The 71939-nt window shown below is 44.8% G+C and overlaps 2 protein-coding genes and 1 long non-coding RNA gene across 6 annotated transcripts in view; 2 read left to right on the forward strand and 1 right to left on the reverse strand.

Annotated features, from left to right (window-relative positions):
• Positions 1-2771, forward strand: part of LOC119371819 (solute carrier family 12 member 7) — a 481180-nt gene extending 478409 nt beyond the window's left edge. For all 3 annotated transcript variants that reach the window (XM_037642291.2, XM_037642287.2, XM_037642284.2), the window contains one exon: positions 1-2771. This exon is cut by the window's left edge and continues 440 nt beyond it. The gene's annotated coding sequence lies outside the window, so the exon portion shown is untranslated.
• A 487-nt stretch (positions 2772-3258) lies between these two features.
• On the reverse strand, positions 3259-4385 carry LOC125759927 (uncharacterized). Its single transcript, XR_007417662.1, has 2 exons — positions 3704-4385; positions 3259-3638 (listed from the first exon to the last, which is right to left on the reverse strand). It is a non-coding gene; the product is annotated as an uncharacterized LOC125759927 (long non-coding RNA).
• Positions 4386-29200: 24815 nt separating this feature from the next.
• LOC119371858 (alpha-tocopherol transfer protein-like) lies at positions 29201-54596 on the forward strand. Of its 2 annotated transcripts, none has more exons than XM_037642324.2 (6): positions 29201-29342; positions 41286-41433; positions 44318-44557; positions 47403-47596; positions 50371-50481; positions 54182-54596. In XM_037642324.2, the coding sequence occupies exons 2-6, from the start codon at positions 41322-41324 to the stop codon at positions 54407-54409; spliced, it is 885 nt and encodes a 294-aa protein (XP_037498252.1). In that variant the 5' UTR covers positions 29201-29342; positions 41286-41321; the 3' UTR covers positions 54410-54596. The 2 variants fall into 2 exon arrangements, with proteins under 2 accessions (XP_037498252.1, XP_037498256.1); XM_037642328.2 differs by lacking the exon at positions 29201-29342 and adding an exon at positions 40106-40122.
• The last annotated feature ends 17343 nt before the right edge of the window (positions 54597-71939 follow it).

The raw sequence follows: 71939 nt of genomic DNA on the forward strand, positions 1-71939 counted from the left end.
CTTTCTTTCAGCAGAGACATGATGAAACAGAATAAACTGTGCGATGGACTACACAGTTTATAACTAAGGGCTTTTTTTTTTTCACATTGATATATATGTAATTTGTTATTTTTGAGGGGCATTTATAGGCATCAGTATTCGTTTAGAAGGGTTGCTCTTGCTGCTGCTTGACAGGTTAAGTCTAATTACAGCCATTGTTTTCCAAATTAGAAGTACAATGCTAACTGTAGTAAGTCTTTCCCACACTCACAAAATTATATCTAAATTCAACATGTTTCTCCTCTCTCTCTCTCTCTTTTTTTTAGCTTATAAAATCGAAGTCAGCAGGTCTCTTTCTGAATTTATCCGCAAGTGCTGAAAGCGCTCTTCAACTTGCATCTCTTGCCTTGTGATAATATGTGTGCATGTACACGCATATGTGCCCAAAGCCAGTCACTGCAGTTTTTAGCTAAGGACCCCTGATGTGCCACCCAAAAGTTGTGATCAATAATATGAGAGCTAAGAGCTTAGCCATTTAGACAGTGATACTGATGTGACTTTTTTTTTATTATTAATATTATTATTATTGTCTTAGAGGTTGGTGGCATTGGAATATACAGAGCGTACTGTTAGCAAATATGTGGGCCTCCAAAGTTTGAGGCACTGTCTGCCAGCATTTATGGATCTCGTTGTGGGATCTGCAAACTATACTGATGCAGTAATGCCACAAAGCTCGGCATCTTGTGCACTTTCTTAGTGATTAAAGCTGCTTTTTTAGTAAACAGCTGCAGCGTGATCTTTTGAAGGCAGGATTGCTCTCCCTTTCTGTTTTTTTCAAAGTTTTATAACATACGCTCAATGATCTGGTAAAATGGTTGCACTTTTTTTTTCCAGTGCATTGTTGTAGCTTTACTTTGCACATGCTTAACAAACAGTGCATATTAGTTTTAAGTATATCATACTCGCGAATGCCTGTGACCCAATCATGCAAAAATGAATGATAATGTGAAAAAGTGCTAGTCGCATTCCCAAGTGCGTTTGTGATGTTATTTGTTTTTTGCTTGTTCTGTTCCTCATTGCAGCACCATGTGTGTGTTTTCTTGCCTGCAAAGCATAAAGTCATTTAGTCTTGCCATTATTATAGTAATTATTTGCTTGACTGCTGAATTGTCCTTTAGTGTGCAATTTTGAATGACTGCATGCACATAGAGATCATTTGGTGGGGTTGGAGTATTGCGAGCTAGCTGTAACTGGTTTCACCAGTGTTTGCACATGTGAACAACTCTTAAGAGTATCACTGTGAGATCACTGGGTGACTTGGTATGTTTCACAAAACGAAACAGATTTACCCATAGGATATATTGCAAAATGTGAATAACGCAGCAGCATTTGCAACTGATGCTGTAGGCCAGTCTAAATGTACTCTACCTTTCATTTGCTCCTGTACACTTCTCTTGCAGTGTCCTTCTCTTTGTGAGCCTTATTATCAAGGATCTATGGTGGCTTTTAATACCTTTGCATAGATTTTGCATGGTCCTTGCAGAATGTAGTTGTGTAGAAGCTGGGAGATCTTTGTGTATAATATGTACCGCAAACAAACCCATAGTACCTTGTAGCCATATGTACACATGTGACAATCCTCCCAGCAGCGCTTCTTTTATCTGCAAGGCTTAACAAAACGACTGCACTTAGCAACAAAAGGAAATGAAGACAATGTTGTCTTAAAATATTGGTTAGCTTGAAGTGCATTGGAGTGGCTCAGGGCTCTTTTTTTTTTCCTGGCTGTTCTTTACGAAGTTGCAATAAATAATGCCTAGTGACTTCAAGCTACATGAATGAATGCACCTTATTAGGTCTTTAGTTTGTAATGTATTTATCTGTGCTGTAGTAATAGTTAAAGTAGTGTGTTCATTTAAGCATGGAAGAATTATATGAATTCAAACCAGCATGTTGAGGGAGCTTGCTCATGTCTATCTTTATGCAGGAACTTGTTTGTTTTGATGAAGCTGCTTATATACACTTTCAACGCACTAACTGGGTGTCTCAAGCAGTACCTCCTACAGAAATGCATTTATTTAGACTGGCTTGCTAATGTTAGTTTTTTTGTTAATCCATTCTTTTTGCTTTACAATGAGGCTTGCAGCAGTTAGGCATCTGAGCTGTGCATTTCAACATTTAGAATTGTTGCATTGAAAGTAGGCTGCATTATAAGCTTTTTTTCCTTGTCAAGCGCACAGGCTACACTTGAACAATGTAAGCTTGCCAAGGGTAAACTTCTTTGCAAATATGGTCTTTTGGCTTGATAGTGGGGCACATTACAAGATATAAAAATGGCTTGAAAAGGGCCTTATAAAAAAAACTAAAAGGCAGAATGACCATAACTGAATGACGAGCTTTGCCAACTGAACAAATGCAGTGGCACTTGCAGGAGATGCACAGTGATGCCACATTGTTTGAAAAATGTAAATCAAGACAAACACTGAAGGTTCACTTTCCTACTCTTACAGTTGCTATTTGTGACATACTTTCTTCCTGCTTCAACATTAATCAGACTAACACTGTGTGCTGCAGCCTGAATTACGTGCTTCAGCATTCACATGCTGTAGCCAGGTCTGTAGCTGTCCTTGATGCATGTGATGTCTGCCAGTTGGCCTATGTTTCCTAGTCGGGTAACAGTAGCAGTTAGTGAGGGGCTTTTAGGGGAAGCAACACCAAAGATGGCCATGTATGGAAAAGTGGTTAAGATGGCGGTGGGCCTGACAGCCATTTGTAAGTAAAAAGAAAAAGAAAACTAGGATAAGCATGAGGCAGTGGGCCTGTTGGATGTGTTTCCCCCTGCATAGCTCAATATTGACTGTTACAAATATACGAATGTTAGAGAAGCACTGACTGTATTTTTGTATGTACATACTCTTTTTCCCTCACCTTCCAGATGTGAAAACGTAAAAATGACATGCATTTATGTGACAACTTGCATATTTGGTGTGGACACTAGCCTAGGCAACTGGTGTATGAATATTATCTTTAAGAGTACTTAGGTCATGCAGCTAAGTGTTCATTCCTGTGCGGCATTGTCGTTTGGTGTCTCTGGTTTACTTGTGGTTAGCTGTTATGTTTAAATATGGACAAACAGCTTCCACTTGTGTGGAGTGTAGCCATCAGCAAGATATGCAATTTGTTGATCTTGGCCTACACCCAGACATGAGGTGCAAATGCAGTAAGCTAGTGGCTTTATCCTTTCACTTTCTTGCAGCACTTGTCATATGGCATTTCACATTGACTGTCATATTTCCAGGCGTTTGCCTTTAATATCAGTGATGAGTGATTTGAGATGGCTTTAAGCACTCAGCTCACAAGCAGCAAAGTATAAATGCCTACAAGACTGGCATGTCTGAACACAGCTCTCAGTTTGATTGGAAGTCTTACTTTGTGCAGAAAAGCATAGCCCAAGTCATCACTAGTACATCCTCACTTGCCTGGTTTCTGTCTAGCTACCTTGCTCTTGGCCTGTTCGGAAACCGTTCTGGAAGCTTTTATCTGTACGGGTGTCTGTGTAATGCTACTCTGTCCCAGATTGTACAACTGTAGATTGCCATGGTACAACGCAAGCTGTTTTCACTTCTAGCTTCCTTAAACATATAAAGTGCAGTGTGTCTAACCTCATTACACACACACACACACACACACCACACACACACACACACACACACACACACACACACACACACACACACACACACACACACACACACACACACACACTCTGTGTAAGATGGCATATTTATTCCTCTTGATGTGATACTGAAAGGAGCAAAGGCAAGAATTGCCAATGCTGGAAAGTGCAAGGACATTTGCAAGATAAGTCTATCCACTGCTGCCATTTTCCGAGTACTATTCACTCACGGCTAGATTTACTGTTTTAATTTACCAGTACTTTGATCTAATTCTGTATCATCATTTGTGTGTCTGTGAGGCCAAAAGAGCATACACAGTCATCTGTTGTTCATTTTGGTTGAGGCAACCTTGAAATGCAGCTGTCTCAATGTTCATATTAGCCGTTCTTCAGAGTTATATTTATTTGTTGAACACCTGCATTAGAAAAATGTGTGTGTGCATGTCATCTTAGAATACATAGCTGCTGTGAGGCAGTTTTGATGGGCATTCATTTCAGTGGCGTATTATTCTCGTTACCCTGTTCAGCGACGTAGTCTTGAAAAGTGTGATGGGTACATACAGACACATGTGCTTCATTCCTCTTGCATCTAAGCTTCAGCCTGTCCAGTTTAACAGATGTTTGCCATCATCACCATAAAGAAAATTAGCAAAGAAACTGTTAATAAGTGAACAATTTAATGCAGTATCAATTCAGAACAGTGCAAAGCAGTCGTAACATATAGGCATGTTATTGACAATTAATAGCAGTAGCACGATTTATATAATGTGACGAATTTATATAATAAGAATGAATAATGTTATAATCTTAGTTATTGTATAAACACAGTCAATATATGTCATCGTTAGTTGCCTGCCAGGAATTAACAATGTCAGGTAAGTGTGCACACATGCTAAAATAACTTTGTTGAATTAACGTTCATACCCAGGGCATACATTACTGTGTGCCATTTGCCAGGCACAACACTGCTACTTGCTCATCAATTTCTATACTGCAGCTGTTCGAAACTGACATAAAGAGTTATATATATATACATACATATGTATAAGGGATAAAGATCATCATAGATTGTAAAGGCATACATTGTGATATGTATCCTAACACATTACTTTACACATCCACTATCACTTCAGTGTAGATTAATTCTGTTACGAGATTGTCTAAATATTGAGGCTGGACACTAGCAAGGCCCAGATAAACAGCTTCAGCCTGTGCAACTTACTAATCAGGTGATATCGGAGGTGCCGCAGTGGTTCTTTGGGTGCATTTAACAATGTCATTCTTCCAGTAAGGCTCATTTCCTCTTAAAGAAATCGCACCAATGCAAAGGTCTACCTTCACTTCTGCTCCTTGGCTCGGCACGTATGATGCCTTGCTATAGCAGAAAAGGCGTAATATTGGAAGCGAATGGCACTGTTTACAAGGCGTACATACCTGCTTTGTCATAAGTCTGTGAAAAATGAGAATCTTGAGTGATACAAAATATCTGCATGAGGAGGGCCTTTTAAGTACACCTAAGCACCTCTGAGGCAGACAAAACAAGTTTCAGTATACCTGTGCAACAATAAACAGTGGATGCTAACCATGGGTAAAGTTGTACAGGTACTAATTAGATCACTACTTGGACCTCTTTAGTGGTGCAGCCTGAGGATTAAGTTTTTACCAGGGCTTACCTGCCATCGCACATTCAACATTCAGTAGTCGTGTAATGTGCTTTTAACATGCTCTTTGAGACTAGAGTTGCTAAGAAAAAAAAAAGGTTGATGAGATATGGCGCCATCATTTTGCTCATCCTGCGCCTCTTCCAAGAGCACACTAATGAGCCAGCCTATGCAATGTCAATGCAATCACGTATGTGACACTGTCCTCGAGTTCTTTTTGTAGGTGCAAGAGTTCTGTTCTATAAGTCAAGGTGCTGACTTATTCTAAATTTCGGAAGTGTGCAATGATGAAAAATTGGTGGGCTTGGAACTGTTATAATTGGGGCATTGCTGCATGCGCACAATGTACAGTCATTCATGGGAAGATATTTGTGCAAGTGCAGTAAGGTCACAACAGTGCAGGCAATTGGCTTAAGCATTTGGGGCCCGTCATGGCTGCCAGCTTAAATCTTTCCTTCATGCTAAGACAGGACAAGGTCTCTTACAAGAAGCTGCACCCTGAATTGTAATGAATTCATACCTGTAACAAAACCTGTTCCTTGCATGGGCTCTTTGTAATGCCATCCCATGGCAACAACGAAATGGATTGAGCTCGATGGCTTGCTATGTGCTGTTGTGGATGTTTTCGTTTTTTTTTCTTCTTTTTTGGTTAGCCACCCAGAAGTCAACAGTGGTGGTACCATTTATTACAAGATTGCAGAAGCAGAAAGAACTGGCATAGTAATCTGCTGCCCTTGTGTTGGTGTTTAGCTCTATGAGGAAAAAAAAGCTTAACTTGTTGCTCGATGTTTACTGTAGTTTATCATCTCTGTTTAGATCGACTATTTATATAGTACTTTCCTTACATGTACAAGTACTGTAACTACACCTTTCCAGTGCTGATAAGTGTGGATGCTTAGCTAGCAACACACATGGGATGATGAGCTGATCAGAAGCACGCTGTTTCTGTTTGGCTACTACTATGGTACTCAAAGGCATTGTGCGTTCATATGTGACACAAGGAGAAACTACAGCTGAACGAAGACATCTCGCACTATACGCATATGTTTATAAACCATGTAGCAAACAAGAAAAAGAACACTCATATAGACGAGCCTTTTTTTCCCTTATGCCACCAACATACTGTTCATGGCAGCGAGGAAGAGGCACAGGAGAGTGGGTAGATCGAATTTTGTTGGGAAAGGAAGTAATGCGATATGCACAAACGTGTATTGGCTCATTGGTGCTTAGTATTGTCGAAATATGCACCACAACTAGAACCAATGTTTGAGGGGCTTGATTGGAGCACTGCCGAACCAGCACACCTGCATGCTCAGTGGCACACCAAAAAAAAAAAAAAAGAAAGAAAATGAAAAACACGATGTGCTATACACTGAATATGGGGTGTGCTTATGGATTATCTTGCCACTCTGTAGAAGGAATAGACTCGTCTCACCATTCACATCTAGAACTGTTGTTGTTCCCATGGCTAGAAACAGTTTCTGCCCATGAGCACACATTGTATGCAGTGAGCGGTTGCTGAGCTAGAATATGTATTGTGCGGCAGAATAACATAATTGGCACTATGAAGGTAGTTTTAAAACACTTATACACTTCATGAAAGATGCCTAAAATACAATTGGACAGCTGCCCTATTTGAAAAGTAATCATGCAGCCGTACACGCTAGCAGCAACTTGCAGTTTAGTGGAGCAAAAATTTAACACTGTATTGCTATGACACATTGACTGATTCTGTGCATCTTGGCTGACCATAGATATTTTTCTGATGCAATGCTCGGAGGCCAAGCTTCTTAAAAGGAAAGTTTGTTGATATGCACCTAGCACGTATTTGCATACATTACAGGTGGTTCTATAGACTGTTGTGAAGCCACTCAACCAATGCGCCTCCTGCCACGGAGAGTTTTGGAGGTACTTTTATAGCTATAGGGCAACCCCTGCCCATGTACTGCAGTGGTATGTGAATGCCTGTGGGCATTATATCAATGACCTTCTCAGCAGGCAGTACTGAATGCCTGATTAGCCCTTTTTGCTGGTCAAGCGTGCACCACCATTCACAAATGTAACAGTGCATCGTAGTTTGTGCTGAGCAGAGCCATTTGCATTGTACAGGATGGTGAATCGAGTGTGTTTTATTGTCAATTGAAAAGAGAGTTACGAGAGTAGAACGAATGTGTGGCAACAGTTAAGTAGTTCCTTCTTCCTTGGCAATATGATGCCACAGGTGGGGCAACCTTTTTATTTCACCTTTTTTTTTCCATTTTGTTTTCCACACCAGCATCAACAGGATGTTGATGGTGATTGTAATAGTTTAAAATCTTCTGTTCTGAGCCGTACCTTGTATGTGTGCCGTTTTCCATCGATGTCGCGCTCTTCCATTTGTTTTCGTTACGTGAAAAGTTTATCAGAGGAATAATAAAGACATCTTGTTAACCTTTCTTGCTCTGTGGTCTTAGTATTTTGCATGCACCTATCGGTGTACCTACATTGCTTTGTGGCAGCGTTATCTGCATGTCCACTTGAAATAGTAGCTGGGAAGCCAACAGAGCAGAAGCACCCTCTCCAGGCAGCGTCGCCCCTTTCAACAATAAGGGAAGGCTATGCCTCTACAACAGGAACTCTACTGCATGGTTCACAGTCAAATTTCAGTGGACTCAGTGGACTGTATTTTTGGCAAAGCCAGGCTGTGCATTGCTAAACAATGCCAATATGGTCATAGGAAGAAGGCCCTTCAGCCACGATGCATATTCTGAACAAATTTCCTGCTCTGTTTGTCAATGTATAAAACGAGTCTAGTTGGGCTGACATATATTAAAATAAACTAGGAGAAAAAGTTTTAGGAAAGAAAGAGATATATGTGCACTGAATCTCTCTTTCACTCCTTGCTTCTTTTCTTCTGCACTATCTACCTCATTTATTCTTACTTTTATCGCACAGCTAGAGCTAATAGTGTGCAGCTCAGCATCGGGCAACTCTTTCACTGCAATAAAGCTACAACTGGGGCTAGCTGGTATGACATTGTTAGTAAACCTGGACAACCCTTTGACTGCGACTTGGATTTTGATTGTCATGAATGCTCACCTCTCATGGTGTGCAGAGGATGACAGGGAAACATGCAAAAAGAGTGATGTGGCAAGAACGCTTGCTTATTTGGTGTTACATTGTTACTTCTAATACACAAGCACAGCCACACAGCCATCATACTGCAGTGCTAAAAATCAGAATCTGTCAATAAAACCATGAGAATTACAAAAGATTGCTACAGAAGGAGGTATACTGTAGTTACAAACTCTATGATGATAAGATTTATTGAAACAAATATGTCAACGTACGAAATGTGTGATTGTAAAATGCAGTTAAAAAACATGACACCAAGAAATTAACTTAGGTTTAATACATTAATGAAATACAAGACTGTGAAAAAGTTATTGGTAATATCTCCAAAGCTACACATTTTTCAAGAAAAAAAATGCAGGAAATTATGATGACAATGCAATTAAAGGGGTCATGAACCACTTTTCCAAGTAATGATCTAATGGCCTCAATATCGGAGTGTACTGCCTCCCGAATCGATTGCCGCAAAAATTTCTCGAATCCGTCAAGAATCAGCGGAGTTACGGGGGTTTGGCGCACGCTCCCAGCGCTTTCTCTCTTTTCTCGTGCCGACGAGCGCACTGGAAGCTAGACAGGGAGGGATGGCATGGGGGAAAGAAGTTACGCCAGCGCGCGTCATGAAACGCGATCGCTCTCCCGCTGTGATTCGCTTGCGCGAGTGCGGCTACCGTGTACTGAGGAGTGCGGCACCGGCAAGTAGCGGCACCCCGCGGCAAGAAGCGCATCTGATCCGAACGCCGCTCTCGATTTACGTCGGCTATCGGCCAATAAGCATGCTATGTCTCTTGCGACGTACAGCGGACAGACGCCCCGCCCACCGACGAGAGTGAGAACCGGCCTCTGTTTGAAAAAGAGGGTGCCTGGGGAAACGGCAACTTCGCGCTCCGCTTGTGGCCATTACGCGGCGCGCACGACTGTAATATTTGGCAGAGCACTTCATAGCCGTGTCAGCTTTCCGCAGGATGTGTTTTTTCAATCAGCCCAAGGGGTGCTTCATGACCCCTTTAAGGTGCTCATAAAGAAATGAAAAATAAAACCACACTGTACTACAATGATAAAGGTCAACTAATTAGTCTGTGCAAGCTGAAAGAAAGCGTTTCAGTTCTGCATGAATCCTGTTAGCTTCCTGCTATTTTAAGGGAAATAGCAGCATGTTCCAGAGTGACAGTGCTGAAAAATATTGTTTGCTGTAGTTGGTGCAAACGCTGGGTAAAATAAAATTAATGTTCCCTGCAAATCTTCTATCAGTAGCATTAAGAGATGTCTCTATTGGAACATTATCGTTCTATACCTTAGAAATAAAAATGTCAAGGTTATAGTCAACTAGATTGGTCACACTTATAATAACGTGATTCACGTAAATTCCACATAATGAAAATGCCGTTAAAAACGAATCACTCAATTTTGAGGGGCTTATAGGGACATTATATAACTTATGTGTGTTTCTCAAGTACGATTCAATATTAATTTGAGAACAAACGAAAGCTTAGTAAAGCAGCGTGAGAATATAAATTAAGGAAGAAACATGAAGCTTTTATTAGAATGTGTGTTCTATATGCCATTTTCTTTTTTTATATTAGCTATGTAAAGATGAAAGCTGGCGATCGAATTCCACATCCAAGTTATGTGATGGTTGGTGGAAATGGAGTTGATGTGCTCTGGCAATTGCTGATGCAATGTAAAGACAAATTTTGTCTTATAATTAATCTGCACCTTATTTCATTCACACTATGTGAAAATTTTCACAAGGTCTTTGTTCAGCTTATGTGTTCGTGTTGTTGTACACATTTGTTAGAGTTAAATATATTTGTTTCAGCATACAGAATGCATTTTGATTAGGAGAGGCCACTAGGCAAATCAGTATAAGTTAGGAACAAAAGTGAGCCTAATGTAGTGGACCAGTTATTATTGCAATGGCAATTATATGGACACACTCGGCAGATTTTTGCCGTTGCCGTCATGTCCCGGATATGTAGATATGTATATTCGCGATGTCCGTAGACGGTAGCGCCGTACAGCGGATAGAGAGACAAACGCCACAAGGAGGATTAGCAGACGTCGCCGCGCTTTCACGTAGCTTGTGCGGGCCCTGCCAACACCTGCTGTGCAGGCAGAGGGGCTTTTGTTTGCCTTGTTCGCGCTCAGGATTGTCAAGAGTGTCTATATCCAACGTACGGGCGCCATACTCCAGTGCACAAATCGAGCTCTCAGCAAAAATATGTCACTTTCTTCTAGCGAAATATGTCGATGAAAAACGCAATATGGTGACCAGACGCGTGGTAACGTCTAAGCAAGTATGCCACGCGTCGATACGGCTCATTGTATGCCCTTCTATGAAGCGGAGGCGGGGCATACTTTCTAGGAGAAGTAATAAAGCTGGACACAGACAAAAAACACACTCTCACACATGTGCGTTCTATGTTTAAACTTTCTTAGTGCAACTTTCCTGTTCTCTGAGGACCATTCAGTTGTAAGATTTTCGGAAGTCACGTTGGTTGAGTCAAGATTTGTGGTCTTGTTGTTAAGATAAGCTTACATATGTTAGTATGTGCAGTGATGTAAGTGCTGCTCCAAACTGCTCCAAAAGAGGAATGCTGCTCCATGCTGCTCCAAACTGTAATTTTTGTTAGTAGCTGCGTCGGACCTGCTCCGAAATGGCACTGGTAAACTGAAAACAATGAACTTTATGCACATCGATCATCCAGCGAGTCTAAACGAAACAAAAAACAAGCTTTCTACTATCATTCTATACTCACGGACAACTTTTCTTGGCAATGAATAGAAGGCTGCAGAGCCAAACTACGCGTGTGCTACCACTGAAGAACATAGTCCCACAATTGCGTCCGTGTTTTCTGTGTGAGAATAAAAAACAACAACATTGCTCTCTTTTCTATGAGACACTGAAAAGAGGCGCAGCATGCACCAAGGAGTTATAAAATTTATATTTGTTTTACTTTACGCGGTGGAGCATTTCACGTTTTTGCACATGTGAAAACGTCGCAGCTTTTACATGCACCTCACAGTCAAAATAGCGTCTTTGTCTTCAGGTGAGCGCTCGTCGCCCTCCAGCTTTTCCGATGACTCGCCGAAGGAGCTTGTGATGAATTTCACTAACACATGGCTGTCTATGCAGACGAAGCAAATAGTATGCAATGTTATTATTCCACCATTGCCACTCGAAAATTCAAACAGCCACCACAGGAGATATACGGAAGGTTCACAAACTGAACTAAATTCGAAACGCGTGCCAAACCGGACTGCTTCGCAGAGCAGTACTTGTGCAGTAGCTCCGCCTCCATGGTCTTTCCTTCATTACCAAGAAAGGTTGTCCACGAGCATAGATGTCCACGAGTATAGACGTTTTAGATACGAAGCATCTCTTGCTCGGAGATATGTCCCGCGGCATGGTAGTCCGCACTCACACTACGCATGCGCAACTCTCCTCCTTCCCTCTCTCCAACAGCTGCGCGTTATTCTCTCCACTTCTCTCCCAGCAGCTGCTTGCGCTTCTGCGTTCTTGCTTCTGCTCTCGCGGCGCATGCGCTACTCTCCTCCTCTAGTCTCCTCTCCTTCAAGTGGTAGAGCGCTGCGCACGTTCTTGCTTCGATCGGTTGATTCCTCTGAAATGCGGGCTCGACATGCCGAAATTCTCTCCTGCGCAGCGCCGCGATGAGCGCCAGCGCATGCGCGTCCCCTCCCCCTCTCTCTCCTCTCTTACGCTGCCTCCCTCTCGCGCGCCTGTAGACCGCGTTCCCCGTTCGCCCTGCGAGAATTAACGGCCAGGCTAGAGGGAAGACACGACGCGCGTAGTGTTCCTCTTCGCGTTCCACGACGCGAGGTCGGTAGCATGCCCAACGAATACCAACGGAACGCGATCGTGCTCCGGCTTCTCATCGCCTCATGGTCCCCTTTAGCTAGAGTGTACTTTAGCGGGCACTCTATATGTTAGCGGGAGATGGTGTAATTTTTTTTTCGTGGGCGTCGCCATGTTGCCTAGCGGGCGGCACCGTCTCTGGTCTGGCAACCCATTGGCATGTCTGTCACATGTGCGAAGCTGCAGTAGCTGTAGTGGCTGTAGTTGCAGCTGGTTTTTTTTTTTTTTTTTTCGTCTGGCGCGCTGAATTTCGTATCAAGTGATGCGGTCTACGTAGGAAATGAATCTGTGAGATGTCCTGAAAAGGTTGATCCGTTCAGGGTCAATGATGTTAATATACGGCGGCGCGAACGTGCCGCAAGTGGTCGATGTCATATATTTTCGGCATTGTCTGCTGGAAAACCCACTGATCTCCACTAGGAGGAGGTCAGTGGGAAAACCACGCAAATATTTCGACTCGTTCTAGCAGGGCAAGCAAGTGCCGCCACTCTTAGGGGATACAATGAATTTTTTTCTTGGATTGTAATTATTTAGTTTGTTTTTTTCATTCACGGTGTGTATATGCTGTCGCACCGACTACGGTCACTACGGTTCGTACATGCGGTCGTGCGTGACCACGCAGTTGCGTTCTCGATTTCGTGGCGCGGACGGCATGTGTTTGTTGCTCGCAAACAGTTGCCGATCTTGTTTCTCAACTTTTAAGTGACCACGGCTTATTAGAAGTTAGAGCTGTTTACAGGGATGTGCTGGTACATAAAAACGATGCTGATGTTGACATGTCGGCGCGCTGCTGACATGCCGGCGCGCTTCTTTTTTAGGGGCGTAGCTCCTCTTAGTCTAACCTGTCAGGCGTAACCGGCAGTATCTCCCGAACAGTATTGCATGCAAACTGCAGTTGGGTGACGATATACTAGATGGCGCTGTCCCATAGAGCATTAAGCGCTTTACTGTTTGAAGCAAGGTCGGGCTGCCTGAGAACGCGTAGTTATAAAGCTAGATTCAGTAACGAAGAAGAACTATGTACATGCTGCGGGGGAACTAAGGAAACGATGGAACATGTACTGATTGAATGTGGCGATATTCACCCAGGTATACGTGTGGGCGCGAGTCTACATGAAGCCTTGGGTTTTAGGGACAACAATGGAAAGCTGAACACGCCCGCGATAGAAATAAGTAAGAGACGGTTAGAGTATTGGTGGCAGAAAAGTAGAGATAAAGTACAAAAATAAATAATTGGGGGAAAAAAGGTTATTCTGCCTTAAGAGGCAGAGAGATGGACTGTGAATTTATATTTTTTGTTATAATAACATAGATTTAATCAATGTAGATAAGGCATTAGGACAACATGAAACAAGGAAGTTTTTTTTTTCTTTTTTTTTCTTTTTTATCCTTCGAGCCTGGTGGCAGACATGTCACCGCCCCGTTATAAAGGGGACGCTCATAGCATCCATCCATCCTTAAGCGGAAGGTCAGAGAGGCGGAGAGGACTTATTGGATGGCAGCGATGGAAAAGAAGCCGGCTCTGAGTAACTACCGAAAGGGAAAAAACGAAATAAGGAGGGAAAGGTTTTATGATAATTCAAGGGGAAGCGCTTTACTGTTTGAAGCAATTCGGGCTGCCTTAGAACGCGTAGTTATAAAGCGAGATTCAGTAACGAAGAAGAACAATGTACATGCTGCGGGGGAACTAAGGAAACGATGGAACATGTACTGATTGAATGTGGCGATATTCACCCAGGTATACGTGTGGGCACGAGTCTACAGGAAGCCTTGGGTTTTAGGGACAACACTGGAAAGCTGAACATGTCCGCGATAGAAATAAGTAAGAGACGGTTAGAGTATTGGTGGCAGAAAGGTAGAGATAAAGTAAAAAAATTAGTAATGGAGAAAAATAAAGTCATTCTGCCTTAAGAGGCAGAGAGATGGACCGTGAATTTATATTTTTTTGGTATAATAACATAGATTTAATCAATGTGGATAAGGTATTGGGCCAACATAAAACAAGAAAGGTGTTTTTTTTTTTTCTTCGAGCCTGGTGGCAGACATGTTACCGCCCCGTTATAAAGGGGACGCTCATAGCATCCATCCATCCATCCATAAAAAAATAAAAAATAAATAAATAATAGAAAAATAAAAAATAGTAAAAAAAAGAAGGAAAAACGGAAAAAGGAAAAATAAAGCGGCGTATCGCTTTGATTACTGCTGGGCGAAACCACTGAACATTTCACGGTGTACACATGATTGCTTCAGGAGCTCTTTATCAAGCTCTTCATCATTCACCCGTGGATATGCTGTATGTTTTTTTTTTCTTTTAGGAGTTGTGATATTTGATTGGATTTCGGCGGCGATAAGATGAAGATGGTCAGAGAGTTTCTTCTGCCGGTGAGGCACGAAGCGCGCCCGTGCTCGAGCCTTTGATCGGCATCGGAGGTGATTCGCGTTTTTTTTTTTTTTTTTAACAATTCAACTACCAGATGTACTGTTTTTGCAAAATTCTTGCTTTCGTTCGCAGAGCTAAGCAGCAAAATTTGCAGTTCAGGACACTAGACAAGCGTAACAACGTGGTTTTTGTATCGCGCTTAGAAGAGAATTAACTAAGTTGCATATCACTGCGCGACTTGTCGGACACAGTTCTTGGTCACGTAAAAATTTGTCTTCCTGAGGTAGCTCTACACACGAAGTGACAGAACTCTTTTTTTTTTTTACTATGCTTTCATATAACTGATCGTATGTGATACACCCTGCTGTCTTACGGAAGTTGTAACCTCACGACAGATATCTCGCCACATCCTTTTCATTTAGTGTTCAGTGAATGTTCGGGTTTTACAAGGCTGGTACGGAGCACAAATTAAATGTATGGTGCCGGTTACCCCGCTGCGAAGTGAGGGATTTCTTGTCCGTGCTAAATACATCAACTGCAGCGATCACCGTGTTGAGCCGAGCTACGAAGCAAAGTCAGACCAAACGCATGATATTGAAATATAATGATAAAACGAAGCGAAAACAACTCAGGTGGCTACTCTAGTGGTGCTTATATATGTTTTGTACTTAACCGGACAGGGCCGCGTACTTGACCGCTTATGTTTGTTCGCAAATCTGGCCATATCCGATTGACATTTGACTGCGTGGAACACTGGGAATTCTAGATATGTTGCGGCACTTGCCGATTTACAACCTGTAAGGTAACACAAACGATGTACCTTGAAGAGTCCGCAACCGCAAACACTCCGCGTTTGGTGATGCACGTCACATACTTAATCAGACAGCAGTTTCCTTTTTTCTAAAGCTGTTAGAACAACCGAAAACGGCACAGTTATTTCCCATTGACCTTTCGCTGGCTCACATTGCAATAAAAGAGAACAAAATCCGCAAGTTTACCTAAAACACGCAAAAATTGTTCGACAACGCCACTAATTCAAGCCAGCCTACACACTCCGCGCCGTCGCGCACGAGCCAGAAAGGAGGAAAGCGCTGGTTGCCAGACCGGTCCTCCTCACCCGATGCAACGGTCTATAATATGGAGTTTCTATACTAGCTCCATACTAACATATCGACAATGCCACACGTAGTGGCATTGTTGATATACATATATCCAATTTAGCTGTATATTTGTACCTGACAGGCACACTATTTTGGTAAAATGTGTGTGAGATTAGTTTGATATCTTACTGATAGGACGACTGTGATGTGTGTCTGATCACATTTATCACTTTGTCATCTCCAACCTCATTTTTGCCACAAGAAATGGCAAGGCTGTTTTTTTCAACCTATCCGCACTTAGTTTCTTTTTTTGTTTTGTTTTTTTCTTTTTGAAATTTTAAATGCAGGCTATTTTGGGGAAAAATGAAAATAACAGATTTATTTGCTCTATTACTCATTATAAACTGTTGTACGTGATTGTGGTTTCGTTTATAATTTGGGGCTCAGCTTTATCGGTTTTATATCATTTCTACCACAAGTCCCCGAAAATTTAAGTATATAGCTCATCTTACTTAGTGTTCACTGACCACCCATTTGCTTAATTACTTATTTTTGTGCAATTCGCAATGATAATTGTATGTACAATATGTTTAATAATGAGTAATAATACTTATGAGATGCTTAAATAACTTAAATAATGCTTTAAACTCCTGGAGTCGTTTGGAATATTTTGCCATCTGCTCCGAAAATGGCGGTAGCTGCTCCAAACTAGCGTTTTTTCTGCTCCAGAATGTGCTCCAAAAAGCAAAATGTCGCTTCCATCACTGTATGTGCTAAGAGCTTCACAATTTCTTCCACCCGCCCCACCTCCCAAGCGAATGAAAATGTAACTTTTCTAACAAATCTGCAAGAACTTGAAACATAAAAAAGCTCTCTCGTAGCCTGCACGCAGTTTTTTGTTAAATATTACTTGCATATAACACGATCACTGCAATAAGGCCCTCTTGGAGTGGAACCGTGCAGAAGCGATATACACTTTTTTTTTCTTCAGAATAAATGGTGCGGTAAATTATTTGCGTCACAATTAAGCTTAATTAATGCTCATTCTAAACCAAATAAATCCTAACATTATATTCACGTGCTCGAAGAAGTCATTCAAGCTTAAAAACTAACATAATTCCCTTACAAGCATTACAACTTGAAGCAATTTTTTTTTTTTTTTTGTTTTTTTTTGCGAGTGACAAATCGTCGTGTATGGACGGTGCGTTTATGCCACGACTTCCGAGGTCGTGGTTTATGCCCAGGCCTTTCCTTTGCGCGAGCTACTTCACACAACATGAAATAATGCAGCTGCTGTTTGATTGTTAAAGGGACACTAAAGGCAGATAACAATTTATGTCAGAGTGAAAGCTCAATGTATGACAACGTCTACAACGGCAATATTGTCAACAGCAGTGCCCTACTTACCGAGAAATTAAGCTAAATGTCAGGGGCGTAGCCAAGGGGGGGGGGGGGGTTCAAACCCCCCCCCCCCGAAATTTTTCAGTTTTGCTTGCGTATATATACACGCACACATACAAACGCACGCACGAACATACACAAAGTATGGTTGAACCCCCCCCCCGAAAGAAATTTCTGGCTACGCCCCTGCTAAATGTATCACACGACGTGCGCCACGAGCGGGGCATTTTGGAAATGATCCCGATGACGTGAGACTGAGAGCGTCCGACTAAAATTAATCACTAGTTATCGAACTAGCTGCAATAAAAAGAAGGACCTTCCGTGCATCAAGAGACGTAATAAAAATGCTGCTTGTCCATTTCTGTTTGATTCACGGAAAAAAAAAGAACCTCTTTGGCGTTGCCATGGGGAACGGCGCGCGTGGTTCAAAGGTTCCGTTTTCGCCGAACTGCGCTTCGTGCGCTTCGCCCGGTGCCCGGTTTCGCTCACGCGGTCGCGTCTCAGTCGTAGTTTCGTTACCGCGTACTGCCGCGTGTGTTTTGCACGCTCGTGAAAGTCGCTCTGACAGAAAGTTCGACAAAATGCCGCATGCATCTGCTGTTGCCGGATGCCCGAATGGTGCACGCCGCCAGTGCACGCCGCCGCGCAGTAAAAGGGGTATTCAGACGGGGGAGGAATGCTCGGGGGAGACGGGGGGGTTGCGGATCACGTGACCACGACGTCACGGATTAGCGAGTGGGCGTGACCCCCCCGCGCCTCCTCGGAGGAGACGGGGACGTTTTCCCCGAAAGGACAAACAATCCCCCGGCGGTGGGGGATGTGGCGGAATTTCTGGCTCTTGTTTGGCCACATTGTTGCACTTGCTCCTGCAGAGAGCGGCAGCGGGTGTCCAGTCTGCAGTTGGGGTCATCTGTAGCTGGGGTCATCGTCGTCAGCAGCTGGTGAAACGGGCGGTACAAGCCACAGGAGTAGTCTGGTAACACTGGTCTCCCCCTCCGTTCGCCCCGTCCGTGTGAGTGGGGGGCATTTGTGGCGACTTCTCCTCGCGAGTTGACGTCACTAGGCTCCGCCTTTACCCCCCGAGCATTTCTCCTCCGTCTGAATACCCCTAAAGGTGGGCAACGTTGGGCACGGCAACAGTGACGTCAGAAAGACCGCTTTCAGGCAGGTGATTTGAAGTGCGCTAACGCAATGCGGACCACTAAAACGTGATTTTATTTCAAAATAAGCACTTCCTCGGCACAAAAGTAGCACTACGAGGTTTCTGGACCGCTATTTCAACAATCAACGTCGACTTATTTTCAGCCGACGGTGTGTGTCGTCGCCACATTTATTTATGGGAAAACCGAAGCGGCATCTGCGGACACGAGCGGTTCAATGCAGCGGAGAACGCAGGGGCGATCGATGGTCGCAAATCGTGCTAAGCCAGCTTCTTCGTCTGCAAATTTGTACTTTTTTCCCCCTGGTTATGTACGTAGTCGTAATCCATTCAAATGTGGATCACGATGTCGCATATAGTACATTTGACAAAATGTGCTCTACAACACGCTTACGCGCCCTCCTCCTCGCTCGCTATCCTCCGCCGAACCGCCATGGATGGATGGATGCTATGAGCGTCCCCTTTATAACGGGGCGGTGACATGTCTGCCACCAGGCTCGAAGGATAAAAAAGAAAAAAAAAAAGAAGAAAAAAACTTCCTTGTTTCATGTTGTCCTAATGCCTTATCTACATTGATTAAATCTATGTTATTATAACAAAAAATATAAATTCACAGTCCATCTCTCTGCCTCTTAAGGCAGAATAACCTTTTTTCCCCCAATTATTTATTTTTGTACTTTATCTCTACTTTTCTGCCACCAATACTCTAACCGTCTCTTACTTATTTCTATCGCGGGCGTGTTCAGCTTTCCATTGTTGTCCCTAAAACCCAAGGCTTCATGTAGACTCGTGCCCACACGTATACCTGGGTGAATATCGCCACATTCAATCAGTACATGTTCCATCGTTTCCTTAGTTCCCCCACAGCATGTACATAGTTCTTCTTCGTTACTGAATCTCGCTTTATAACTACGCGTTCTCAGGCAGCCCGACCTTGCTTCAAACAGTAAAGCGCTTCCCCTTGAATTATCATAAAACCTTTCCCTCCTTATTTCGTTTTTTCCTTTTCGGTAGTTACTCAGAGCCGGCTTCTTTTCCATCGCTGTCATCCAATAAGTCTTCTCCGCCTCTCTGACCTTCCGCTTAATGCTCCTTGTTGCCATATCGCCCGCACTGCCAGCCGTATATTTACTGGTGAGCCTCCTAGTTCTTTTTCTCCACTGCGTGTCAACGCTTTTTCTATACAAATACCTGAAAACCTTCTCTGCCCATCTACTCTTCTTCATTTTCCTCAGCCTCTCTTCGAATCTCATTTTGCTCTGCGCTTCCCTCACTTCAAAGCCTGTCCATCCCATATCACCCTTCACCGCCTCATTTGTCGTCTTCCCGTGAGCGCCCAAGGCGAGGCGGCCCACCGTCCTTTGATTTACATCCATTCCTGATTGCACCTCTGACTTCATGCACACCACTGAGTTCCCAAATGTAAGCCCCGGAACCATCACACCCTTCCACAGCCCTCGAAGCACCTCGTACCTATTGTATCCCCATAAAGCTCTGTGCTTCATAATTGCAGCATTCCTCTTTCCCTTTGCTACCGATGCTTTCTCTTGTACCTCCATATATCTATCCCCCTCATTTACCCATACCCCGAGGTACTTGTACTCGCTTACCCTCGGTATTTTTTGGCCCTGTATTAAGACCGTATGGTCTCCGTGATCATTGAATATCATCAATCCACATTTTGTTGCACTAAATCCTGGTCCTAGAGCCTTGGTTTACTTCGCGCGCCACCTGTAGGACACTGCGAATACACATAAAACCCACAAATAAAAATAACTCAGAAAAAAAAATCCGATGCGCGAGACCGGGGATTCGATGCGCGCCGCCTTAGACAATTACGCCATGTGTAATTCGTTCTCGAGGATACTAACGGCAGAATACAAACGCCCGCAGCGTTGAGTGAAACGCATGGGACGCGACACGTGGCGAAATTAAAATTATGTGAGACGCAGGCCATGCTGTATCGTTGCACGCGCTGCGTTTTCGTCGTATCGCTGGCGACCCACGCTAGTATTTTATTTTGGGCTTGTAGTACCGCGCCACTCGTGGCCAGTCGGCCAAGGAAAAAGAAGAGCGTCGCTGGCTAGCGTGGCTGGTGGTGGTGCGAGTGGGAACGCTTTCGCTCTTGTAGGCTTGTGCCACAAGAGGGAAAAAACGAGACGGCTGAACCAGAATCACGGTATATATCTTACACCGTGACCAGGATCCTGAGGCTGAAATTACAGCTGCGTAAACCAACAAGATACCCACGAAGAAAGAAATGTGCGACACAAGCGCTGACTAACAAATGATTTATTATTTCATACGCCAATGCATATGTTAGCCCAAGGCAACCTTACCTCACATGCGGACACAACAATAGCTCTAAACAAAAACGTGTAACAAAGGTGATAGTGTATTAGATACGCGAAGACATGAAATCATATTCAGATGGGTGCAGGGACAAAGAAGTAAGAAAGACAAAGAAGTGCGTTTGCGCTGTAATTTGAGCCTGAGGAATATGTATCAACTAGACCCAAATGAAGTTTTATTTTAGTGACCAGAATCGACGCCAGCAGGGAACGCGAGCCGTGACTTCCCGTGCTGGGGGGGGGGGGGGGGGGGGGGGGGGTATACCTTGCTATAAAGCCAGGGGTTGGGAAAGACACCCGTCTGAAGTAAGCCGCGGCGTCCCAAGGCATTCCCGCTGACCTCCTCTAAGCAGCGTAACCGATCTTTGGGTCGGTCCCCTCTTTTGGGTGAAATAAAGTTTTGATCATCATCATCCCGTGCTGTCAAGCGCCGTCTTTATTTTCTTTTCTTGGGGTCGCGCGCTCTCCGGTTTGGTTCGCCGCCCAAAGGAGGGTGCTACAGGGTGTTGGGACAACGCGAGTGCAAGAGTCCGAGAGTGGCTTGCGTTCTGCGCATGCGTCCTGGCGGCTCGCAAATTTGTTGGGTCCCCAATTCTAAAATTCTCTAGGGTTTTGCCGGAGTTCGGATGTGCGCTTTTGACTTGTACTTTGACATACAGGGCGTGGTCGACCGTGTTCGCGCGCTCACCTCTTGAGGGGGAGTTTTGAACGTCTTGTGCTCTTACCGAAAACTTTGCGTTGAAGCTAGAGACCGCACGAACATCAGTTTGCTCGCTGCAGCTGCCGCGTTTGCGAAAGGAGTGAGCTGCTAGCTAGAAGAGCCAAAGTAGGGGCTAGTTGAAGTAACAACTGTGACAGTCCGTGCTCGTCCTTTGTGTACTTGTGCGTTCTTTTCGTGCGTCCTTCTTTGTATTTGAGCAGCGCGTTGGAAGCGTCGAGCTGTTACGGTTGTTAGTTCGCACTCGCCTTGTGTGTTTTCTTTTCCTGCTGGTCGAGGTAAACAGAGCAAAAAAAAAAAAAAAACGAAGACAGAGTAAAGGAGGGACACAACACGAGCGCTGACTTTCAACTGAAAACTTTAATGAAGAAACACCAAACATATACGTTTTTTGCGCCCTATACATTTTTTTGCCCTCCTTTACTCTGTCTTCGTTTTTTTTTGGTTTTTTTTGCGCTGTTTACCTCGACCAGCTATGAATCGTTACCAACTTGCCCAGTTTTCAATTCTACTTTTCCTGCGTCCTTTGTGCTTGAGCAGCGCGCACCAGGTTTATAGCTGCTTGCCGTTCTTCCTGTGACATTCCAATTTCTTGCTATCGCATTCTTATATTCGTCCTTGAGGCGAAACTATGATTTTTTCCCATGGCTTTAAGTTTAGCGAAAATGTTTGTGTTGTTAATAGTGCTGGTCCTTGACTTAAATATATGTCTTAGTTAGATAGGTGAATGAATATAGTGGCTACAAATCCACTTCGATTGAATCGCTTTTACAAGAATTCATAGTTTGATTAATCGAATAGCCAGAACAAATTTAAAGCCAAACTGTTCGGGCGAACAGTATTAACCTTACTTAAATATTTTGTTAGCATGCACGTTTAACAGCGTTTAAAAAAAATGGAAGCACACTGTACTCGCGGACAACTTTTCTTGGCAATGAAGGAAAGGCTACGGGGGCGAAGCTACTGCACATGTATTGCTCCGCGAAGTAGTCTGGTTCGGCGCGCGTTTCGAATTTAGTTTTGATTTGTGAACCTTCCGTATCTCCTGTGACGGCCGTTTGATTATTCGAGCGGCCGCCACAGCCATTTGTTAGGGAAATTCGTCGCAAGCTCCTTCGGCAAGTCGTCGGAAAAGCTGGAGGATGACGAGACCTCACCTGAAGACGAAGACGCCATTTTGACTGTGAGGTGCACGTAAAAGGTGCGACGTTTTCACACGCGCAAAAACGTGAAATAAAACTGCATAAAGTAAAACAAATATAAATATATCCTTGGTGCGTGCTGACCATCTTTTCAAACAGCATCCCGTAGAAACTAAAGTAATTGTTGTTTTTTTATTCTGACGCAGAAAACACGGACGCAATAGTGGGTAGCACATGCGTAGTTCGGCTCTGTAGCCTTCCCTGGCCTTCCCTTCATTGACAAGAAAAGTTGTCCGCGCGTATAATTGGCGTACCTTTTTGTGCAAATGTGTGCAAATTATGTGTGCAAACAGGATGACTCGACAACATTTGTATTCACGTGGAAACACACCAGTTTTATAAATGAGGTTATATTAATGATAGCAGACAGGATGTTAGCAGCATGATGGGCAGTCATTTTAATGTTTCAAAAGTTAATATCATCCAGGGCGTCATTTGTTGCTTTAAGGGTAATTACCAAGATCACTTCACCACAACATTATGATGTGCATCACAAGTGAGTTGTTCCCGCACCCCCGGTATCATATGCCAGTATCACGTGCCAGGATATAGTATATTCGTAGGCGTGCGCAGGATTTTCCATTAGGAGGGGCAAGGTTCATCGCAGCCCCCCCCCCCCCCTTCCCCGCGGTTGATCGAGTCGGAAAGAAAATAAGCTTCCCAATGAATGCAAAAGATGGTAATGAAGCGACGACGTGCTCTTCACAGCAGCCTGCCTTTGGTCCCCCGCTTTCTGGGGGTAAAGGTGCGAGGTAAGCAGTTTTTTAATGCAATGTCAGCGGTCTTCGGCCGCCATTATCGTCGAAAACCTGTGTCGAATGACGGGATAGGTCCGACTGAGCAAAGGTGCGGAGGAGACTTGGCGTCGCCCTTTGATTAATACGGGTGGCGACCCCCCCCCCCCCCCCCCCCCGCCACCCCCATCGTGCGCACGCCTACGTATATATTGTCAGCATTCGCATATGATATAGCACGCCAGGAAACAACAAGAATGACGCCGTTTGGTCTCCTTCATTGCTTCCTCATGACGAGTGATCGATTCGAGACCGATGCCGCAGATTCAGAGACTGATGCCGCAGTCATCGTGCCGAAGAAGCCAGGTAGCTTGCACGTGTCGGAATAACCAACCAGCAGGAACGTGACCCTCGACAACAAAACCTTCGCCATCAATTCGTCGTTTGTCAACCTGGCGAAAGGGTTTGGGTTTGGCGTCCTCTACGACGTCGGGGCCTTGCGGAGACCCAGGTGATGCAATGCCACACGACGGACGAAATCGCGATCCGAGCATGCGGATTGCGTGCCACGTAACCGTACGTCACCCGTTCCCGCGGCACTCTTTCGGTCCGCGCGGAGCGATTCACGAAACGATTGTAATTTTCGAGGAGAAATAGCGAAATCCGTCACTGTAGCGTGAATTCTCCCCTCTCGTGGGAATACTAGCTGCGGAGCGATCCGAGACAGGTCAAATGTCACGTGACTTATTCGTTCGCGATCATGCCCGTCTCATCGGGACCAGGGCCGTACCCAGGAATTTTTTTTCGAGGGGTGTTTTTGTGTAGAACGGCGAACTTTGGCAACTGGTGATCGCTGTGAGGGCGTGCAAGTATTTTAGTGTCACCTGAAAAGTTAAAGCATGAAAAAATTTCGGGTGGTGTTAGAACTCCCTCAACCGCCCCTTGGTTACGGCCCTGATCGGGACGATGCTCTCTCTGAAGACAACGACCGACCTGCACGAGAGCGTAAGCATTTTCTGGTAAAAAGAAATACGTTCTTGCGAGCTTGGATCTCGGATCTACGCCTCGAACGACGGAGTACAATATGTACATATATTGTCACGTGATTGTGACGGTGAAGAAGGCTGCAGTAAGGCTGGTAAATACGGAATTCTCCATTGGGCGCACTTATGCCCAGAAAATGAAGACTCAAAGCTCAGTTATAACAATATATCAGATATAACGATGAAAAACGATTGCACCGTCCACTTTTGTATGCTTTATATGGTGAAAGAAACCGCTTATTACGATGCTCCAGTGCCGCGATATCGGTTATAGCGACAGAATCCGGCGGGGAGGGGGTTCAGCGCCCCAACCTCTGGATATATGTCAATGATATATACCGTCGCCCTGACCTGACATCGCTACTTGTGACATTTCTGTGGAGAAACAAATCATTGTGAAGTATGACCAGACGTGAAAATAAAGATGTACTTTGGGATCTGAGTATCAGCGACAGATGAAAAAAGCAAAATAAAAACTTTTTTTTGTGAGAAAAAAAATATACATATCGCAGAAGCGCGTCTTCCCGTCCAAATATATAGCCAGATCATCGTCTGCGTCCTTAACGGCTTATCCAACATACGAAGCAATATCTGTGGAACCATTTCGTTAACTTGATTGTTCTCAAATTGCTTTTTTTAGATTTAAAATAATGAGATAAGAAACTATCAAGCATCATATAAATTTCATTCACTGAGGAAGAATTTCGGTGCTAAGAACGCGGGAGGACCCAGTATGCTCCGTTGATTGGTGACCTGCTGTCAGAGTTGTACGTAACGCATTACAAGTAATCGATTAGTTGTAATGAATTACATTTTCTTATAATTTTGTAATATAATCGATTACTTTTTTCGAAACTGTAACATTCGGGGTAGCTCAATTACATTTTCTTGTAATTCATTACCGATAATCAATTACTTTATTTTTGCAAAATCATGTTGCAACCGGTCTTATACGGCAGATCTCGTCCCGCAAAATATGCGACCGCTCTGTAGGGACCCTCCATCCTGTCAGACGGGGGTCCCTACAGAGCCTTTTTTCCCACCTTTTCCTCGACCGTACCAGCAACGCCTCACCCGAGCGCCAGCAACAGCGAAGCGCGACTCTTTATGGAGGACGTGGACACTATAGCATCGAAGCACTGGGCAGCTACGAGCTGGTGGGCGAGGTGTTTCTGCGTTATAATACCGCCCTTCCATCCTGTTGAAAGTGAACAACGTGTAACACTATATCGCAGAAGCAACAGTAAGCCTCCCAGCCTTCACGCAAGCCTCCAGCCTTCTCTCTACCATGCAAGCCACAGTAGTTCGTTGTAGTTTGAGCAAACTTGTGTTACTGTGTTACGACAGTAAAAGTTTGAAGGAAAGTAACGCAAAAGTAATAGATTACATTTCTGTAATTGCTCAGTTACTTTTCTGGGGCTGTAATTGACAAATGTAATCAATCACATTTTAAAGGAAGTAATTGTAACTGTAATCGGTTACTTATTTTCTGTAGCGTGTACAATAATAACCTCGACGGAGCAGGCACCGGCTTCCTGAAAATAATTGGCTCGAATCGCCGTGCATACAAAGCTTACCAAACAGTCCCTATAAAAGTGACTTAGAAGCATGAACAGTCACTAGAGGCATAATTTAATTTTCTCGTCGCCTAAGCATTATGCAAAGAACAAAAAGGAACAGTCAAAGGGGGCGCAACAGTAGTCCGCGTCACTAGATTTTGCCTCCCAACGGGCAAAGCTTCGTTACGCAAGATTTTAAAATTTTGTTCACCGCACAGGATGATTTATAATCGAGACGTACGTTGTTTCGCATGCGCAGCTATTGGCTCACAGAATCGGGAACTGCGCTAGAGACCTTGCCCCCTAAAAGGCTCATAGAGCTCTTGCTTTGTTCTCTCCCTCTTCTTCTCCCATCAGCTTTCCGGAGTAGATGGCCGCAAGCTTGCAACTTGCATTGGCAATGAGCCCCCCCACAGTGCGCTGCTATAAGGCGCGAATCGAAACCCAACGAATCTTTTGTAGCAGCATGACGTAGAGACGCCCCTGTATTTTTCCGTATCACGTTCGGGCCTTTCACACACCTCATAATAATAATAAGAAGAAGAATTTCTGGGGTTTTACGTCCCAAAACCACGATATGGTTGAGAGACGCCGTAGTGGAGGGCTCCAGAAATTTCGACCACCTTCTTTAAAGTGCACTTAAATCTAAGCACACGGACCTCTAGCATTTTGCCTCCATCGCGTTTTTTTTTTTTTTTTCACAAACCTCTCACTGACACAAAACACATTTTAGCATGTGCAGCGCATTTGAAAGTTGAAACACAGCCATGTCTCTCGACCAGAATGTGTTGCGAGAAAAGCCCCGGCCGGAAACACTCATCTAACAACAGCGGCGGTACTAAAAGGCAAACGATTTGAGTTGCATGAATGAGAGTCGAGATTTGTTTTATGCATGATGGTATCAATTAGGATATGGAGGTTGTCCCGACAGGGTGACGCTTCTTCCTCTGCTATCTCTCCTCATATAGCCGACTCTGCACATGCAACGCATCTCACTTCGCCTTAGCGCTTTCGCTATACCAAACATTTGGGCCCGTATTCACAAAAGCGTCTTACGCTAAAAATTTTCGTAAGAGAATATTTCAGCCAATCACGATGCGGGACATATCATAAGCGAAGCCGGCTGACCAATGGGAAAACGCACTTACGAAAGAGAGGGTTTGTGAATTCGGCCCATGAATTGTCTGCAAGAACCCGTCTCAGCGTCGATGCTGGGTGTTTCTGCTGGGTGTTTCTGCGATGCTGCGTGTTTCTGTCAAAAATTTTAGGTCACCAGTGACAGATAGCACAGTTATAGTCCTTTGAGCTGAATTGCTCATGGGCGGACATTATTTCCACAAGAAATCCAAGTGTATAATTTACTACTTACTGAAATTCTCCGCTAAAGTATATTAGAGAATTTCAGTAGAGTACACAGTAAACCACTTTACACCCTTAAGGGGGTTTTGCCGGTGTCTATAATAACACCCTTACACCCTAGGAAAAGGGTGTTTCACGTATCAAACAACCCATACATAGGGTGTTGCCACTGGCCTAACCCCGTTATCATAGGGTGATTCCAATGACTAAAGACCCTTATCACTGAAAAATGTGAAAAATAAAATCTACCAGTAGGGAACATGCAATTACAGATGACATCAGCATAGAAGATGCACGCACGCGCACAACCGCACACACAACAGAGCGTATTGTAAAATACCACATGGACGGAGCGCTCGTGCTACACAGCCTTACACTGACCACCTGGTATATTAGCCATAGTATCTTAAGCCGCCGTTCAGTGCGGTGGAGATATCCTGTTCCGTACAACATGAACATTAACACTTGAGAGAATAGGCGTAAGTTTTATGGTACCGCTTGTAGATAGCCCTAAAAGAGACATATCCTTTAATCTAAACTTGCCTAAGATCCAACGACACTTTAATCAGCGAGTCCCAGTTATCATCTGGCACGCTGTGGCATGGGCTATGGGTGTTTCAATAACCCATAACACCCTTAACTCCTAAAGGGTGTTTTATTAGAGCATTACGCCTTAAAGGTTATTTTGGGTAAAGAAAGCATCCTTACACCCTAATTTTGCAAATTTCCGTTAGGCAAAAAGGTGTTTTGCTTGCTTGAAACCCCCTTAAGGGTGCAAAGTGGTTTACAGTGTATATTAGAGAATTTCTAATAAAGTATGTTAGAGAGTATATTAGAGAAAGTATAACTAATTGGTTAAGGGAACACTATAGTGTTAGTAAAAGCAAACAGAGACACTTAAGCATGCACTGTCGACAATGTGGAACTCCATCTATGTCACGGAACCATTCTAGGCCATGCTAGCCCCTGTTTGAACGTTGTGAAATCATCAGTCGCCACAAAGACAATCAAGTTTAGAGAAATTATCGAGGCTATGAGCATTGCACGTGCGGTAAACAAATGCGTGAGCGTGGCATCGCTGGCACTGTCAAGCAGAAAGCTTGCGTGTTTAGTTCGTTGGGAATCAGCAAAAGGCTGAGCTGCACCAATGGATATCGCTAATCTCCTTTTCTGTTTCTGTCTCTTGCTGACGTTTCGTGTACATATTTGTACGTGGCAAACGCAGAAAATAAAGAGTTGAGAGTCCGCGCTCGTGTCGTCGTGTGTGTTCCTTCTTCGTCCCGTGCCGCCACGTTCGCGCTGTTCTTACGTCATAAATCACCAACTTGTCCAATTTTGTAAATATTTAATCACGCATTTCGGTCGTCTTTTTGATTAATCCAGCCTATTGACTAGAATCCTGCGATCTACAACAGATGATGTCTATAAAATTTTGGCAGTCTACAGACACACCCTGTATACTTGTGGCATCAATTTAGTTATCTTCTACTGAGTAACAGCTCGGATGCCATGGGGCGAAAACCACAGCAGTTTACTTTCGAAAATGCAAATCGATAAGCGATCGCACCGAGAGGAAGTGAGTCGACTGCACCAGCTTTCCCCGGAGACTTCTTCGAGACTTCAGTGAGAAGAACCTAGAAAGGAGGACCCTCGGAAACGCCAGGCTATCGGTGGTTGGCCGTCCGTGACCCAACTTTGCCTTAGAGCACGCGCTCGCTTCGGCGTTACGGAACGTTAGTTGCCTGCCACGCCTCCACGCTTCCCCTCTTTCACATATGGCGAGGCTTTCAGCGGTGGATTTGAGCGGCCCGCGCACGACAGCGTTGGCCTTGCACGCAACGCGCTGACACAAGGACATCGCGGGCCGCCGCAGTAAGCGACCGGTTCTGGCGACTCGGCTTGGGAGAACGTTATATCTCTGCCCCACGGATAAACAATATCCCACTTCCACAGCCGGCGGGACCCGCGTGTGCACAAACGTTCAACAACGCTCCGCAACTACCGGCAAATGCTCAGCTGCGCGGAACGGTTCCCTGCCGTACGTATTCGCTACTGTTTGTTCCGTTATGACATCCGGCGCAGCACGTGTTCCTTAGTTGCTTAGTGCATGCATTGGCCGTAATTTAAAGAATACGCTATACTTTTCATGCAAACACTGAATGATGACGGTGGGTCAGGGGCGTAGCCACGTTAGGGCACACCGGGCCCGTGCCCCCCCCCCCCCCCGAAATTTTTTTTTGCCATAGCATACAGAGCAGAAATGACACTAGACCACATCTGCCTGCTCGTCCCCACTACAGATCAAGGAGGTGCCCCCCCCCCCCCCGAAAAAAATTTCTGCCTACGCCCCTGCGGTGGGTATATGATGTCTCAAAACTGCAGCGTTGGCTGTGACCGGAACCGTATGCTGGAGGGCTTTACGTGCACCGAAATCCAATCACCATGGGTGCCAGCAGGGAATTAATACTAAATTTGCCTGTAAGGTACAATAGGCTCTATGCGCCTCAACGTGTAGAAGAGCCTGAAGAATTTCGCCAATCTTTACTTATATACAATGTTTTCGTCAATTGAGTTTTGCCCGTTTACACTGTAATTTCGGTCAGCGAGCTCTTTCTTTGTACCCGCCACGGTGGTCTAGTGCATGGTTATGATGCTCGACTGCTGATCCGAAGGTCGCGCGGGATGGAATCCCGGCCGCGGCTGCTGCATTTTTGATGGAGGTGAAAAGGATTGAGGCCCGTCTATTTAGGTTTAGGTGCACGTTAAAAGAACCTCACATGGTCAAAATTTCCGAAACACTACACTATGGCATCCCTCATAATCATATCGTGGTTTCGGGACGTTAAGCACGAACAGTTATACTAGTTATTTCTTTACGCCAACACCGGCTGTGGCGTTGTTATCACGTGCAAATTGAGCACTATCTGGCAGCGTTTTCCGCTGTGGGTGGTCTTGGACAATGAACGCAAACTTTCCTTGTGGAGATGTCTAAATTGTAAAACTCACCAGCTTAAAAGAACTGAAGATTGGTAAAGTTAGCGTTGATTCACGCATACGTATACGGCCAGGGCGAACGACGGGGACAGAGAAGGAAACCAAACGGGAATGGATCAGAATACGAAGGGAAAATACGTATGCCCAGCTATCATACGCTAAGAAGACAAGCCCCCCCCCCCCCCAAAAAAAAAAAAAAAATAAAAAAATTTATATATATAGTTAAACTTCACTTGAACGAACTTCAAGGGACCCTATTAAAAAGTTCGTTAAAGTGAAAGTTCGCTGAACTGAAATAGCTATGTTACAATTTGTTATCGGGAGCTAAAGAAAACATCAGTTGTTGAAATGAAATTTGAACCATCTTATTTGCAATGCTGCTTATTTCAATGTCAATTTCTGCTTATTTAGCATGCTTTGAATATTTTAGTAATCTTTTGCTGCACTTGTGTCCAAGCTCTCATAAACCTTCTCCGGCACAACGCAGTGCTGGGCAGCGAAAGACTTCACTTTTTCCAAGTACACCAGTGCTTCTTTAGCTTAAATCTTTGCTGCTTTCTCTACAATATAAGAGCTACTTCTTCCTCTTCTTCTTCCTGAGGTAAGACGCTCGCTACAATCTCTTCTGTAGACATGCTGGCGCATTCTCAACGCGAGAGTTACCGGTTGCATAGTCCTCAAAACGCAAAGCGCTGTCTGTACCGTCTTTGAGACGATTTCTGATCAATATGACGTGAGAGGCATTGGATGGTATCATAAAATATGTTCGTAGAACTGAAATGCGCCCTGTACTAATTTCGTTATACTGAAACGCGTTGGCATTTGGTCCAATGGTGCTTCGGCGGGGGATTGAAAAAAAAGTTCGTACAACTGAATAGCTCGTTTACGCTGCACAAAGTTTTGTACACCGTCGCGATTATATGCCTGCCAGGCAAAACGTGGAGAAACCCCCACGTAACTCCATGTGACCACACATTACTGTTTCCAGTGTAGGCACGCAGACTAGTGTGGACCGATGTTAACGATAGTGATTAGTATTAAACTGCGCTTCACTTGTGAAAGACAGACCAAGCTGACGCGTCGCACAACTAACCCCGGGAATGTAGGCGTACACAGCTTTGCTTTTGATGGCGTAACACTCAGGATATTCATGTACCGTTTGTCCTTCTACTGCGTAATACCGTCGGGAACAGCGTCGGCGACCAACATTACCTGTTTAGAAGTTCAGATCATCGTCACTGAAAACCAGCGCGCAGCAACAACTCTTCAAGCGATGACGATTCTCCCTCGGACCTTTATTTATACAGGCTCCCGTTTGGACAATATACATATGCATACTCAGCTGCAGGAAATTGGTAGACGGCACGCCAACCCGCCTTTGTAGATGTGTATTTGTGGGATGCGATTCTTAATTTTACCAGCACCTCGTTCGAGAAAACTGCTTGCTGCGGGCATGCGCGCGGTCACTGCCGAGAAAGACACCTTATATATATTTATACCGTGGCAGCTGCACAGTATGTTTTCGTTTCTGCGCAGATAAATCCAAGTTTGTGACAAGGAGAAACTAATACATCTACGTTATAAATGCGTGCTGCGCAACCTTCTTCAATTGATGCGAACGTGCATGAACATACGAACGCTGACAGCTCCCGTGCCGTGTGATTTCTTTCTCTGTCTTCGTCGTTCGCGCTGCCCGCAGTAATGGATAATTAGCTTGCTCGAAGACCCAGTGATATTAGCAATGGACAAGGTGAACGTGACAGCTAAATGACCTGCAGTTCTGTAGCAATTGCCGTCATTGAAGACGACGACAACAAGGATTGTACGATGTAATCATTCCAATTCTTTTCCTTTTCGCACTCATGGTCAGTGGTCTGAGCAGCGCCCCGCCTGTACGCATCACCAGGATCGGCCGGTCGTTGGCTATGAATGACAAGAATGGAATACAATCAAGCGATCAAATTACATTACACCAATCAGCAACGCGGAAATTGTGGACCGTTGCCTGTAATTTGTAGATGTCGTGGTCATGCCACCTATACTGATACATAAAGGCAAGGCTATAGCGTTGCGGATTGCGCTGCCTTGCGTATTCATTACAAACTGCATAACAGAGCTTGGTCGCTCATACATGTTATGTCGCAGTTGATGAATTCATTATGATACGCTCACACATTTGTTTATATGTAACGTGTGCTGATCGAGTAAAAATTTTCTCTTCCAAGCTAGAAGAAGTTTAGGGGGGGGGGGGGGAGGGGGGACAGACAATTCATACATGTAATTTGTGTTTAATCGCTACTGGATATTAAGCGCGCACCATTGTGGCAACTGGAAAATGTGGAATTTTCAAATTTGTTCACATGAAAATGATGATTTACGGCGTTCAAACAAGTAGTTACTTAAAAACTCTAGCTTTCCTTTTTTTTCTTCCTTCTTTTTAAATAAGTTATTAGTTGGCTATCTGGTATTTAAAAATGAATTTGTGCCGTGCTGTTACCGTAGCTGCAAAAAATAAAATCGCCAGGCCTGTTGCGCAGAACATGCAGCACAGTCACAGCGAAAGCTGGAAGAGCGGCCTTTTCAGAGTCCATTGTAGACTTCTCTTGGGACAACTAATACAAGTACACATGCAAGGTACCCACTACGCCATAAACCACCGTAACTTTCGCGAAGTGGGGAAGCACCCACTATGCCATTAGTCGTCATTCTACGGATAAGCGAGGTACCCGCTATACATCTATAAGGCATTATGTGCTATGTGCACTTTGTTCGTGACCTGGCTGATGACGACGAAGAATTATGACTGAGCCTTTTATAATGGGTTGGAAACACTGAACGACCCACTCGTTGCGCAATTCGCATTGTGTGACGCCTGATTGTTATTTTTAGTGGCGTGCGAATATTCGAAAATTTCGAATAACGAATCGAATGGCATTCTTTTCGATTCGGTACTCGAATCGAATAGTACATATTCGAAATACCGAATATTTTTCGAATAATCAGCACCGATGGGAGAACCCCAAAAGAACTAAATTTTGGAACAGCTGAAGGTAATTTTTGTCCTTTTAATCACTAAATTACCAATGCGCATTCAGCTCAAGCTTTCACAGGGATACCGACGCTATATATATATATTACCAGATAAAGGCGATTTTTCTTCAAACTACACTCTTACTCACTTTTTACTATGCTGCAGCTGCATCGCATTAATCAGTTCCTGTCTTCGTTTAGTAATAACTGAAGGTGGGGACTACGGCTGCATTCAGCTTCACGAATAACAGACGCAAGTGTTGTGTTTGCGTGAACGGCTCTTCAGCTTTCAACGCTGTTTACATGCTTTCGGTGTCGAGGCTCATGTTGTGATGACAGGTTTCATCTGTTTCATTACATGTTTAGCTGTGTTCGTTGTGTTCGGTTCAAAATTGTTTAGCCTTTATGTCTCAATTTTATATAAAAGCAGGCGAACACGTATACCATCTTGATTACTGTAGTCACCGCTGTATTTCAACCTACAGATACAAAATATTTCGAAGGCTCTGGTTGCTGTTGTATACGAGCTCACCTCAGTTTTCATAATTGTGGTATTTTGAGTCGGTTAAAAGTAATCGCGTTATTATTTGGTGAAAGTTTGTGAGAGCAGCATTTTGGGCAAGTTGGTAATTCATAACTTCAGTACGACTGCGCAAAAAAAAAAAAGAGAGAGACGGACAGCAGAGAAGAAGACACATCCAGAGCTGCAGGTGTGTTTTCTTCTCTGTTGTCCATGTCTTTCTTTTGTTGAGCACAGGTTGCGCAGTCGTACTGAAGAAAATGTGCGAATATTTATTTCAAATAAAATGTTGTGGAGTTCTAGGACTGTTTTTTTTTAAATGTTTGTCTTACTATTCGAAAACTAATCGAGAGTATTCGATTAGTATTGGTATTCGTATTCCATTAGTTGTGATCACTATTCGATTCGTATTTGATTCGGTTCCAAAATTCACGATTCGAACGGCCCTAGTTATTTTTCTTCTACGACGCTATATTACATATGTTAACACGATGTCCTTGCCCGACATGACACCTGTATAGCGTTACTCTGCGGTAGAATACGCGACTGGCACGCAGAGGGCCCGTGTTCAAATCCCCTTCGTTCCCAGAAATCTTTTCTCATTTATTTATTTTTCTTATTTCTCGCGATAGCGGTTACGGACACCAGCGGCGGCGGCTGCGGCGGCGTACAACTACGGCGACAAAATCGGCTCTTGTTGCGATCCCATAAGAACTTCGCTGTAATATATAAGGGCCTCAAGGCTCAAACACCATCACTGTCACCAGAGCCATGGCCGAAAGCACAGGTGGCTGCTTACCAATGGCTAGGTAGGTGGTGGGTGGAAGCAAAGAATAACAGCCACCACCGGTGATATCTGTCGCCCAGGTTGACGCCATCGCTTCGTCTTGAAAAGCGAGGTTGAGGGCACGGAACCTTACCCGCTGCTAGAGGTGCTAATGCTTGGTTGATAATGATAGTAAGAGTGGCCGACGTTTCCATAACGTTTTTTTTTTTTTTGTCATTTCATTTTTCCTAATTTCGCGTGATAGCGGTTACGGACACCGGCGGCGGCGGCGGCGGCGGACAACTCCACCACTGCCGTTGTGACCTGATAACAGCTTTCGCTGTGAAATACATCCATAAAGGTGGTAACGAGCTCAAGCAGTCGGGCGTGCTTTCGAAATAGTCCATAGTTATCAACTTCAGTTCGTATAGTTTCGTATATGGTTTCTACAATGGCGCGACATGATCTTACAACAGCAGAATATTCTCAAAATCTTGCTAATTGGTTATTTTCGATGCTTGCCCGGTCACTAAAGCATTTGCGGTTTCATGATTGCCGGGACCCGTATTTCGATAAAACCTGGCAAGAATAAAGTGTTCGTTGCTGAAATTGCACTGTATAAATTTAGAAATTGTCACTGGGGATTTTGCAGGAAATCCGCAATAACTATAAAACGGTCGGCGCCTTTAATAACTTTAATAACTTGCTTTCAGCAAACATTTCTCATTTAAACTTTGTACGCATATTATCGATACCTTGTACGCTTATTATCCACTACTAAATATTCAAAAGTTTGGGTTAGGCGGCGACGCGTTGGTGGCAGTGTGAGAAAGGGCCGAGAAATTTCAGCAGGAATCGGAAATGCTGCAGCAATTGTGTTGAGGAAGTCTGCTTCGCTATAATTTGGGTCGTGATTCTCTCGACGGTGGAACAGGTATGTCGCTTTTTTATATTATTTTCCAATTTCCTCTCTCATTTAATTGTTCTTAGATCGTGCTGCTCAGTCTCCAGCATTAAGCAGCCGGCACTGCTGTGCTGTCCACTTCCAAGTGAAAATACACCACAATCTTCTTTTCTTAAAATGCTTCATCTTTCTAACCTTTCCCCTGGTGTGTCCTCCCTCCCCACTTCATTATTTCATTTTTCGTGGGAGTGGGCAGCCGGGACATGCAGTGATTAAGTTACTACCCCCTCCTGTTGCTGCCTCCTCCTTACCACGACAGCCTCTCACACTCTTTTCGTTCTAAGAGTTATCCCCGTCCACAACGACGTGTTGCAACTCCAACTATAAGGTTCATTAGTCTCATATACATGTTCACCAAGTTACTGCTCGACAATCAGGAAATACGTGAAGCAGTGCATCAGCGCCTAACTTTCGCCGACCGACGATTCTTGGGAGGCTGAGCACGTACGTATACTGCGATATAATGCTGTCGCAAGCCTTGGTAATATATACGCAATGCCTATAGGTCTGCGGCGGAAAGAAAGTGCCGTATATAGGGCATCCAAGTCGTGTGCCACGGGAACGGGTTGTATCACAGTAAAGACGTAAGAAAGATGTCTGCAAGCGTCCCGACATTATGCTGCCGTCACGAGACATGTCGCGCCGCTTTCGTAAGAGCAATCAGCACTTCTCGAATCGAGTAACGTTGACTTCACAGTATGGTGTAATGATGGTTCTTCATCGCCCACGTTTCTTGCATGTCTCTCATTATTATTGTTATTGTTGTTGTTGTTGTTATTGTTATTGTTGTTGTTGTTGTTGTTGTTGTTGTTGTTGTTGTTGTTGTTGTTGTTGTTGTTGTTGTTGTTGTTGTTGTTGTTGTTGTTGTTGTTGTTGTTGTTGTTGTTGTTGGCTGGTTACCTCAGCAGAGCAGAACGGGTATTCGCATGCGGCCAACTGTACTTACACATTGAAATAAAGAAAATTGCTTGAAACTCTTTTTGCCGACAGTTCCAACATTTGAACTAAAGGAGAAGCCGCCGCTGTGGTACAGTGGTTTCGGTGTTCGGCTGCTGATCCGAAGACGCGGGTTCGAGCTCGGCCGCGACGGTCGCATTTTCGATGGCGGCAAGAATGCTATAGGCCTCTGCTCTTAGACTTAGGTGCACGATAAAGAACCCCAAGTGGCCGAAATTTTCGGAACCCTTCACTACGGCGTGCCTCATAATCGTATCCCGGTTTTGGCACGTAAAACCCCAGAAATTATTATTAATGAACTAAAGGAGGCCACCATCTCATATAGGTGGAATAACAGGGGTCGCCGCGGTTTGCAGGACTGTGACGAACAGCGCAAACCGATGTCGCAGAGGAAAGAACGCGTACAGAACGAACAGTGGAGAGAGCAATAAGACTCTGTTGCGGGTCAGTTGGTTCATTGCGAAAAAGGAGAGCAGGAATAAATGGACGCAGGAGACGTGCATGCGGCAAGAAAGAGCGTGCAGATAGTAGCCCGCCCACGTCCCCGTCGTATACGTGTGTCTTTCTCCAGTGGTCTGCTCACGTGTCTTCTCGACGGATCAGGAGTGCGCTTTCTTGTTTCATCGCTTATTATCTCTGGTAAGAGTGCTTTATAAATTATTTCGTGGTCCTAAGTTTGAACCACGCAGGTAATGACCTTCGATCATGCCTGTAGTTGAAGCGGCCGTGTAGCTTGTCTCGTATATGAGCATTGGCGCATGCTGTCCGGACGCAAGAGCGGCGGAACGAAATTGACATGAAGCCCAGAGAGGTCTTCATATAGGGATAAATCGACGGGTGCTCCTGTTATGACTTCCGACTCTTTGATATCGGTATACCTACCTTCTTTCCTTAACGATTATGATGATATTTTGTGGTGTGTTATGGTACCAACGATGGCCAAAGAAAGCCAGAAGAACGTGATTGTTTCACTGCAATTTTTATGAAGCAAGATTGTTAATCGCACATTTTCTTGATGTTGGTGTCATACCGTCCGACTCTCAGCGCGAGTTTCGTATATATGGCGCTCTCCATGCACTAACTATCACGCAGCTTTTGATAGTGATTCATTAAATTATTCTTGCTGTGGATCATCCAGGTTACGTACACATGATTCTTTTCCTTGACTTCAGTAGGCCTTTTGATAGTGCGCCATGATAACATTCTGTGTGAACTACACTATACATTGGTCTCCGTATACGTGCATACATCATAAGATGGACAAAATTGTACTTGTTCGGCCGCACACAGCTTGTTGACGTTGCAGGTTTCAATTCACGTTTACTCTCTGTGACATCCAGAGTGCTTCAGGATCCTCCGACCTATTCCATTCCTCAATATATTGGAATTGCATTATGACAACCGCGTCGACCAGATATTATTATTCGAATATGCGCAAATGATGGCGTGCTCTGCGAAATAACTTGCGCTGATGACCAAACAAGTATTACCAAACAGCTTTAGCGTGCATCTCTCTTTGGTTCAATCAGTGGTAACCAACCAAAATGAACCTTTCATATTTTCTTACGCTATTAACTGCACAACAATAAAAGAAATAGGAGAGCACAATGTATTAATCATTTGGCGTTTTGCAGACACTGTCATCGTGTATAGTCGTACTGACGACGTCAGCTCATCAGGCATGCGTACGCTTGGGTCCAAATGGTAGAGGCCCGTGTACTTAGATTCAGGTGCACGTTAAAGAACACCAGATGGCCGAAATTTCCAGAGCCCTCCACTACGGCGTCTCTATTGGGAATGGAAAGTCTGCGCGCACGGCCTACATGGCGCCATTCTCTTTCTGTGCGTCACGAGTTTCCGACACCGACATGCAGACAACTTGCTCCCTTGTTTTGCACGCACTGAGATATTTAGAAATTCATTGTTTTCCCTCACGATCACAGAATGTGTTAGCTGTTGTATTTGCATGCCAATCTGACGGTGGCCTAGGATGTGCACTGCAGTCACTCTTACAGTGGCAGTTGTGTCGTGATTTAATCATTGTCCGCCTCGGTGGTGCATTGGTTACGGTGCTCGGCTGCTGACCTGAAAGTCGCGGGTTCGATCCCGGCCGCGGCGCGGTCGTATTTCGATGGAGGGGAAATACTATAGCTCGTGTACTGTGCGATGTCTGTGCACGTTAGAGAACATCAGGTATAGTCGAAGTTTCCGTAGCCTTCCACTACGACGCGCCTCATAATCATATCGTTTTCTTTTTTCTTTTTTTTTGCACGTAAAACCCCAGATATTGTTATGATTTAGTCATTCATTAGGCCATTCAGTTTTGCGTCATCTATGACATATATATACCGTGTTGAATGAGATACGTTAAGTAACTACAATACTTGAATCTATGAAAACGTTTCTCTTAACCGAGTAAATTTCACGTGTTGATTTCTACTTTTCCTTTACAAATTTAACCACCTGCTTGATCTGGTATAAAATGTGATATGTTCGAAGCCTTCGTTCGAAGGTTCTTTCATAGTTAGGGAACATTAGTTTAGAAGAATTAATTGTAAGCGGGTTCTTCGAGGGTTACCGCCGCTGGAGAGACGTTAGCAGCGCGCTGAGGAATCATCACGTTATATATGGTGACCATTGTCGGTGGCACGAAAAAAAAAATATAAATATATATTACGAGTTTTCCTTTTACGTGGTGGGCGGAGCTCCAGCGATGTTGTCGTCACAGAGAATGGCTTCGTCGTTCAGGAAAGTGTTCGAGCGTCAGCATCCGATGGAGGAAGGCGATTTAACGTGTTTACATCGGCGAGAGTGCCCATATCGAAAGTGCGCCTATCGAAATGTGACCGAAGCGGTGCTTCGGTCACATTTCGATACGCGCACTTTCGTGTGCCGCCACCGTCCTCAGATTTACGAAAATAAAAAAAAGAAGAGAAGAGGTAAAACCTAGGGCTCAACTTTTGTGACGCCGTATGGAAGGTACCGGATTAACTGCTCTTTACCATTGTCCTGCCGCCTTCGCTAACGCGTACTATCGTGGACAATTGTAAAGCGAGTATAGCGGAGCGCATGGCCGATAGCACAATCAGCGATGGTGGCAAAGAAGAAAAATGTATATAGTGAGAAGCTGCTCTTGGTAGCAGCGTAAACACGCGCTCAACTGGCGTCTGCAGGTTGCCTTTCATCATCACGAAACATAAGCAGCTGCTTTGGCGAAAGTCAAAGCAGCTGCTTATGCTACGTGATGTTAAGCAGCTGCTTATGCTTCGTGATGTTGATGAAAGGCAACCTGCAGACGCCAGTTGAGCGCGTGTTTACGCTGCTACCAAGAGCAGCTGCTCACTATATTTGTTTTGTGGCGCTCCAGCGGCGGTGTGCTAAAGCTATACATAGAACACAGGAAATAACGGTCGAACATATCGCAGTGGCACACGCACTCTCGCGCTCGAGCACCGCCTCGACTGAGCCTGCACGGCAGGTCGCGCTGATTATGCTATCGGCCACGCGCGCCTCTGTCCGTGTTTCAGCTGCCCACAATATGTAACATCACACGGGTGACTGGACGTGCTCTTATGGATATTTCTAGCGTAAGGACATTTCTGTCTATTTCGACTATGGGAAATGTAAATATTCCTGGAGTTTGTTTGGTGTCGAAGCAGGTTCGGTGCAGAGGAGGGTTATAGTTGCACTGCGTAGATATCGGGTTGTCATTCTACAAAGTCGCACAACCCTTCAGATTTTTTTTCCTACTCGCAGTGGCATATCTGAGTCAGTACACATTCACGTTTTTTTTTTTTTTTTTCCGATGCATTTGTTAGGACTGTCCGTCTTCGCCGCTTCAATGGTCTATGAACCTGCCGATTTTTATCATAAGTGACGGGCTCACGACCGCCAGTCAATGAGGAAGCACTCCTGCGGCCTATAGCTTTCCCGTGTACGAAATGTTCTTACGATAATATGAAGACATTCCAGGCAATCCTGATGCTACATATTTTATAAGCGAATATGTGCCTGTCGATGCAAATATCACTTACGAAAGGAAAGCTTTTTGAATTCAGTCCGAGCCCTGTTTGAATACGGCCCAGGTCCCGTACTCAGAAAATAAAAAAAAAGCTCTTGCGCTAAAACTGTTCGTAAGAACTACTTCCGGCCAATCATTATGCGTAACACGTATTAACGAAAGAAGTTGATGAATGGAAAACGGATTTACGAACTAAAATATTTGACAGGTGCAGGGAAAATGCATGAACACTGCAAAGTCGCCCGACCCATGTTCTTTCGACACCCTTATGAGGCCTTCTAGCATCGCATTTACCATAAAATAAATTGCTTAATTAGTTAAGAGCATCTGTGAACAGGTGCCGAATTCCGTCTCTTAAATACTCGTTTCCATTGACCGGCTGCCTTCGCTAATAATATGTTTGACATCATGCAAGCACCGTCCGATTCATGGCCTATCCCCCAAAGTGGGTTACGCTAAGTTTCTAAGGAACAACAACAACGACAGTTTCTTCAATAAACGTGCTCGGTGTGTGTTCATCCATATATTACGTCACAGAGAACCCTGTTATGGAGCTTCGGTTTATATTCATTTAGTCAGTAATTGAGGACATTTAATAGCATTATACCTCGAGGCAGTTAAAATCAAATGTTTTGCAGGTGTTATATGTTTTCACGCAGTGCAGTTGTATTTCCTTCCCGAAGTTGCGTGGGATTTCACTTGTATACTGTTCGTCCTTACAATGCGCAGGGCTTGTAACATCTACGCGTCTAGTACCACACGATCATGACGGGCACAGCGTTACACTCACAACTGCGACAAATCGCCGAAGAGGAGCTGGGAGAAACGGAAGAGCTCAGACAGCAGGCCCTGGACGATCTCACCAAGCTTCTGAACGGTCAGTACGTCACGCTTGTTACTCGATGAGTGCATGGTATGGCTCGGGTGATGCTTGAGCTTGTGGAACACTCAGGCCCGAAATGCGACCGCTTGCTTACGATGTTCTGCGTAGATATTCGAACTTGTACGGATACGCGAATGCTATCCTCACGTGCAGGCCCGTAGCCAGGGGAAATTTTGGTGAAGTATGTGTTTTTACCAAAAATAAATCATAAAAATAGTAGGGGTGTGCGAATATTCGAGTTTCGAATTCGAATCGAATAGTATCTAATCGAATAATTCGATTCGACTTTCGAATAGCTAGTATTCGAAGTTTCGAATAATTCGACACTACGAATATCTAAAACGTGACAAAGGCCAACGGTGCAACTTGGTTAGGGTGGGGTGGCAAAAACTCACGCTAACGTCGTTACAGTAGGCCTTTCGTTAAAACTATCACTGACATCCTTGTTCAAAAGCGAGCGCATGCTGATCTTAAAAGAGATTATGACATTTCCGCACGTAGAAAAACACATGAGAAAACTGTAAAGCCCTTCACAACTTCGTTCGCGAAACGAAGGCACGGTCTTCTTGCGTAGTTCGGTCGCGTATGCCGCAAGCGCCGTGAAACGTCTTGACGTTGGCCTGCGAAACCCTCGGTCATTGGCTTTGCATGTAAAAATTTGTTCGCGCTGGGCAGTCGCCACTGCCGCACCGAAACACTTGTTCAGAAAGTTTCATCGTTTCGAGACGCAGGTAAAACGCTGCTGTGAACGAGCGCCCGAAGATTTTTGGGCCCGGAGCACTCGTAGCAATGAAGCACATTACCGTTGTCAGATGAGCTGTATTGCGCGACCATGGGGAAAGAAAACTAGCCCCCGTACCCCCCTCTGTGAGGAGGTTAAGAGTGGCGCTGCTGACTGGAATGGCGGCTCTTCAATCAACATGCTTGCGCGCCCATAAAAACTGAAACAAAAGCCACTCTCGAACAAGTGCATAATAAAACTGTCGGCACGCCGTAGCGTCCCTGATTTGTTCGTTGTCTTGCCGTAACTTGAGGTGCTCATTTCGTGTAATTACACTATTCGATATTCGATTCGATATTCGATATTTCTGGCCACTATTCGGCACTATTCGATTCGAATTCGATTCGAGGTGAAATTTCACTATTCGCACACCCCTAAAAAATAGGTGTTTTTCTCAAAAAGTCAAGGTTTTCAGCAAGGGGGTCGAAAATTTCCAGGTGGTCGAAAATTTCCGTAGCCCTCCACTACGGCGTCCCTCATAATCATATCGTAGTTTTGGGACGTAAAACCCCAACAGTTATTATTATTATTATATATACAGGTCGTGATGGCGGCAGGGGAGTGGGGTCACTGGGGATCACAGCGTGGCTATAAGTTACTGAGATGAGAAGGTTTCCGCGATGTAGCCTCCGAGTACGTTTAGTGGCAGCGCGTCGTTATGATCGAGAGTGACATACCTGTCCAGCACGGCTCGCCTCCACACGGGGCGGCTGTTCTTCTTTTACGCTAGCCGCATTTTGCGCAGATAATTGGAAGACAGCAATACCATTCAAACTCGGCTGATGGCAAGTCTGCATGATGATATTGCCCGGCGTAATTCGACTTACACTTGTCGGGTTTCATGTCAAAAGAGGCTTTCGTCGCTCAACCTGAACCACAAGTATCGCTCCTCTGACAGTCTCTATATAGAAGTCGTGAGTAATCGTGCACGGTGTTCATCGATTTTTGTGTTGATTGAGCTACAGCTTAATATGTTTATACATAAAATAAGTAGGGAGGGGTCTCGCACAACATTAGCCGATTAGACAAACCCAAGCTCGCATTCATAAGAATTTTCTCGCCCTCATCGACTGCTCTTGCATACGAGCAGCTTTCTTCGTATAGCTGGCGTACGCAGTTGGCAGGCATCTTGCAAATAGGATTGCTTTCATATGCTAATTAGACAAAAGAAAAAAAAAGTACGTAGAATATATAAAGATGCACCAAATCGCGGTTAAATACAAAAGTGTTTTTTAACAGCGAAGCTGTTTGTGCTGTCGGTAACTTGTGATCCATCGTGCAAAACTCCTCGGGTCGGTGTGCGCCACAGGAATTGGGCAAGCCCCACTACCGTGTACAGCAGGTGCAAGCGTTAAACGAAAACTCTGCTCGGCGAAGTGGAGCACGGGGAACATGTGAAAGAGAGAGAGAGAGAGAAAGAAAGCGACAGAAAGAAAGATAAAGAGAAAAATAGAGAGAAATAAACGGAATAAAGACATAAAAAGATAGAAAGACAGAGAAAGACACAGAAAGAAACAGACACGAAAGAGAGATAGAAAAAGAAACAGAGCTAGACAGAAAGAGAAAGAAAGAAATACATAGAAACAAAGAAAGAGAGGGAAAGAAAGATAGAAAGAGCGAGAAAGAGGAAGAACTAGACAAATAAATATAAATAAACAGATATAAAAAAAAGAGATACAAGAAACAGAGAGAAACAAAAAGAAAGAGAAGAAAGAGAAAAATAGAGAGAAACAAGGAAGGCCGCCCAGCTTCGCTCTTCCTTCAGGCTTGGCACCACTGGCGCGAAGCAGCCATAAGTTTATTTTTATGTTGTCGAGCGCTATTATAAAGCAGGAGACAAACAAACGTATACGGTAAACAGATGACGACGTCGCTAATAAGGCCGTAGTTTACGGGTAAGGTACAACATTGCTTCCTTGTGAACATTTTTTTTTCTTTGTTGTGTTAGCTGCAGTGGACAATGTTTCAGCAACCACTGAAAAAGATAGCATGTTTCAATATTGCTAGTTTCATATGTAGCCTTGTCTGGATTCGAAAACGTCAGTGACGTGTTCCATTAGAAACGGATCGCATCTAATCCGCCATTTTCTCGTGTAGACGAACCTGGACTCAACTGGAACGACGAACCTGCCTTCCTTCTCCGGTTTCTGCGGGTGCGAAAGTACAACACTGAGGCGGCATTGAAGAGCATCAAAAAGTACTACCGCACGAGGAGCAGCTGTGGGAAGAGTAATTTGGATCTCAGACCTTCAACTATTGTTCCAGAGTGCAGAGAAATAGCAGCTGTTTTACCTCACAGGGATGCTCAAGGGCGGCAAATTTTGCTGATCAGAAGTGGTGAGCTGTTTACTTGTTTTTTTTCTTCGTCACCGAAATCAGTCACTCATTGATTAGTATGTGTTTATAGCGCCACTTTCCAAATATGACATGGCGCACTTCGCGGTTTTGGCAGCTAGTATGACAGCCACAACCGTGCGCTGAAAAGATTTTGATTACCATATAAATTCTTATGCTTCTGATGGATGCCATTTTACCACACCAAGAATAGATAATGCACGAGTATGATATGTTTTATGTTATACTAAATTGATGTGTCAAGTATATAGTATGCCCGCCACGGTGGTCTAGTGGTTATATGGTGTTCGACTGCTGACCCCCAAGGTCGCGGGACCCTGGCTGCGGCGGCCGCATTTTCGATGTAGGCGAAAATGTTTTAGGGCCCATGTGTTTAGATTTAGGTGCACGTTAAAGAACCTCAGGTGGTCGAAATTTCCGGAGTTCTCCACTATGGCGTCCCTCATAATCATGTCGTGCTTCTGGGACGTATATGTATATACCCGCCATGGCCCCAACAATTATTATTATTACAAGCGTACAGTTCAAACGTATAGGTGTTCTATGTGGACAATATTCCACTTTCGACACCTAACGGCGCAAAACAGCTTTTTCCTCTATACTAACCGAATAATTCAAAATTTCTTCATCATTAAACAGTGACACAGACGTAGCCAACCGGTCGATCGATGAGGCAATAAAGGCGCGTCAACGCCGGAATAGAAACCACAACAAGTAATCTGGGAAGTCGAAAGTTATGTCAACCGCCGGTGAGGTTTGCAAATGTTCCGTTGTTTTTTATATTAAATATTTGCAAACTCGTTATACGCTTTTACGCCTGCGCAGCATGGCCAGCGTCGCACCGGATTAGTTTTGGCCACCTGAATTTCTTTAATGTCCCCGTATATTTAACGAGACGAGCGTTTATGCATCCCGTTATCCAGTAGCCAAACCCATCTGTTTGGAAAGCTTCGATCTGATACTTTAAAAAGGTGTAAGGAGTAAAAACATATAAATGCTTCCTGTCACATCAAACAATAATTTGCAAATAACTTTTTATTCTGCGAAAAATCTTTGCGATTAATAGTCAGTCAGCTATAAGACGAACTGGACAAGTGTTAAGACCATTCTACTGTATACAAAATATTATCGCTGCGTGCGTGATGTGAGGTTGGACGAGAACCCGGGCCCACTGCGATATATAACTGTCTGTACGAAAATAATTCTAGCCAAGTTCATGTATATTGCTCTGTGTGGCAACCCAGGCACTCAAAAAAGGGTTCCGCCTCAATTCCACCATGTGAACTGTTAGACAAGCACTGCCGCAACTGCTGATTTAATACTTCTATTTACGATCTGTACCACGTGGTTGGTTGCCGTTCGTTACACAGTACGTTTGTCTGCGTTTGTATGCTCGCGTGACGTCAACATTAAAACCTTCAACTGTAACAAACGGTATGTCTTTCTCCTGTTTGACCAACGCAAAGTGTGTTCTCATATAATTTTCAATGTCTGTCTGAGCTGTTCCCATGGATTGATGCAGAATGTAAAGATTAACTCTCCATCTCGTGTGGCCAGGGCACGTGGGTGTGCGAGTGGAGCAATATTTATTGCTGAGGCGAAAGCCTTATATGTCTCATGCGAATGTGACCTCGAATGAAAAGCTGGCGTTAGCGAATTGAAGTGACTGAAGCGAGTAAATATCGTGACCGCGCGAACTGCACGTTCACTTCGTCCTTGCGACGTTCGCGTGACTAAAAAAAAACATTTTTAAAGCGGCGTTGACGTGACGTAATGTGCATGGTAAAGCAGCCATACCGAATGGCTTTCGCCTTCGAGTCGTTTATTCATAAGGGAATGTGTGAGTTTTTATTATTATTAGGGGCGCAGTGAACTCAACCAATACCCACTTTGCGAGCTACCGTTTCAGGTCAATCTGGGTGTCCATGTACTGTCACATTTTCCCTTTAATTTAAAGGTGCCGGTCTTTGAACTTGAAGGTACCGGGGCCGGCCGCGGCGGTCGTATTTTCGATGGAGGCGAAATGCTAGCTGCCCGTGTTATTGCATGCCATTGCACGTTGAAGAGTCCCAGATGGTTGAAATTATCCGAAGCCGTCCACTATACGGCGTCTCTCATAGCGCGAGTCGCGTTGGCATGTTAAACCCATAAACCAACCCACCTTTTATGATGGAGGTAAGCTAGTGGGAAAGATCACTTACGAACGAAAATATGTGTGAGTTTGGCTCTCGTTTTCTCGTCTAAATTCAATTTGTTTTGAATGCGATTGGAAATTTGCGAACGACAAAGTTTTAGCGCCTGTCTATACAACAGTACAGAACAGGCGCCAACTTTTCATGCCCAATAAAGAGCCTCAGACGAAAAGCCAGGCTGTTCGTACGAAGATCGCGTCTTTATGAAACCTCCCAAATGTCCAAATTTCTCGTGGTCGAACACACAAAGCGCGAGTTCGCATTGCCATTGGCCAGCCCGCTTTGGCTAATGTTTCTGATATCGAAATTTGCTGAAATTTGTTCTTGCAAACAATTCTGGCTTAGAGATATTCTTGTGGATGCGCCGGCCGTGTGGTCACTTGTGATTTGTCGGCGTTCAGCACTTTTTTATCACACAAACACACATAGCAAGCTCAATGCTGGCAAGCGACACAATAATCATTTAATAAATGTATGCAAATCGGTATAAGGGCTGGCGCACTTTTGCCTGATCTTTTTATTTAGATCAGACCCGTTTGTGTTGATACCTTCTGCCAAGTCATAACGTAAAATTGTGCGCGTACGCCCACACTCAGGCATCGCTCTTACCGCCTTTTCTATGGCGCTGGTTTCAGGCGTCTGGAATCCCGCTGTGGTGCCCCAGATTGACGTGCATCGGGCCTTCCTCATGTGTCTGAAGCACCTCGAGCGTAGCCCGTCAGGTCAGACGGCCGGCATCGTTATCATCATTGACTACGAAGGGTTCGGCATCGAGCACGCTATCAACTGCAAATTGGGCCTTATGAAAGACCTAACGGACTTCGCCCAGGTGGGCCCTTGTTCATTCTTCAGAAGACAAATTCTTGAGAATGTAAATCGCACAGTACATGGAACCGGATTACGCTAGCTCAGTGCTTGAAAGGTTGAAAAGCATTGTGAATGTTTGGGCTTGTTGATTCGACATCATGGGGGTAAATCGTAACACAGGACCGGGAGGACAGACAGAGCGGCGACGGGCAATGTGCTGCTCCTGTCGTCTCCTTTCCGGACCATTTGTGTATGTGTGAGCTACTATTTGTCATGTTGGCAAGTATGGATCCCAAGTGTTGAGGCTCATCGGTAGTAGTCGATGTGTGGACCACTTCACGCGTCGAAATTTCCCACACGTGTCAGACACCAGCTAAGATTTTCGTTTAAAAATGACTGCCATATTGCGAGGTCTTTTACAGTGCCGTTTTGCTGTGTTTTGCGGTGTTGTTTCTTATAACTGTTTCTTATAACGGTTTGCGGTGTTGTTTCTTGTAAATGCAGCACTAAGGGAAGCTTGGCTACTGAATATTCCGCTCTCCATAAATCAAGCCTGCGCACAATAGTGAAAACAATACACAAGAGAACGGCACAGATTAAAAATAGAAGATATTGAAAAGTTCTCACAATAATCTATAGCGAAAGAAAATCTGTTCCTGCACTCCATATAAGAATACGCAAAGAACTTGATATAAAACGTAAATTTTTACACATCATGCGTAATGCAGAGTCAGGGTTGATATGACCTATGGTAAGCAAGAGTAGTCTCTGAAACAGAATGCAGCAAACAGAATACAACAGAATACAGGTCATAAGAATTTACTATCGCGAAATGGTTGTCGTGATAATAAAATGAGATTGAAAAGGAGCAACATACCGAAGCACACCAAATATCGATGATACGAGAATGTCACCATGGCGTTTTCGTGAGACAAAAGTTACGCCACTAAAAGTAGCACTATTCATTTTTAATAACGAGGTCACTGTCTACAAGAACGCCGGTCGTGCAAAGTTTTCATAACTTTGTTAGCCTATAGGCAGAGGTATAGATTTTCCATTTTCCAAATTGCGGCTCTACTACGGGAATATGTTACACAGGAGATTCCGGGGTGTCGCAAATTACGCAGTCAGGAGAGGGCATTTTGCGTGCACCACGTAAAAAACGGGGCGCTCACGCCGCTTCAAGGCGCACACGGAGTGTATATAAAGCGCGCTATATATCGTGGTTTGGCGAGAAGCGTAACAAGTTAAGCGTTGAAAACATTAGTCAATAGCTATTCACAGAACGATTCGTCAAAGCAATTTGCTGCCATGTTGAAGACAAGTTCCGTTGTCTTCAGCCAAATTCGTTGCTCTAGTACTGTCGACCACATAGTCTTTGACAATTTGTTTCTCAGTCTCTAAAGTGCCGTTTAGGCATCTAACACAACAACATTTGTATTTCTGTGAGTTCATTCATGATATTTCGCAACAGCCATTCTGTCGTTTGCTTAATTTCCCGTTATTTCAGTATGGCTTGGGAACCACTGCGAACAGGTAAGGTGACCGGAATAAGAGGCAACAGTCAATATTGTCTTTATTTCATTTGCGAAGCGAGGAGTTGTCACCATTAAAAAAAAAATGGCGAAGCTTGGTCTAAGTCGCGTAAGGCCTGAAACAGCGAAACTGGACGATTCTGAAGTCTAATCTATGGTTGATTCTAGGTTGTTGCTAGGCTTTAGCTAGGTTAGTCACGACACTGATGTACAAACTCAAGAACCGAGCGTTCGCACCTCTCATAGAACGACCCTTTCTTTATCCCTGATTTTCTCTCTTTCTCTCTTTCTTTCTCTTTATTTCTCTGTTGATCTTTCTATTTCTTTTCTATCTCTTTCTCTTTCTATATCTTTCTCTGTCGTTCTATCTTTTTATGTCTTTATTCCCATTATTTCTCTCTATTTTACTGTCTCTACTTCTTTCTATAGCTTTCTCTCTCTCTCTTAGTGACCCAGTGATAAGTCGTGGGATTTGCCCAATATTTGTGGCACATACCCGTTCATGATGATGATAGTATTCTGATAGGCCGCACATATTACGGCTAGCTTAAACAGCTTCGCTGTTAAAATGATATTACGCTGTAGTGCCTATACAGAGCTGCTTTGGATTCAGAGTAGACTACATAATTTTCAGTGCGGCTACTTTCGGCTATAAAATGTCACAGATTGTAGAATGTGAAATAGTGGTGCTCATGTAGATGATGTTTTATGAGACAGGTAGAAACTTGAGAAGGACGTTAAGGACGACGCAGCGTGCGATGGAACGGAAAATGATAGGCTAGCCGATATTCTATAGTTGACGTTAAGTGGGAAGAAATGGAGCCGGGCAGGCTATGTAATGCGCAGGAAAGATAACCGGTGATCAGTTAGGACGGCGGAATCGGTATCGAGGGATATGGCAAGCGCAGCCGATCGAGTACGGCAAATTTAGGTGGGGGGGGGGGGGATGAGAAAATTCGAAGGCATAAAATGGAATCAGCTCGCGCATGCCAGTAAATTCGATACATTTGGGTGAGTCCTTCGTCTTGCAGTGGACACTGAAAGAGCCAACGAAGACGATGATGAACATGATGCATAAGCAAGATATGTACGAACATCTGTTAAATGACTGTCTCGCTAGAGCTACAGCTCAAACTGATTTTATTGTACGCTTATGGCTATCTTGCAACACGGCTAATAAATTGAATGAGTAAAGGCTGCTTAAAATCTATATAATTCGCTAATTAAACCAAGTTCAACGTCTGCCTTATTTTTGTTCCAGGAAAGCATGCCGCTGCGTTTGCGGGCGGTGCACGTCATACGAGAGTCGAGAGGCTTCGACTTTTGCTTCGCTCTCCTGCGTCCGTTCTTGAAGAGCAAAATTATCCAGAGGGTGAGTGCGTGCTAAACGAGGGTGGCTACGAAAAAGTGTTAATGCCACTGGTGTAGGCTTATACCGGTGTCACATGGTGAACCGCTGATCGCTATTAAGCCCGATCATGATGAAATATCTCAACAGTGATTGGCTCCCTTCTGCAGCTTGTGTCAAGAAGCCAATCACGATCAAGAAAATCCATCAGGATCACGTGCGATCGCAATTAAAAGTGATTGTGTGACATCGATATTAGGCAGAACAGGGTACGTCGACCCAGTCTTCAATTTCTCAAACTGCCATGTGCTGAATGGTTTCTCTTTTACTCTTTACAATAAAACGAAACCGCCAATGGCACACAGGCTAATCCGAGTATTTTGGCTAAACTAGACAAATAGTCAGGAATTTGCTATCGAGAAATTGAAATGCATAATCGACTATATTTAACAAAAGTTCAACAATGAGGCTTTAACCTATTACCTTACTGTGCATATTACAATTAGCGAGTTGTAGCCGGTGAGTTGAGAAGGCGTAGTCATTCGGATCAGACCAGTTTCGAAACAATAATTCTCAAAATGTGCGACGAGATACACGGCAGGTATTCCAGTTATTTTTTGTGCATCAATGCATAGGACGGCACCTTTTTTTTTTTTTTGTAAAGAAAAGTGATTGGAGCAACACTGCATTTCTATGGAAACTTTGGAGGCGCATATATCTAAGTCATTGTCATCCTCAGAATTTGTGAACTTCTCGTTCAAGGCAAACAGCGCTGATTGTAGTTGGAATGATGCCAAGTTTCACCTTTATAAATGAACCGTGCACGTGTTGTCCTGGGGCGCCAATATGCGTGGAAATCATTGCTTTCGCTCGATGCGCATTTCTCGGATTCGTCGACATATTTTTCGCGTAAGAATCCGTAATATTATCATCTTAAAGAACCTCTGGAACTTCCACAACGTCTAGTATAACAACCGCGTTGACAGTCTGACTGCAGAATGTCAGCCCCACAACACAGTATTTCGGGACTGAGTTTAGGGTAGCGTACAGTACAGTATGTTTTGTTGTTGTTGTTGTTTTTGTTTTTAACATACTGCAGGCCCATCGTAGCTCGTGCAGGAGTATACATGAAAAGGTTTTGTTTACTAGAATAAGACGATTTTTTCCGTGATTATGAGCAATGCCGCAATTTCAAGGTGAAAATTCAGCACAGCAATGTTTGGTAAGTTATTCCATTGAGAGATGGCCGACTCAGAAAAGGTTAAAAGGCAAGTCAAATATGCGAATGACAGGACGCTTCTGTTTCAGCGATATATAATGCGTCGGGAAGCTTCCATGATTGGCATTCACCTGTGTCGGCTCTCTCAAGAAGCGCCATTGTCAGCCAAAGAGGGCAGCAGTACTTATTCGGAGCTTTTAACCTCCTGCGTCTTGTTTGTGGAAGAGTAGTATGTCTCCTCGGCCTGCGCCCGTACTGACAGATGTACCTTAGCTATAAATGTTCGTAAGGAGAAAAGTTCAGCTAGTGGTATATATTGCTGGACACGTTATTAGCGAATAAAGCCTAAAAGCTATATGTGAATTCGACCTCAGGTGATTTGACTTTGGTTTTCGGCTGCATATAGAGAGAGAAAAAGAGAGACCTGCTATTGACAGTAGTCCAGGCCGTAGAAGATGCACGCTTTCGGTTTACAGCTTGAAGTTGTTATGCATCGATGACATTCAGTTTAGAGACGTTTCTTTTCAGGAAGCATCAATCGTCACGCCACGGAGCCCCTTATTATTTTTATTCGCTCGATGTATACTGAGGGTGTGGGCTCTCAGAAGTTGTGAAGTTCACTTTCACAAAACAGCGCTTTTTTTTTTTTTTGTCTTGAAGGCTGACGCTCAAAGCTATGGTGAACGTTGTGGTCGACGGTGTCCATGCCGAATCGATTAATAGTGGTGCATCTGAATGTATTTGAGCCCTGTTAAACATATAAAACGACGTTTATCACGACTCTTAGTTGCAACTCGTATGGATTTAATCAGCACTTGCTGTATTCCGCCAGTTGTGGTAGTATACGCTTCAGATGGGGTCGTCTCAATACGTGGTGTAGTAGCGATGGTATAGCTCGTTAACGATGATAATTGACGACGTTGTCTCCTGCTTTACAACAGGGAGTCCTGAAACTTCTATAGAAGTTTCAGGACGCGTTGGTAGATCCTTGTAACATGCTAGGTTGATTTCAATCGAACGGCTTTAAGGACGGGAAAAAAAAAAGATGAAGAACGCATCCACGTCACTGTGGCGCAGTGTTATCACTAGAGACCGGATTTTAGGCAAATGCCTATTTTTTTCCTTGCGCTCCTATCGCGCCACTTTGATATATGAGCATGAATTAGAGGTTAAGAAGGGTTTTTATAGTGTTTTTATAGTGCCTATAAATGCCTATTTTTGTCGTTTGTGCTTAAGTGCTTACAAATGCCTATAAATGCCTATTTTCGACATTGGCGCCTATACGAACACTATTTAGCCTCAAGTTTCCCCTCCGGGTGCAGTTTGAGACTGTTATTCATGTTACCGCGCATCACTGTTCGAACTATGGGGTTAAACCTAGTCCTCTAGTTCAACCAACTGCCGGAAACAACCGCTAGCAGCCATGAAGTGAGACACGCCGACGAGCATTCGCCGCCGCACTGACATGGCGCGAGCGGTTGACGAATGCGAGACCGCGGGGAGCCGTCAGGGGAAAGGAGAGTGAAGAGCAAAAAAAGAAAGAAAAATGGGATGCGCACGCAGCTTTTGTTTTGTTTGTAATTTACTTTCTCAGCTGTTCACTGCAGTAGCGTAGGCATAAATGTTTGTCGGAGGAGGGAGGGTTCAACTATACATCATGTATGTTCGTGCGTGCGTTTGTATCTGTGCGTGTATATATACACATGCAAAACTGAAAAGTTTCGGGGGGAAGGGGTTGAAACCCCGAAGCACCCCCCACCCCGGCCTGGCTGCGCCAGTGGTTCACTGCCAGGGGTATTCGACTCGGCCAAGAGGAGGAATCCGTCCCTTCTGGTCTTTTAGCGATCTAACTATCTGCTCCTGCTATCTCAGTCATGCCGAAAAGACACCCAGGAGTGTGTTGATTCGACAGTGGACACGACTCACCGCGCAGAACGCGGGAGAGACCGTGTTCTGGGAACCGAGCGAGACAAAGCATAATTGCACGTTTATGTTCAACTTAAGCAATAACATTTTTGTCTTTTTTTTTGTCGTATATAGAGGTCGCGCACGTCTTCGTTTGAAATTATTTGCATTTATGTGAAAATTTATTGTGCCTATATTTACTATTTTGGAAGCTTAAAACGTTGTTTTGCCTGCCTATTTTTGGTGCCTAAAACGAGCTTTTTAATGCCCAAAAATCCGGCCTCTAGTTATCACGCTATAGATTACTGAGATCGAAAAGGAAAATACAGCTTGCATTTCTAGTGCTCATTTGTCGAAGAGGGGGAATTCGCACCTACCTTGCACGCACCATACTAAGACGCGCGCTCTTTTATCTTTCTTTCACAAGAGCTGCGGTTCATACGAGGTAGTGCACTGCGTGTCATATTTGCGTGCCCATGATTCGGACATCGCATTGCGACATCAGCGTTCTTTGAAACCCTGATATTTTTTTTAGGACGCTAGCGTGCACTGACGTACTTTAATAAACACTCAGTTGTTTTTCATTTGTACACTTTTTAGATACACTTCCACGGGTACAAGATGGAAGGGCTGCACGAACACGTTCCAGCCAGCATTCTACCGGAAGCTTACGGCGGCCTGGTGTCTGACACAGTGTTCCAGAAGTTTTGGCTGCAACTGGACGCCGATGAGCACTTTTTTGCACAAGAGAATAAATACGGCTACAAGAATATCGGCAGCTGCGAGACACCGTCGGAGCTCACGAACACGATAGTAACGCACCTGTAATGCGACGACGAATGCTGTAAAGCGAATCACCCATCCTATGCTGTCAGAGGACTATATATTTGTACTGCCAGTATTTTACAGCGAGTTGGAAAATATTATACATTGTCAACTGTACCAATTTCTGGAAGAAACAACGTGATCTCACCTACTTGCTTTGGATTCAGAAATAAACAGACCTGCAGAAGTGACATTATTGGAGAGGAAAACTTCGTTTTATCCCAGTTTGGAAAGAAACAAGCCGTGCTTCGTATGTATCTAGATTTTAGTTGATCTTTTGACAATATTCAGCATTCTACTTTGTTACAAAAATCAGAATGTTTCGGAATAGGCGGTCATTCTCAAAACTTCATGAAATATTACCCAAAATTTTGAAAACAACTTGTTGATACCGACATGAATTGCCCGGATCTGAAGGTTATTTCCAAAGGCGTTTCACAGAAAAGTTTCCAGGGTCATCTTTCTTGTATGAGGTATATAAATGATGCAATTCGCAGCTATCCGGATGCTACATATGGTATATACGCCGATTATGTAAGTACATTTGTTTCAGCTGAAAACACTGCAACGCTGCAGATTAGAATAAACCAGCTTCTTGCTAAAGGACTGGTCACGTTTCTAGCAATCTAAGCATAAACACAAATACAACAAAGCCTGCATTATTTATACCTATAAGGATAAGCCAATAAATGATAATATGCATCTTGAATATGGTAATGCTACAATAGAGGTGGTAAATTCTATTAAAATTCTGGGAGCTGCGTTTTCAAACGACATGCTTCGGAACGAACATATCGACGTTGTTATGAACCGGTTATCTCCCGTCGTCAGCATGGCGTACAACTCCAGAGCTGTCTTACCGTTCAAAGTGAAGGTTCTAGCTATTACAAAGCGTGCTCAAATGAACACGAACCCGTCGAGGTAATTTAGTGTTATATGGTCTTCTGTTATCGAGCACGAAGTCACGGGTTTAATTCGCGGCCACATATATACCTCTGGAAATGAAATAAAAAGCAATCATACATACTCGCATGTTATTTCCACGTTAAAGAACCGATGGTCGTCGAAATTGACCTGGAGCCCTCCGCTCATAGGTCGGCAAAAAGATTGGAGCTCACTCAGACTCACTCAAGAAATATATTTTGCTCTGGCGGCTCACTCGGACTCAGACTCACCAACATTTTCATCAACCGGACTCACTCGGACTCAGACTCACTAAACTTTTTCTCAATGCGACTCACTCGGACTCAAACTCACCAACATATCACTAAGCCGGACTCACTCAGACTCACGGCTTGACCTGAGCCTGAGTGAGTCGACTCATGAGTCCGTTAGCGTAAAATTTGCTTTTTCGATCATGGTGTCAATGCTCTTCAAATGCCAATATCTCACATAATCGGTGCTCTAGGATACGCCGTTTGATCTTGTACTTTAAAATACGAGTTATCAGTGGTTTCAATCCAGTAAAGACACTTTTATGAAATACGTGAGTCACTAGGGATATTTTTATCAAGAACCTCCCGAGAAACTGTTCATGGGGGGAAGTCAAGACACGCCAACCCCCCCCCCCCCCTCCCCAGCTCACGCGTCTGATCAATAAATATTGAGGTGGTGCAGGAACGCTAGTGCGTTGAAATATGTGCGACCAGACTTGAGTATAAACGTAAGCCGATATAAGGCTGATAGCAATGCCGAAGATGAATAGATAGGACCATAGGTCGGCAATGAAATATGGATATGGAACTCACTCACACTTACTCAAGAAATATATCTTGCGCTTAGGGCTCACTTGGACTCAGACTCACCAATATTTTCCTCAACCGGACTCACTCCGACTCACTAAAACTCACTAAAATATTACCCTCCCGGACTCACTCAGACTAAGATCAGGCCATGAGTCTGAGTCTGAGTGAGTCGACTCATGAGTGAGTTTGCCGACCTATGCCTCCGCTACACGACATTTCTCGTAGTCTAGCTGTGAGTTGTTCTGGGACATTAAACCCCGGCCGAAATGTGATAATTTTTGTGAATACGAAATTTTTTTCTGAAGTATATACATAGAGCACCTAATAAAAGTGAAACGCCGCGGCATAGAGAAACACCTTCTACGTGACTGTCTACGTCATCTACGTCACGCGCCACTCTTGTCGCATATCACCAGCTTCCCATTCATTATGCGTCTTCTACCGCTTTCACGCTACGCTGCTTTCGTGAGTATGTTTCAACTCGATCTTTGATAAAAGTTCATTTTTTTTCCTTGTTCAAAGGGACTGATAACCGATTTTTCTCGACCCAGTTTTTTACGGCGCAACAGAAAGCTCACCCTTCATAATGTTTGTAGCTGCAGTGGTTGATCCCAAAAGCACGTGGTTATTTTATAAGCACTATTTTTCAATATGAAAAGTCTCTAAAAACGTGTGAAGGCGTCCTCCAGCAACGCTGTGAAGCAATAGCGATGCCGATAGCCCTACTTGCAAACTGTTCGTTACGCTCAAGGTTCTGCTTTCACAAGAGTCCGTGGAACTGTGGTTAACCACCTTCACATTGACATTTTCAACCATTTTTGAATATAAGAAGCAGGTAGAATAAGTTTTCCGAACGCTCGTTATCACGTGAGGTCCCTTAACCGTCTCGCGAGCCAGGCGCTCGTGGCCTCCGCGATAAGCTCCGGCAACGCGTTGTCGGACTCGGAGCTAATCGCGGAGGGCACGAGTCGCTCTTCGTACTTCTCCAACTCGTTGGCAGGTGCCGCTAGGCCCTCAGCTAACAACGTTCATGCTGCCGCTCATGAGCATCGGATCATATACGTCAAACGAAGGCGGCGCCACTGTCCTGCTCAGTACAAACGAAGGCATTTCTGCATTTTTAAGTTAGAAAAGATTATACTAAAAAAGTGTACTGCATTTCAACGCTAATAGAGACAATTAATAGCGTACACCAGTAATAAGTCACGTGATCACCATCAAGTAAACGTTCACTTTTTTTTTTGCCGCGTGAGGCGCCAAAGGCAATTTTTAGTGAAGAAATAAAAATATAAATCCGCGTTTAACGAGAAAAACAGGGTTCGGTTTAGCCAATATAATATACAGTCTTTCCATTAGTGCGGTTGTCTCAATTCGTGTTATGCGTGGTTGTCTGTCCGTTTAAGACAACCGCGAACAGTGCCGTTAACTGATCTCTTGCAAAAAGGCTTACGTTTCAAAGGAATGAAAGCAGTGTGTGATGCAACATTTGCGCTAACGTGGTTTGAAGAAGCAGATTCCGTCTATGTTTCAACGTTGGTGATTGCATTCTTCCCCAGACAAAAGCGAAAAAAGATATCGCGTGCGGTGCATGAACGACTCCGCCACGCCCTGTCGCCGGTAGCGAGTATACGTGTCATACATATAGTCGAGGATCATGATCATGTCATACTAGCGTGTCTCGCTGTAAGCGCGTTTCATTCGATTTGGAGTCAAAGGAGGCCCATTGTGAAGGCAGCGCACCAGGCGCAAGGGCGGAGCTAAGCGCAACGTGCCAGTACGGAACAAGGACTGTCCACGCTGTCCATTTCACTGCGTTGTATAGCGCTGTCAACAATAGTGAGGCTGGTGCCGGAAAGAGAGCAAATGTATACTGCGGTTCACCACACTCCAAGATAAAAAAGAGTATGTGTGACTCTTTTCGGTGAGTTCTGACTTGCCACGCATACGACTCTCTTTGAAGAGATACGTAAACTCTCTTGGTGGCTGAGAGTCGGTTAGCTCTAGGAGTGTACCTTGACTCTCATGGGAAGAGTAAAAGGACTCTCATCTGAAGAATCACATTACCGAGGGAGTCAGACGACTCTTGCTGGTAATTCTCCTAAGTGGGTCAAATGACACACAATGAATAATTGTAATAAAACTCATCAAAATAACTCACACAGCTTTTCCAGCAACGTAAAATAGGAAGCGCGAAAAGATGGTCTGTGATTTCCAATTAAGCAGTTAAGGTAGAATTCGTTTATATGCTTGTAACTAAAATGTGTGACTGTGATGTGCATAGTGGCATACGCTGCAAAAGACAGTGCAGAAATCTGCATCATGTTTCCATATTTATTCTTTATGAGTATGGACAAATCAAAAAGTAATGATGGCTGTAGGCATCAGACTTGTGACTTGCTATGTTGTCGTTCCTGTTCACCGTGAGCAGCCATGAAAAATGGTACCTGAAAAAAAAGGACGTGATATTGTGATGAGAAAACGAAATTGTAATAAGAGTTTGCAAAACACTCCGCAATAAGGGATCTACGTACACAGACGCAACAAAGGCTCACAACGTAACAACTAATGCAAAACAGACATGGCAAGGAACAGTGCATTTGCCATTATCGTGCAAAACACAACTTGTAAATAATAGCTTTTGCAACACGTTACTTGGTAAAAAACTTGCAGCACAAGATGATGTGAGCCTCTTTTAAGCAACAAACTAAATTTGCTTAGGCTCCTTTGCGTGGGTGCCACTCATCCCTTTTCCTCCGTCATCTTGTCCAACCAAAGGGAGTGTAGGACTGAGTGCCTCGTTGACAGGGCGAACCACGCTGACAACTTTTTCATCACGAGTGGCGAGGCGACAGACCATAGCGGCACCTTCGTTTCTCCGAGTGTGGCTGTCAATTGGAGTGAAGAGGCGGGAGAAGCGATCCAGCTAGGATTCTGGGCATAACCAACAAATGCAGACTGATTATTTGGGCTTAAAACCACTCTTTGTGCAACACACCCTAACTCTACACACACATGGCACGAAAACAAATTTTCACGCAAAAGAAGGCGGGAACCTAGTTTAGCAATAGGCACAAGCTACGCGGGAATGAAAACACTTGTTTTCTGAAAAATCGCTTCAAAATTGTCTCCCGGAATAAGCTCGGCTTTGCGCCGGCATATTCCGGCACCCAAGCGCACACTTCGCCAGTTGGGGGCACGCCGTGAGCGGTTATTGACCGCGTGCTTTACAAACGGCTGAACGACTTAGATAAACGCATGCAAGTGCGAGCGCCCGAACGACACCCAACGCGCGCGGACGTCGTCTACATTGAGATGGGTCGTTGAGATGTAGGCAGACCACGAAAATAGCAAACAGAAACGAGGGAAAAAGAGTGCACGGCGGCGGCCCCAACAACGCGCGGCGTCAATATTGTAGATTTTCACCTTCCCGGTGAGGCGAGTCCAATTTAATTGACTGCCGCGTGCTGGAAGCATCGTACTATATCTGCACCTCAAACTACCGTTTTTATTCAACAAAAAATTATATTTAGTGCGTCTAAAGTGTTCTGCACGCAAACTTTTTCTTTTTTTCACGTTTCCACGCATGGACGCACGCGCTGCACACTCAATATCGATGCAAATGTTAATAGGACTTACAAGAAATCCCATCTCAAAACGACATCTCGTGCATAGCAGCGCAGACACAATCAGCAATCAACAAACAGTCGCCTTCTATAATTGATTGCATCACTCATATTACGGGAGCTTGTACAAAAGCGCGCATAACGGTTTGAACTCGTTAATAGACACTTTTAGTTGAGCGTCAGCAACAGCCCCGCGGACGCAGGCTGCCATTGGAAATGGCTAGCAGCCTACTTCCACAGGGCTGCTGCAGACGCCCAGCTAAAGCTGTATAATTAGTGTCTGCGAAAGCAGTACACTCACCATCAACAGACGCGCGTTGTCCGTATCAGCAGCTCCATGAATATGGCCCCCTCCAAGCATCACTTATCGCACGGGGCCTCCGCGTATAATATGGCGTGACCGCAACATTGAGATGCACACGGTTGCGGTCACGCCACAAAACTAAAACGAAACTACAAGATACGCAAAGCACTCCGAGAGACAGGGAAGACTGGGAGCGGAGGCGCCGTCGCCGTCGGCGAGCCGCAGCGCCAAGGCACACAGCGTATACGAACGGCGCCGAACGACAATCACATGGTATACGTATATGGCGGCGCCTTCAACACGGAAGCCAATCGAAACGCGCCCCACGAGAGTCAATTGACTCCTGCAGAAAAGTTAACTCGCATCCTCTTATTCTACCTTCCAAAAGGGCACAAGGGTGGAGGCTTGGGCTTGTTGGAAATTCATGACAGTAAACTTCCAGCGCGAGGACACAAAGACAAGATGACGACACACTGCGCTGTGTGTCGTCCTCTTTCTTGTCTTTGTGTCTTCGCGCTGGAAGTTTACTGTTCCAACAGGGGTCAAATGGATAACCGAAGAGAGCCAGGTTTCCGTGACCCTGTTCTAACTCTTTTTTTTTTCTTAGAGTGCACTGAAGCTAGGAACCACCATACTGAAGCATTTGTCCTGAGAGGGGAGGCATCTGTGTGCAACACTCTTAACGCTGTCACCAGAAAATGGCACTGATGTCCCGAATACAACAGGAAGTTAAAAAGGACGGTAAACATCACTTCCTTTCACACACTGCAGTGGCCAAAGCTCCCCGGTCTGCACGTACGTTGTGGTGGTGAGTGACACGCTCACGCGAAGCCCCCTCAAGGTGATCGTCATGAGCATCGCCATGTATACAACGTGGGTAAATTGAACCTATCAAACTGTCGCCATCAAAAATGCGTCAGCGCAGTTTTACACCGAATGCGATAAAGTTTATGCAGATCCAACGCAAATGCCGTAATCTATACGTATGTGAAGCTGTTAATTCAATAATGTACAACTAACGGCGATGCGTGCGTACGTTTGCGTTTACTTTCATAATCTAGGAAACGTGCAATCGCATACAATTTTATGTTTATTCCCTGCACCGCTTACAAGCTATTCCGAAGTGCAAACACCCAATCAGGCCGATGCAGAGTAATGTCATGAGGACAAAGACAATGTCTTATGCTCGTCGAGGAAACGCTGGTGGTGACAGATGTATACGCATAGACAAGTACGACACATATCTAGCTGCATTTAACAGTTATGTACCTCTTTTGTCTCAGCGGCATATTGTGGAAGATTCACAAAGAAATGGCACACATAATTTGGCACGTATAACGTTTGGGTAAATAAAAGAAAATCAAATGAACTAAACTCGGATCTTTTAGTATGTGTACAGTGCGCTGACAGCGTTTATGCTGGGCTCCTTTGTAGTGGTACAACGTGTGTTCGTCAGATGAATTATTCGCTTCGGGAGCGGCACGATTCTTTATGCGTGCATGGGACATGCTAAAGGAGCCAAGTTTCATCCTCGCCATACATGAAAGCGTGGGAACGTGAGTAAATGTGATGGTATGGGGACTGGGGATTCGCAGCTGATGGAGTTGGCTCACTTCACTGTCTTGAAGGGGCAATGTCTTCAGCGAGCGTACAGGAACGTCCTAGAGAAGACATTGCCAGTGGGTCCGGATAAATACTGGCTGTCGGTTTGTATTCTTAGTATTCTACTAAGGCAACGACACCGAATCAAATACACGCTATTGCGATGGGTTGGTTTAAGAAGAGGAAAGTTGCCCTGAAGGAATGGACAAATTAGTCTCCGGGGACCGGATATGAGCCCTATCAAGCACCTATGGTGAGGATTGTAACGCCTCCTCGAGCAGAAAGAAGCGAACAACGCCAACCAGAATTTTCGTCAGCTACAAGTCACAACACGAATTGTCGATGGCAGTTTTCTGGAATTCATGTCTCGTCGTTGTGCAGCTTTAACTGAAGCAAATGCCAAGCGAGAGAGATAGAGAGAGAGAGGTACGTGCGATTCCTGGCGGTTGCTGCATTTCGATGGAGTCGATATGCGAGAACAGCCCTGTACTGAGATTACGGCGCGAGTTAAAGAGCCCCAGGTGGTCATAATAATGCGGAATACCCCAATACGGCGTTCTTCATAATAATTTCGTTGTTTTGGCTCGTAAAAACCCCAGGAATTACTTTTGTCATCACTGGACTTCAATGGCAACTGCCATTTGTGTAACGAGACAATTTATTTTAGTTCCGTCGCCGCTCTTCCTGTCCGCGCAGTCGGTACCTGGAGCTCAATTCGTGGCATATCGAGTTCAACTTTTTTTTTTTTTTGGCGAGGTCTTCGAAAAGAGCTGCAGCGCGTTGCTGTCGTTTGACTGGTGCAACGTGCAATTACATCGAGAAACCAGGGAGAACGGTTTGCTTGCTACACTGTCGCCTCCAGTTATTCTTTTTTTTTTTTTCCCTTTCTCGATTAAATTTTTCTCCTTCATCGCTTCTCATGTCACCATCTTGTTTCCTTCGCAATAAAATCCAACCGAGAACTCTTTCTCTGCTCTATGAAGTGCCCTTCTTTGCGGTATAAGCGCTACGCGTGCACCTGTATATATAATGGACGAAGTACAAACAAGTAAGCCCTGTGCGATGTCCTTTCGACTTTAACCGTAAGCGCGGTAGAATTACGTAATGTGCGCCGCACGTATTGCATATGCAACAGCCATATCTGAACGGGAATCAAGAGGAGGCGATGTTAAACGATAACACGCGTCCCTTTGGAGGTCGAAGCCTTCTAATGCTTGCCGCGGGTAAACTAGTCGGCGAAGGCCTAAGAGCCAGTTCTCAGCCGAAGCTGCTCCACCGAGCGAGGTGATTTTTGTTTTGTGTGGATAAGGACCGTTCGCGCGAGTGAAACTGGAACTTATGTCACGCTAACGGCCAAAATAAACCTTCAGTCTGCGGTGACCAACAGTTGAACTACAGCCCTCATAATATAACCACCTTGGTCAGCGAATTCAAGAGGTACGACTGAACACGGAAAACACAGACGATGCACACGCGTTCAAAAGGAAATTCGTTTCTATTTCTTTCTGTTTTTTTTTTTCTTCTTTCTTCACAAATGGAAAATTCACCTCACCCAGTTAACACTAAAGTGCGTAAAGGTGGCCGAAAAAAAAAGGGGGGGGGGGGGCTGTCAGGTCAAATAAAACGATAAATATGCAAACCTGGAGGAAGGAAAATAACTTTCCTTGCTCCACGTCTCCAACCCGCACTTATCGCCGAACATCAGGAAAATCGAAATGGCAGGGGCCGCCACTTACCATGCGGAATCGCGCGGGAGGGAACATTCTATAATCTCACTGTTCCGATTAGCTTATCTTGATTTTTATCTAGAGACTAGTATAGGTCGACGAAGCCAACCCCCCAATCGCTTCCGCAAGCTAGATACAGCACAGGCGTGTACCCTGCAGGATGAAAATAAGGACAATTTGCTTCCGAGTTCGGTAGCACTGTTTAGCCAGCTTTCGCAAGCGCACTAGAACTTGCCTATTTTCGCGACTACGAAGTCCTCGTGCTTATGGAGTCCGGGGCCAAAGCAGTTGTCACCAGGGTGAACCTACGCCTATGGTTGCCGCCTACTACAGAACACCACCCCTCCCCTTCAACATGATAGGAGCCTTGCACATCATGTTACATGGGGAGTGAAACGCTTCTCATCAGACTATATAATCTACTTTACGGATACGTTCAAGTGCAGCCATCTTTGGCTGTTGACGTTGGCGTTTTGTATCTGTAGCAAATAAATGAACGATGCAAAGTACACAAACAGGCATGAAAACAGCTGTACGGATGCATTGGATGTTTTATGATCTCATAATTTGTGGTCACGACGCACAAAACTGAGAAATCATTCGAATAACAGCCCAAAATGGCGGCCGCCATTAATCTAATATGAAATCGTCTGTAGATGCATGCGGGAATCGTGCCGGCGGGAAACTTCAATATCTCATCCACCAAGACAAAGAAGGCAGTGCTACGGACTAAAAACGTTTACCCTATAGGGTAAACGTTTTTAGTGCGTAGCTGTGGCAGCCAGCAGCAGTGTATACACAGCTGCCAGAGAAACGGAACGAAAAAAATAGAAATAGACATTTAATTAATTATGAAACATCAATATGGTGACAAGATAATGTCAATATTGCGGGAGAGAAGTTACACCGAGAGCAAGTGGTTATAAGAGTGACGTGAATACTTCCCACAAATTGTAAATGACTTCGGACATAAAGACGTGAGCTTAACCTTTCGCGACATCTGAAACACTGCAATAATATGCAACCACTGAAATAACGTGGTGTTGCCATGACGTCATATAAAAGCGTGCTGCAAGAAAAACGCAAATTGCTATTGACTATAGCGAGACAGACCAGCGCTACTCATTCAATAAAGTTGCGAAAATGAAATCGTTCATCGAACATGCATCTTAAACGGTTTTTGCTTGCATGAAACATTTTGAAATAATGAATAAACTACTTTCATTGTTAATGACATGTTGAAATCAGTGACAACAGATCAAGAGCTGGGTGCGAACATTTGTATTTGAATCGCATGCTATTCGAACGAAATATCGACATATTCCAGACAAACAAGCTTGCGCCAGCCACATAGTTTTTGAGTGACATCAGCGTGTCCGGCTGGTATGAACGACAGCTGCAGCGTCAACCGGCGCATATTAGAGCAAGTTCAAGTCAGAATATAGAGCACGGAGCCGGCCGCACAGCTGGCGACCAGAGCGAGCAGTACCGAGCCGCCGAAGAAGGCCCTGGTCAGGGGCATGCCACAGGCAACACTCATGCCCATTGGCTTGGCGAAGCAATCGGTCTGGAAGTTGCTGAGCACGGTGCACGCGTCCGGGTTCGAGCTGGCCAGCGAGCCGGCCACCGTCTTCAGGAAGCGCCGGATCTCGTCCGTCCTGCGGCGCAGCGCGCTCGCACGGTCGCTAGCGAACAGCAGAAGCGCCCAGAGAACGGCGCCGCGCAGTGCTGATGCTGCCACAGTGCCGGCATCATTTGGAGCAAGCGGCCATTGCGAGGCCGTGTGCAGAAGGTACAATGCCCCGGCCAAGAACCAGACGAGCGCGACGCCGTCGAACGCCGCCGCCACGTTGCGCATCAGCTGGCGCAGCGCGTAGAAGTCGCCCAGCACGAGTCGGTACACGTGCGGCGCAGGCGGTCGGTGAAACAGTTGTATCAGGGTTTTCTCGTACTTGAGCAGCTCGAAGCCGAGGTAGTGGGACACGTGCCCCAACATGGCCGCAGTGAAGCACATGGTGCCAAAGGCGAACAGGTTGTCCACGTAAAACGAAGTGACGACGGCCACGCGCTCCAGCAACTCCTCGGGCAGCGTCGTGGTTGCGTGCGCGAACACGCTTAGGGATATAGCCACCAGCCAGAGCAGAGCCGTCGCCTGGGTGATGCGTCGGGCGAAAGCGACCCGCGGGTTTCCAGCCAGGCCACCGGGGAATTCGCGGAGAACCGCCCGCACTGAACCACTGTGTACGCCCATCTTGTAGTTAATGTACAGGGCGAGTAGGAAGACCACGTCCAGGATGATTGGCCCCGTGTACTTGCGTAGCTCGTCCAGGCGACCGTCCACGTCGTCTTTAACAAAGAGCAGATAATAGGCGACTCGCGAAGCCAGGTAACACGCGTAGAATATCCGAACTATCCATCCCCACATGTTGCAGAAGGACTCTTCTTCAGTCGGCAGCATGTCCATACCGAGACCGACCGATTCTACCGACGTCAGAAGGAATCCACAGTCGTTTCGCTCCATCTCGATCGATGAAAAAGCTGCACTGCAGCACGTTGTCGCTCGTCAAAGGACCAGCTGCTTAGCGTCGGCTTCTACAGCTCTGTATTTTGGGCATTTTGTTAAGGCGTCCACGCTCCTCGCGTCTCTGTCAGCGCATCACCAAGTACGAAGTATGGGCGTCACACGACTTCTCTGCAAACGAAAAAAGAAAGCCTTCCAAGGGATGCGTGTCAGTGTGTAGAGAAGTCTGAGGCACGACTGTTCCAAACTAGGCGAGCCCACTAAAGGACTAAGGACAAACGATCGCGTCTTCGATCGACCTTCTCAAGACTCGTTGATCGACCTTGCAAGCCATATGCTAACATCTTGAGTTCAGCGCGATAGCATCGACAACCGTAATCTGATGTCCTTTCTGTGTGCGCACGATTGTGCGCTTTTCCTTGAAGAGGTTGTCATATAGAGGCAAAAGCATACTGACAGTGCTAATAAACAGCCCAAGATAAACATGGTACGCATCACTCGAACCGCCAAAGGATCGACTGTCGAACCTATATAAACTAGAATGACAAGTTTTCGGTTATAGAGATTTGCTTTAAACAGAGGAATTTTTTTTTTCAGAACAAATAGAGCGTATTGATGTAAGATTAAGCAAACCTTCTCGGACCTTTTTCGAAAAATGCTAACAAGTGGTTATTGCTCATGTTCTCTAAGTACTTTCTTTTTTTTTGTCAAGAACAGCGCATAATTTTAAACAAGGACAAAACGAAGAGGAAACTTTCGCAAGACGACCGCTGACTATCAACTGAAAGTTTATTAGAAAAGTAACACATATACATGGAAATTGCTTACAACTGCTTGTGCGCATTTATGATCACATGTCCGGAACATATTCTTTATAACCAAAAGACCCACATTTTTTATAAAAACAACAGTCAGTTTCACCGAGAAATAATAGAAGCGTCCAACATAATGAGTTGGGATAGAGAAATGCGTCAGCCAAGCTTCTGTATCTTCTGTATGATAAAGAGTTTCTGTAGATAAAGAGCTTCTGTAGCTTCTGTATGATAAAGAGTTTACGTATCCTGATAAGTCACAACATGCAACCACATGCGCATGTAACTGTCGTCTCTGATTACGTTAGTGTTCCGGACATGTGATCATAAGTTCGCATGAACAGTTGTAGGCAATTTCCATGTATACATGTTAGTTTTCCAATAAACTTTGAATTGATAGACAGCGCTCGTCTTGTGTTTTTCCTTTCCGCTTTGTCCTTGTTTCAAATTCCGCCCTGTTCCTGACAAAACGACTGATCGCTAACTCGCCCAGATGTTCACCCTTCTCTGAGTACGTAGCGCAACATACTGTGCGCACCCACGAGATAAGTGAGCGTTGATGGCGCTGTCACTTGTCAGTAATTGCGCATTTGTACCGACTCAGCTAGCTGCAGGCAGGCACATATTGTCGAAAAAGCTGCCGGCAAATCCTCTGCCCGAGCGTCGCTTAACCAGAAGCCTGCCACAACGCATGCAGGGAAGTCTAACGGCAAGGATGGAGTTTAATAGGAGCACAATATATATGCTGCGCGCCATCCATCCCACTTCTCTGTGGCTCGCAATTCGCACTCCAATTTCCTGTCGCGAATGAACTTGGTGATTTTCCTCAATACCTAATGTACTTGCAGGAAATAACTGGGATTTCTATTCTATACTTAAGGCAATTTTAGTGTTGGAAAACTTAAATTAAAACAAAATAAATTGATAAAGAGTCTTCTTCAGTAAATGATTCGAATCTTAGTCCCACGAGTTGGAAAGAAAACGTCTACATATAATTTTAATTAATTTAATTACACGGTAGGATATCTTTACGGGACGCTCGCATTTGGTCGTCTAACAAAAGCCAGTGAAACTGGCGGCAGCACATATAAATTTGAACGCTCGTAACAACAATAGACCAGTTTAATAGATTGATGATGATAATAATAATAATAATAATAATAATAATAATAATAATAATAATAATAATAATAATAATAATAATAATAATAATAATAATAATAATAATAATAATAATAATAAGAAGAAGAAGAAGAAGAAGAAGAAGAAGAATCTACATTTTAACGAGGCATGCTGAGAAACATTACTAACGAGGAGACCACTGCCGTGAAATATCTAAAAAGCAAGGAGAGGATGTGCGTATCAGAGACAGATTTTGTGGTACTCACGATAATCGCCCGACCCCGTCATTGTATGTTTTACGAAGAGGCCTTCAACTGTTTTAACAGCGAAGCTGTTCTTGGTCGAGTCTTTCATGTCTGGGATCCGTGGTAACGCCTGTGGGCATCATAAACGGGTATGAACCACTACTCACCACTGGTCCACTGAACATGAAGGCAACAGTTAGCCCAACAAACGGGTATGTGCCACAGAAATCTCTGCGGCCTATCAGAAAACTATCATCATCATAAACGCGTATGTGTCACAGAAATTGGGCAAATCCCACTACACACAACTTGCACTAAAAAGAAAGAAGGCAACAGTTAACCCAACAAATGGCGTGCGCGTTACCACAGTCACGCCACTGTCACGTGATACTTTGTGGTTATGAAAGGTGGTGACTATACTACCACCTCAAAGCTTAACAAAGAGTGTTTAATAAAGAGCAGTGATAGAACATACCTGAAAGACTTGCAAAACATAGAAACGCGTTAGCCTGACGAAGAGAACGCCACAAGCTTTGCTGTGTCATCGGTGCCCGCGAAACGGAGCTGGTTGAATTTTTTTTTTTTTTTTGCTTCGCTCCTTCCGCGGCTCCTAAGCTGTTCCACTGGCAATCCGAAGGATTATTTAATACACAAAGAGTTCACCAGCGTAGCTGACACCTCCTAGACGACATTGGGTGCATACTATGAATATATGACATCATCTGTCTATGTTATCCCATTGAAAACTTGCCCGAGCACGCGGAGCACCTCAGATTTTCTGGCGACCAGCGTGCGTAATACTATCCGTCGCGGCTCAAGTACAGACTTACAGTTCATTGTAGCTCAAGTATTGGTGTAACGCTGTATACCTTTCCTAGAGCGCTTTAACAGCTAAAGCAGCGGCGTAGCCAGGGGGCGGGGGAAGTGTTCGACCGCCTAATTCCGGGATATTTAAATTTTGTATGTGTATACATGCGCGCACACATACAAACACACGCGCGAACATACATATAGCAGAGTAGCACCCCCCCCCCCCCCCCCCCGGCTACGCCCCTGAGTTAAAATATTCGCAGAAAGTCGTGGACCACGGCGTAAATTTAAGTGTAAAATAAACGCGAAAATCAAAGCGACAACAATAAGCTCGCGGTGCTGCCTCTCTCTCACCATGTCTGCTGCCCTATATTTCGCGCAACCACCCGCAGGCAGTCCACAACAGCTCGCGTGGTTTGCTTCGATTGCGAAAGAAATCGAGGATCGATCTGGAAGGACGTCACGGTAGCAGCGTAACAGCCTCGCTTTCGTTATCTACAGCGATCTGAAACGTAACGCTTCCGATACGCCCTCCGTAAGTGCGTGATTTTCTCTTTCTCGGGGTCAACCGCTTAACAGAGCTCGATTCTAATTCACGCGCACACGTGCAGCCTTTCTCGAAAAGTTTGAAGCCACCGCAGACGTGGTCAGACTCGTCGCACGATAGGCAGCCCCTAATCTGTTAATATTTATGGTTATCCGTACTCCTCACCATAAGTGTGCGCACGGGGGGGGGGGGGGGGCTCCACCCCCCCCCCCTCCAGTCATCTAAAGGGCGGCGCAATTCTGCCCTATATTTTACCTCAGTCGGACCTTTCACGTCACTTTTTTTTTAATGCGCAGGGTTATGGCTATGCAAGTTTCTTTACGATAATGGCGATTAAGGAGCCGTGAAGGTGCATTCAAAGAACTGCTTGATTCCCAACTTCACCGCGGAAAGCCGCGGACCAATGGGAGGCCTGTGTGAGAAGCACGTCATCGCTTCATTTTCATTTTTGCATCCATTGCGGAGCTCGTTTTCTTTCGGACTTGACCAGGGGAAGGCTGCAGTAAAACTTGCCCCCCCCCCCCCCCCCTCCCTCAATAGCGAACCTTCCGCACTCCTATGCTCCTCGCACTCCGCGGAGCCTCGAATGTTCGTCCACGCGACTTGCGTTGCCAGAGCACGTCGACCCAAGGCAGTACTTGTTACACCGAAATGTTGAACAGACTTACCTCGCCATTGTCCAGGACATTGTGACAGAGAGAGAGAGAGAATAAGAATAAAAGAAAGGTGGGGAGGTTAACCAGGGCTGAGCCCGGTAGGCTACCCTGCACTGGGGGAGGGGAAGGAAAGATAGAGAGGAGGAGAGAAAAGTCACTCTTTCAGCCGGCGTAAGAGTTCTGCGTTTGACATCACAAACGGCGAATCAGTCCGGTGTCCTTAAGAAAACGCAACAGCGCTTTCGTTGCCTTTTCGGAACTGTGATGGGCAGCCCCATGGTCCCAATATTTTCGCGACAGTGAAAACGCTTCCGTCCATTTGATGAGTGCTGAGGTGAAGCCTCTCGGTTGCGTATGTCGGGCAGTAACACAGAAGGTGCTCAATCGTTTCCTCAACGGCACAGTCGTTGCACTCGGCGTTGTCGGCCATCTCTATCTTAAATGAGTAGGCGTTGGTGAACGCTACACCCAGACGCAGACGGCACAACATTGTCCCCCGTATTCACAAACGCTCCTCGACTCGAATTTCGTCCTTCACTTGAACAAGTCGAGCACAGCGCCGCTGTTCGACCGAAAATGACGCCGCGCTTTTCAAGAATCGCTGCAGATAATCGCTGATATGCAGTGATTTGTTCCGCCTAAACGGCGCTCCCATCGACTTTCTCAAGTCAAGGTGGAGCGTTGAGTGAAGGGACGTTCTAGCCGCAGTCGTAGAGATGGGTCGAGAGAATACAGTCGATGGTGTGTGAACTGTGATGTTTGCCACTTTTGCAGTGTCATGTTCTGCGCCAGCTTATTTAGGTATCGAGCCGCATCAATCCTAGATAACGGTATAGAAACAAGGTTCGTCTCTGCATGTGCTTTTCTGGCAGCTTCATCGGCGAGGTCGTTGCCGGAGATACCGCAATGACTTGGTATCCACTGAAACACAACGTTGTGTCCTCTTTCAGTCGCATAGTGCAGCATCTCTTGTATCTCCCACACAAGTTGTTCGTACGATCCGCGACGAAGTGCCGACGAAAGACATTGTAGAGCCGCCTTTGAGTCGCAGAATACTGCCCATCGCTCAGCCGGTTGTTGCTTGATATATTCGACGGCACCTCGCAGGGCAACAAGCTCCGAACCAGTCGATGTGCTCACGTGACAAAGTTTGTAAGCGAGGTTGATGTGTAAGCGAGGTTGATGTGTAAGCGAGGTTGATGCGAGGATGACGGTGGCGCCGGTGGAGCTGGCCTGGGTGGTAGAGCATTGTGACAGAGAAAATGATTGCGTCAGGACCCTAGGGAGCGCCTTAGCGATGACGAACATAGGCGTGCGCACAGGGGGGGGGGGGGGGGGGGCGCCCCCCCCCTAATAACCTAAGAAGGGGGCGCGAAATCTGCCCCATACAATGAGCCCCCGCCCAGTCACCTAAGAGGGGGGGGGGGGGCGCAAAATCTGCCTCGTACATTGATTTACAAAGGGGGGGGGGGCGCTGCGATGAACCTTCGCCCCCCCTAATGAGGAACCCTGCGCACGCCTATGATGACGAACCATTATACGCGGTATTGATTGGTAAAAGTAATATATTACTTCTAGAAAATGAATTCCTTTAACCCATGTGCAGTTCTGATCTCCCCATCCAAGTGCATGTAAAGAGCAAACGTTATCCTTTCATAGTAGCTGAATGGACTTGGATAAGTTTTTTTTTTTTTTTAATTTTTGTATGTAATGAAAGAAGTAAAACGGTGGGACCAATGATCGTAGCATTTTCACATAAGCTTATTCTGCAAAACTGGATGTATACTGCAAGTGTTTGAAACGCTGAAGTGGCGAGTCT

This window comes from Rhipicephalus sanguineus, chromosome 1 (genome assembly GCF_013339695.2).
Source record: "Rhipicephalus sanguineus isolate Rsan-2018 chromosome 1, BIME_Rsan_1.4, whole genome shotgun sequence".
NCBI lineage: Eukaryota > Metazoa > Arthropoda > Arachnida > Ixodida > Ixodidae > Rhipicephalus > Rhipicephalus sanguineus.

Bases quoted from the DNA above. Each gene is read 5' to 3' on its own strand.
- LOC119371858 (XM_037642324.2), top strand. From the start codon at position 41,322: ATGACGGGCACAGCGTTACACTCACAACTGCGACAAATCGCCGAAGAG. The intron at 44,558-47,402 runs GTGAGCTGTTTA...CGCTGGTTTCAG, and splicing joins AATTTTGCTGATCAGAAGTG to GCGTCTGGAATCCCGCTGTG. The intron at 50,482-54,181 runs GTGAGTGCGTGC...TACACTTTTTAG, and splicing joins AGAGCAAAATTATCCAGAGG to ATACACTTCCACGGGTACAA.